The 72089-nt window shown below is 30.6% G+C and overlaps 5 protein-coding genes and 1 pseudogene across 5 annotated transcripts; 1 reads left to right on the top strand and 5 right to left on the bottom strand.

Moving 5' to 3' along the window:
- Window positions 1–4934: 4934 nt before the first annotated feature.
- LOC132935818 (uncharacterized) lies at window positions 4935–8935 on the bottom strand. The gene is made up of 10 exons (XM_061002445.1): window positions 8548–8935; window positions 8169–8399; window positions 7868–8038; window positions 7041–7236; window positions 6752–6952; window positions 6597–6683; window positions 6231–6522; window positions 5801–5865; window positions 5577–5738; window positions 4935–5508 (listed from the first exon to the last, which is right to left on the bottom strand). Exons 1-10 carry the CDS (start codon window positions 8802–8804, stop codon window positions 5503–5505), a joined length of 1668 nt encoding a protein of 555 aa, XP_060858428.1. The 5' UTR covers window positions 8805–8935; the 3' UTR covers window positions 4935–5502.
- A 3579-nt stretch (window positions 8936–12514) lies between these two features.
- Window positions 12515–14379, bottom strand: LOC132951928 (piggyBac transposable element-derived protein 4-like). Its single transcript, XM_061023997.1, has 2 exons — window positions 14263–14379; window positions 12515–14128 (listed from the first exon to the last, which is right to left on the bottom strand). The coding sequence occupies exons 1-2, from the start codon at window positions 14377–14379 to the stop codon at window positions 12515–12517; spliced, it is 1731 nt and encodes a 576-aa protein (XP_060879980.1).
- Window positions 14380–33201: 18822 nt separating this feature from the next.
- LOC132951919 (uncharacterized) lies at window positions 33202–34327 on the bottom strand (annotated as a pseudogene).
- Window positions 34328–38690: 4363 nt separating this feature from the next.
- LOC132937368 (uncharacterized) lies at window positions 38691–39552 on the bottom strand. The gene has a single exon (XM_061004182.1). The coding sequence runs from the start codon at window positions 39547–39549 to the stop codon at window positions 38863–38865; it is 687 nt and encodes a 228-aa protein (XP_060860165.1). The 5' UTR covers window positions 39550–39552; the 3' UTR covers window positions 38691–38862.
- A 283-nt stretch (window positions 39553–39835) lies between these two features.
- LOC132951910 (uncharacterized) lies at window positions 39836–40655 on the bottom strand. The gene is made up of 4 exons (XM_061023974.1): window positions 40512–40655; window positions 40388–40439; window positions 40131–40327; window positions 39836–40042 (listed from the first exon to the last, which is right to left on the bottom strand). Exons 1-4 carry the CDS (start codon window positions 40653–40655, stop codon window positions 39836–39838), a joined length of 600 nt encoding a protein of 199 aa, XP_060879957.1.
- A 3323-nt stretch (window positions 40656–43978) lies between these two features.
- LOC132951905 (zinc finger protein Xfin-like) lies at window positions 43979–44822 on the top strand. Its single transcript, XM_061023961.1, has 2 exons — window positions 43979–44380; window positions 44469–44822. The coding sequence occupies exons 1-2, from the start codon at window positions 43979–43981 to the stop codon at window positions 44820–44822; spliced, it is 756 nt and encodes a 251-aa protein (XP_060879944.1).
- Window positions 44823–72089: the final 27267 nt, after the last annotated feature.

Below are 72089 nucleotides of genomic sequence, written 5' to 3'. Positions count from 1 at the left end.
TATGTAAAATATAAAATAATTTTATAAAATATTTATAAAAACCAATGTTAACAGTGCACTATTTAATCTGGTTAACTGAAAATCACTACGAAATACAATTTACATTCATTCAAATTCACACGTGCCGATAGTCATACATTCCGGTATCATAAACAATTAAACGACATTGTACGTAGGGGTGTTTAAATATTGTTCGAGATTGAATTCAATATATATATTATATAAGTATTAAAAAGTGTTTGAGCATAAAACCTTTTACTAAGGCAAGTTAAACGGGCAACTCCTGAGTGCGTCCCGTTTATCATATTATCGTACCTTTTTAATAGCCCAACTGCGTCCGCGATATCACAAATCATATTGGTATATCCCGTGTGCGTCCGCGATATTATCACAAATGATATTGGTATATCCCGTGTGCGTCCGCGATATTATTGCTAACATTATTTATCTTTATGCAGTTTATGGATAAGATAGCCTACTATTCGTAACAAGTCTTTGACAACCACGTGCGGTATGTTTAGTGATGTGTAGTTATGTGTATGCAGCTAACCGTTTTATTTAAATATATTTAATTAACATTTTACATTAATTCATTTTATTACATAATATTACATACTATAATATACTTGAAAGATGTCGATGTCGTTGCCGTCGAGTATGATCAGCCAACACGGTAAGGAACTTAAAATTATTGATGGATATAAAATGAGATTTCATAAAATGTTGAATGGCGATGTAAAACGATGGTGCTGTGTAAACAAAACTTGTACGGCTTACATGAAACCAGATATGAGTGAGAAGACAATTATTGATAGTAATTTAAATCATAATCATAATTTAGAATCTGAAGGAAAAACGATGAGACAAGTAATAAGGAACTCTGTAAAACGAAAAGCTCAAGTAGAACTTTGTGAACGTCCACTCAAATTAATTCATTTGGAACTAAAAAATAAAAATACGGACTTTTTAACGACGACTGACATATCTTGTATTCGAAAAGGGATTTATGCTGCTCGCCGTTCAATACTACCCAAAAAACCAACTAATATTCAATACGTACATAGTTCATTAACTTCATTAGAAATTAAAACATTTGATAATGAAACATTTCTTTTAGTGAATGACAGTAATAAAAACTTGGTTATGTTTTCATGTAATAAAAATTTAGCTACTTTATGTGCCGTTAAAACAATTTATGTAGATGGTACATTTAAGTACTGTCCAAAATTTTTTTTACAACTTTTTACCATTCATGGTTTAAATAATGGTTATTACATACCATTAGTATTTTTTTTATTACAAATATTAACAAACAGAATCGTATTCTTCGTGTTTTTTGGCATTAAAAAATGAATGTACAAAATTTAATTTATGTTTTGACCCCGAAATTATGTACGCAGATTTTGATAAATCTATACATATGGGTGCAAGAAATGTTTGGCCAGATATTATTACAAAAGGTTGTCGGTTTCATCTGGGACAGGCATGGTGGCGAAAAGTACAGAATCTTGGTTTATGTATTCATTATTGTGATGATGTATCAGAAATAGGACAGTTTTTAAAGAATATATTTGGATTACCCATGCTGAATGAACACGATATTGAAATAAGTTTTACTGAAGATTTTATGTCTATCAAGCCTGATGATGAAAAACTAAATCAGTTTATGGATTATCTCGTAGAAAACTATATTGATCCACAGTCAGATTTCCCTCCTCACACATGGGCAGAAATGAGCAGTAGCAGTGAACGAACAACAAATGCGTGTGAAAGCTTTCATTCTAAATTTAATTCATGCTTTTACACCCCACATCCGGACATATATTCCTTCTTAGAAATATTAAAAAAAATTCAAATAGACACAAAAATTTTAATACAAACTTCTAATCAAATACCTAAAAAAAATAGATCAGTCAACGAAAAAAATATTAAATTCATTGAAGAAAATATACAAAAATACAAAACTCTAGATATCTCTAGATATGATTATGTGAAAATCATGGCATTAAAAAGTCAACCAAAAAAATAGTTTAAATATTAACCCAGCATTTTAAAATTGTATGTAAGCCTAAATAATTTAATACATTTATATAATAATAAACTTTTAATTTTATAATAATAATATAATATAATAAATAAATAACCAAATGACCAAATATTTTTGGGGTGTAAGCCAGTTCACCTCCTCGTGGTGCACCCTGGGTAACTCTAAATGAACTGGGACGCATTCGGGCTATGTGAAAAATATGACCTTTTTTCTCGGGACGCACTCGGGTGATACCTTATTCTGGACGCACTAGGAACATTAAAAAAGGGTCATTTCGGGACGCACTCGGGCGACGCCCAGTTAAACATAACATGAAAAAAAAAAGGGACACAAGGCCAGTCTAAGAAGGTATAATAAGCAATTAAATACGTTTACTTAAATGGTCAGCGTCCAAATGTTAAATGAAATATGTCCGGCGTTCGTCACCGATCATACAGCCTGTCCGCAAAAAAACGGATTTTCCATCACTCCACTAAATTAGGTACGATGCCGGTCGTATCGACAATTACGCGATAACGTAAAAGCTTCGTATGAGAGAGATCGATAGTGAACACAGGTAGATAGACAGAGACCGTCACGATAAACGCGCTTTTGATATCAACATTATGGCAACTACATACCGAATTATACGTTTTACGCAGACATAATTTTTCCCTTTACATATTATATGAACAATATCATACCTATAAATACACGACTCGACACACTAATTTTTTAACGTATACGCAAGGTATGACCGCGTACGATCCATATATTTGTTGATGATGGCTGTAACATTTAAACTATTACTGTGACATTTAAACTAAAGTACCTATCTGCAATACATACCTGATATACCGTTGAATATTGTACGCGATCGACGTACTCGGGGTGCCTACCTAGGTGACTTCGATGAACGTATATCGAATATCACATGAGGCATCTACTTGCTAGACACTCCAACACGGTTTTAAACTTCATATTGTTCCACAAACGAAGTCACCGGACATGCGACGGGTAACAGCATTTTTTTTTTATTTTTTTTTTTATTTTTGTGTCTATCATCACCTTTTAGGACAGTAAAAGTGCTTGGATTTTCTTCAATAGTAACTTTTCTGATAGGAAAGTGAATCTAGTTGGTACTTTGGGGGGTCAAAAGTAAAAATTTCCCAGTAGTTTTCACAAGCGACATGAAAAACAAAAGAAAAATTAAGGAAAAACGGGAATTTTTACGCAAAATCTGTTTTCGAGAAAATCGATTTTGGTTTTTGGTGTAACTCTAAAACAAATGACCGTAGAGACATGAAATTTTGACTGAATGTTTATATTAGCATTTTCTATACACCATAAAATTTACAAAATATTTTGACTCTTTTTGAGCTGTTTACGGCCATTGTCAGTTTTCAATTTTTTTAGTTTTTTTTTCTATAATTATAAGTAAAATATTATTTGTTGGGTAAAAATTCGTGAAAATTTAATGCAAGGCTCCTGATATATTGTTACAATAGCAAATTCATAGGCACACAATTTTTTAAAAAATCATTTGAAGTTCAAATTTCGACAAAATGTATCAAAATTTCGAAAATTGTCAATCACTGTAATTAAAAAATTATAAAATGTTCAGTTTTTATAACTAAGGATTGAAAATTTAAATCAAAGATTCTCATAAATAGTTCATACTGTAACCAAAAAATCTAAAACATACATTAACACAGTTTTTTTTTTACAGACATTTTAAATTCAAATTTGGACGAAATTACATTTTAAAATCAATATTAACGATTTTGTTGTAATTTAAAAATATTACTCGGGGATATAAGAAACTGAAAAATCAAAAAATTAAAATACAATGTCCTATCCATACAATCTAGTATTTACAGCTTAATGATAATATCACCCTAGAATATTCTGTGTTATCACTTTCTATCGTCGAGTGATAAGCTCTTTCCAAAAAATGAGAAGAGTGGTTATTGTTGTGTGGTTATACAGCGGTTAACCTGTGACCATTATTGTAGCATAGGTCATGTGATATCGCTTGTGACATAGCCCGTCGGGTAACCATTATATCTTTAATCGTGATCTGTAACGGGGAACATGTAAAATAACATTTAAATGATACACAGCGTCCCCATTACATCTTACCAATTTCAGTCGGTAATACCAATAGGACGTATAATCACCATAGATAATAAAGATAGATATATTTATTATCTATGATAATCACAGAACGGCCTCGGGCACTTGTCCCGAAATTTCATGGGAGAAAAAAAATTAAAAAAAATTAAAAAAAACCAACCAGCTCATCCATGTGTGCCAACATAGAAACCTAAATTCCCTACAAACTATACAAATGGTGATACCAACCCAAGAATTTTAGTTATATATTTATGAGAAAAATTTATTTTAATATTCAAATATTATTGTACAATTATGGCGTGGTACAATTATTATTGTATAATTCAAAAAACTTAAAATATCAACATTTCGGAAAAACGAAAAGCTAGACTTACTAAAGAATGCTGATGAGATCAATTTGATCTCTGAGGGAAATCTTCGTAGCACCTTCGTATTCTGGACAAAACGCAAATGAAAATAGGAAATTTCGAAATTTTGAAAATCTCTCTTACGAGTTGTTTTACATTATTCGTTTGAATTACATTAAATGAAAATTTTTATTTTAAATTATATAATACCCTGCAAGTTTTATAAAATAATAAATAATATAAATATGTACAATATAAAGGTTAAAACTTTTGGTTCTCTTTTCAAAAGCAAAGCTTGTGCTAAAAAGAAAGTTAGGAAAGTAGTCAAATAAAATCTATATGAAAAATAACAGTAAGTAACGGTAATAGAACAACGTTGATAGTATACATATAATAAATTTAAAATTGAAATGTTACATAATAATAGAACAATATAGCTATTATAATTTAAATTACTAGTAGAGAAAAAAACAAGCTTAACATAATAGTAGTTATTGAATCAAAACATTAATTATATAGTGAAACCTCCGAATAGCAGACACTCTCGGTCACCAAAATTTTGTCCGTTATTCAGAGGGGTTACATATTTGAAATTTATTCATCCGTTCCCCAAAAAACGTCCGCTATTGGGAGGTGTCCGTTAGTGGAGGTTTCACTGTATTTTTTATACAAAAACTATTAAAATTATGAATATTTATATTATAATTAATACAAAACTAAATTAACTTATATTTAGGGTTTTGTTGCCCACATACAATTAACATTATATTTTAATTAGAACATTTAATAATTATTTGTTTAAAATAATAAATACAAAATTACCGTAGAACAATTTGTTAGGATTAATGGATAAAACAAAATAAAACAAGTGTTATAATATTTTAGAACGATCAACGTTTATAAAAACTTAAAATATATTATAAATATAATTAACAATGAAATTAATTATAGTTGACCATAGAATCTCGGGCTGATTGTAAAAGATACAACTTATCAAACCTATGTAAAAACAAAAAAATCATATTAAGTAATTTACAAAGTTAATTAAAATTAAAAAATATTTTTACCTGTGGATATGGCCCGATTATGCCTTGTACATATCCATCATTGCGATGTCCAGCCCTTCTCAAAAATCCTATGAGGTCGCCATCTTGGTTCAGTTGCTCCACATGACCAGCTAAGATATTTGTGGTGTTCTCTCGTTCCCTTCTTGATGCACCATCTCTAATCTGAAATGTAATTATTAGGTATATAATTAAGTTAAAAAAAATAATTAAAAATTAATAATCACCCTGAGGTTTCTTCTGGCTTGTTCAAATTCAATGAAATATTGATTTTCAATGATAGTCAGTTTCTCTGTAAGTAAAGTTATTGATCAGTATGAAATAAATAATTGCAATATTTAATATCTATTTTAATAAGACACATGTAATAAAAATACCAAACCCAAAGATAAAAATCAAACATTTTAATTGAAAATCAAATTTTAAACTACGCATTTACTTACCAATTACTAACCAATAACTTCTTTTTGTTAGGTTACACATGAAACACATATAGTTACACATAAACACAAACATATAAGACAAGCAACACATCTTGGAAGTACTACTTCTTATTAGGTTAAACATGAAACATAAAATACAACATTATATAATACATATATAAAAACAAAGACAAGGGGATGCAACATGAACACACTATGTGCTACAAAAACTCACGAAGGAAATTCCAAATATTAGGGTGTCTTTGCATTTGAATAAGAAGTGTAGCGTGGAAAGACTCCAAGTAGTTGTTGGTTCTATATTCTTCTCCAAAAACACTGATTAAATCTGGACCGACCTGTAACAACCAAAAAGATTCTACATAGCCAATTAAAAAGTTTCTCATGCCTCGTTCAATCTCAGGAAATTGTCTAGTGTAATGAATGATAGCCCTGAAACCATCAGTCATGGAAAATTGTGGACAGCGTGGGTCATTCCTAGTAGCGGGTAGATGAGGTAATGCCAAAACCTAATAATACAATAGAGAAGTATGAAAGAGAAATACAAAATACATAATTTAATAAAAATATCAAACTTATTTACCATTCTGAGAACTCGAGCTGCTACCGGGTTTGTACGAACCAAGTCCAAAACACTATTCATCCTTCGGTGACAATAACGTACAATTGACTAAAAAAAAAAACAATTTTTTTAAAATACAATGATCACTTATTACACACACTTTATAACATAGTTACTTGAGTAAAATGGAACCAACAACATCTTAATTGGCTTTCTGGAAATGATTGCTGAACAGCTGACATCGAAGCTTTTTCATAATCTGTAATAAAACAAACAAGTTCATAATTTAATGGTAAAATATTTCGTACAATATCAAACAGAGCCGAATAAACTTCTTCAGTCATACTCCCCAGTAGAGCATAGACCATTGGAAACGACTAAAAAAAAAAAAAAAAATTTATGAGAAATATATCAAGAAAAATAATGTTGGTTATGTATACATAATAAAAATTATAAAACACTTACTACACTTCTGAAAACCACCTGGACTCTTAGGAAACATTTTAAATCTGCTGGAACACGAGGCACAGTCTTGAAAGTTCCATCAATCCCAACCAATGTCACCGTGGCCAAGTCTTCTCGGTATTTTTCAATTGCAGCCATATTTGCAAAGATCAGTCCAACACTCCTTCCATTGACCACTAATGCTTGTTGAAAGAACCTAATACCAATTTTTAAAATAAAAAGTAATAATTTTGAACATTCTAACTAAAAATAATTTAATGTATTATTCAATTTGTCATTGTAAGGTTAAACATGATGTATTCACAACTACAAATACCTTGATATAATTTTGTTTTTTATAACTGTGAATAATAATTAATGAGTCAAATATTAAATTTGATAACTTAAAATTTGTAAATTTACAGTGAAATTGTTTAAGAGATAATTATGTTAACAGCATTAAGTATAGAATGCTTATCATATTAATAATTATTATAAACAGACAATGTCCTTTAAAAGCAATATTTTAACTACTTGATGATAAATAGAGATTAAATACACAAAAATACTATTCATAGGTATGGGAAAAAAATAACCACAAATGTGTCCATAAAGGCATAAAATATTATTAAAGGTTTTGATAAAAATATAAGCATCTACCTGGAGGTCCAATTATTAATCTCAATTTAAATTACTAGACATTTTTGTATCAGTAATTGTTAATTTAAAATTGAATAAAATATACATTTCACATATTGATATTATATTGTTAATATATTAAATGTATGTGACTAATTATAATAAAATAGTTTATTAGTTATAAGCTTATTACAAACAATTTCATTTACCTAGATGGGGGATTTTGAACTGTAGAAGCATAAATGGCATTACGTTCTTCATTCAGCGCAACAGCAAGTTGTCCTATGTCAAGTGGTTGTAGTGGGAATCTTCTACGTCTCATCTTTTTCACTCGTTCTTGAGCTTGAAGGAATGTGTAGTTGGGAGCTGCTTCTGGGTGGCTAACAGACATAATTAAAAAATACCAACAAAGTAGTTAAAAATTAATTTATATTGTTCATTATTTATAAGTACTAACAAATAATAAATAATATGAATATGATTATATAGATAAGTTTGAATATGACTCACTTAATAATTTCATTATTATACAATGTTCTCATAAATGAAGTTGTAACTGCTGGATCAATTCCTCTTTCACCAATGGCTTCTCTCAAAAACGGCACATTCAGGTCAATCTCTGCAGGTTGGTGATCGTGGTAGTTCTGTAGATGAATCCTATTATCCCTCAAATCTGTACTTACAGTTGCAGTGGAATGACAGTACTGGTTCCGCTTCTTCTGCCGTTCGCATACTAAATACCTATAAATTTAACAAATATACCTATATTATACATAATATAAAATAATGTTAATTAAGTTAACAATAAAGGTCAAATAAAGTTGGGTAATTAATAATTAAATTGAATAGGTACTATATACAAATTAAAAAATAATACTATTATACATACACGCGGCCTCCTCGAGCTTCACGTTTGTAGTACTTAAATCCTAAATTGTCCACATAAATCCTTGATCGGCTTTGAACTCCAGGAATTATAGAATAAGTTTCAGACACTCCTACAACGACAATCTCTTCATCTTCTTCATCTTCTAGTTCCTCTTCTTCTTCATGCAGTATATGATCATCTTCATACACAACTGGCAAAAAGTAGTCATGGTCCACCAAATGATCTGGAAGAGCGACGATTTCTTCGTTGTTCATCATTATTACAAACCTATATGCTAAAGTAAATACACAAATAAAGATAAAAAAAAGTAATTGTTTTTAATTAATTATAACAAATAATATCAGATGAATAGCAGGTAGGCAGTTTACAACGAATAACGAAACACAGAAAATACAAACAAAATAAAATTATTCAAATTACTACTGAATAGACAAGTGATAGCACAAAGTCGACGGAATCGGGTATGACCGATGGTAAAGTTTTAAAGAGCGTCGTGCGGAAGCACGAACAAAGTCGGCAGAATGAAGTTAACCGATGGTTAACGTTTTAAAGAGTGACGTGCGAAAGCACAAACAAAGTCGGCAGAATCAAGTATGTCAACGTTAAACGTTTCAAAGAACAAACGAACAACTTAAACAGCTAACGGTGGTGCGTCGTGCGTGTATAGAAGCGAAATAATTCCGTAGACGTAGAGTTCGAGGGCGAGTCGTTGTTCAATCATTTCGACTTAGTGCGGTAGCACATCCTTCGATAATCGTGATGGTGGGAGGTGGCTAGGCGGTGGGAAACTGGGAAAAACGTCTCTCAAAAACCGTTACAAAACACAACAATAGAATAATAAAAAGGCGGGAATTATTAAATACATAATTGATATTGAACTTCAAGGTGGTGAATTTATGAATACTAAATTCTGTATTGAAAAATTTGAACTTATTTGAGGTTGGCTAAGTTGGTTTATCATTTTTTTTTTATTTTTTCTTTTTTTTTTCTCCCATGATATTTCGGGACAAGTACCCCTATCCCATCACAGAACAAAACAGACACTTGATAAGCTGCTGATTGGGTACTGGTCACGAACTTCCTCGGGTCCGTGGTTCTGGTTTACCTGTGATCTGAAGTTATACTCTTTTGTACGACCATTTGAAAAACATGGAAACGAGTCCGCGTACCAACCTGAGATTATAGTATTATAATTATTATACCACGTACGTCTGTGGTTTATACTGTTAATAGTTTTATACGTTGATTTACCCGAGTTACGTAAACGTTTTACAACACTTTATAGTTTGCTATTATTTATTTTATAGTTATTACCTATAGTCTATTATAGGTACCTAGTTTTTCTCATTCTTTGCATGATTTGTTTTTAACCAATAATTTCACGTCGTGGCAGGTTTTAAATTTTATTTTATTAATATGGTTTGCTCTAATAACCAAGCGATTTGTTTAATTTATCAACGACATTCTATCATTAAAAACAGCATTGAATCGAGATTGTTCACGTTTCTCAAAGGTATTTAATGTGTAATACATAATATTATATTTATTTATTTTTATTTTTTTTGTTTATTGGAAACTTCTGATTAAGAAGAATTACATTTAGGTCGTAGTCGTGTCGTCGAACAAAACAAATTTGGATACCTGTGAATTGAAAATGCAAACATATGTTGTTTGGGAATCTGATGTGTCTTAGATATTTCAATGTAACTGTAAAAAGAACAAGTCTATGTACCACAAAATCAGCTACGTATAATAAGTAAGAACTTCGGGTTTTTTTTTCTGACTAACCTAATTTGATCACCATAGAAGCACAAATTATCAATATAAAAACATCTATGATAATCGAGTACCATGTTACTTTTTTTGCATAATGAAGTATCTGAAATAAATAATTTGTAGGATATTAAAACTGAAATGAATAACTAATTATTTTAGTAGGTTTTTAATTTTTTTAATTTTTTTAAATGCTATTAAATTGCTTACTCTCATAGGAAGAATATCCACGTCCACTACTTCCATCTGTTGTGTTCTTTCCTATAACATAATTTAATATTATTAATTTTATAGTTATATTAAATAATAAATATATGCATAGGTATTTAGTAGAGTTTTGTATGTATAGGTAGATTATTTATGATAGAGGCCTAATAAATTGTATTTAATTAGTTAATATGATGATGATAGAATTCTAGTGTTAACACACATCGAACAAATAATTATATTAATAATCATGGATTTCTTTCCCAATAAAAATAGTTTATTAAAATTGATTACAAGTGTCAACATTAACTTGGTTCTACTTTCACCTGTTAAAATTAAAAACATTATTATTATTACCATGTTTATTTTATTTGTGAAAAGTGACCACATAAATTAATTTCAAAATTGGTATGCCTAAAATAATGGTAATTTAACATTAAGGAGGGGCCAAGTAATATCAGAACTTGTTGCAACCAACTTTTTATTTTACCCTAGGTGTGTGAAATTGCTATTTAAATAATACATATAGACAAAATATTGAAGTACACTAAAAACTTACTTCCTCTGTTTTTTCTGGTGATTTTCTTGGGGCTTTAATCTGTTTCTAAAATTTAAAAGTTGTAATTACTAAATTACTTATACTATAGAAATAACATTACCATGTACTATGTATCATGAATTGAAATACTAAAAACTTACTTCCTCTGCTTTTTCCTTTAATTTTTCCCGCAGATCTCCATTACGGGATTTTACTAGTTTCTAAAATATAAAAGTTTTAATTATTTATGCTATAGAAATAACATGTATGTATCATGAATGGTACTATACATTGCAATACTACTTTTTTTGTTGTTATAAATATGCAATTGTTATTTAAATAACACATATAGATATATTGAAATACTAAAAACTTACTTCCTCTCTTATCGTTTTTATTTTTTCCCGCAGATCTCCCATCCTACAGGATTTGACAATTTTCTAAAATTTAAAAGTTTTTATACTTAATACCTACTTATAATATTAAATCAGAACCATACATAAATAATGTTAGGTTAGGTTTTAGAGTACTCTCTAGGATTTGGCTTGGTTAATATATTTGTAACAATGAACTAGCATATTTGAACTAGCTAATCATGTAATTTCTTTAATTTATTGAAATCATGGATGAAGTTGAGTACGTTATATGTATTAATTTTAAATAGTAACGGCAGTAGTTAATCAAGACCATATAATTTATAGTATTATTATGTATACTATAATTTACAATTCAATAGTTACTTTTTGTGGTATTGGAGGGCTGTACCTGCATTTACCACCATGAATTTTATCGCATATTTGACATCCTATAATACCACAGAATAAAATTTGTATTATTTTTTGAATTCAATAAAAATTGCATAAATAAAAAAATATTTTGTTAATTGTATTAACAAGTTGACTGCCTAGAGCGTCATATTTAACTCTCACCGTACCTTGCAATTTCGTTTGCTAAGAAATTTAAAAACCGTCTGTATTAGCTTTGAGAGTTAAATTTGATACACACTGTGGTTGTTGTTATGGGCTATGAGCATTAAATTTGACTCTCACATATTTTATTATTTTATTTTGTGAGAGTTGCGTTTAACTCTCATTCATATGCATCACTGGAAAGAGGAGAAAAAATTGAATATTAGGTTACAAAAAGCGGGAGCAATTTTTCATTGTTTTGTACGTATTGTGATATATGTATATAATGCACCCAAAAATTATCTATTTTACTCTAATTAAACATCAATATACTATCAAATTAATTAACAGTATGGGTACCGGCAAGTAGGTAAGTAAAATCATACAAATTTAAACTTAATATAACATATTTTTATTTTTAATTTGGTAATATTAAATGGATTACAGGTAATATGAACGAACAACAAATTATAGATAAAACAAATTAAAAACATAATTTTGTATCCTTTTCAATCAATACTATTTACAAATAACATTATGTTTATTTTGCCCGGACTCTGTGGTCATCAAAAAAACATTCGATGCAGTACACTTTCTGGCAAGCTGCACACCAATAATTTGATTGTTTCGTTATTCGCTGAGCATGTTTTCTTCCTCCTTGTTTTACCATTTCATCATAACATTTCACACATCGAGTTCTTTTTCCAGATTTAGATAGTTTGTGTTCAACTTCTTCTTTACCGGTTTCTTCATAATCACCACACATATCTTTTACCAACATTTCTTTAAATTCAGTAATTCCAATTTTCGTTTTATTTACCTTATTGTATAAACACATGGCATTTAAAACTGAAGTGCTCAGTATTATTTCAATTGCCACTTTCCTATACCATTTCATGGATTTTCTTAGTGGACTGTGGTATGAGGACCTCTGATCACATATGTCAACCAAAGCTTTTCCTTTGTTATAGTCAATAACAATTTCTGGTTTTTTTGTAGTTTGACCACGTTTATTTATTGTTTCGATCATAGTGTCTGAATGTTTAGTGGAGAGCATAAGAACATCTCTTTTGTCTTTCCACTTTAGAACAACTATACCTCGGTCACTCTGTTGCGCTATAACTTCTCCTTTTTTCAGTTTCTTTTGTACTACATCCTTTGGGTTTTGTTTTCTATTGGCCCTTAGTGTCCCAACTAAATGAGTATTTTGTTCCAAGAGCTTATGTGCCAAATTAACGCTCGTATACCAGTTGTCCGTATAAATTGTCCTACCAAAATTTAAATATTCATGTGTCAACTCCATAACTATTTTTGTAGAAACTTCCAACCCTTGGACAGCTTCTTTACCTGCATATATTCGAAAGTCAACTGTAAACCCATCATGTACACATAATTTGAATATTTTAACACCATACCTATGTCGTTTATTTTTTAAATATTGTCGAAATGAAAGGCGTCCAATAAATGGTATTACAGATTCGTCAATGCATAGCGATTCTTCAGGTATATATGCACGCTTATACTTGGAAACTAAAAGATCAACCAATCCTTGAACTTTAAAAAGTCTATCTCCAGGAGGACATTCATGGTTGTTACTAACATGAAATGTTCGGAGTAATAATTCAAATCTCTTAACTTTCATATACTTTGAAATTTTTGAGGAGTAAATCCCTTTTTTAGCCCAATAGTTCTGAATTGTTGGGAGGTGTTCTAGTCCCATCCACATTATAATACCTAAAAATCGTTTAATTTCAGCAGCATTTGTTTCTTTCCAAGCATTAAGTCGCGAATGACGACGAAGTGGAGTACTAAGTAATTGACCAGCATATCTATTAGTTTCAGTAACAATGAGATTAAAAACTTCAGTATCCAAAAAAAGTGAAAGAAATTCCCAAGGGCTTCCACCATACATGGTTTCATAAATATCCGGGTTAATACCTACAGTTTCCCTTGTAGAATTATAAGTGAAATTTGAATAATTAATTGTGGTATTTATAGTTCCCCAAATTGCTACGTTCTGATTTGTTTGTTGAATATTTATAGACACATCAGGTGAGCTTACCTGATCAGATTGAATCTGTTGACGACTTATCGTAGCAGTTGCATCTGTTATGCTTGCTTCTGACTCACTATTATTTTGTAGATGTTCAATACCCTATGTATACATAAATAAATTATAATTAAAAATACATAAAACAAAATAATTATTAATACTTCAAAATTGTAGTTGTAATTACTAATTAGGTAATATGTATTTAATAAATAATTAATTTAAAAAGTGGTTATTACCTCAGGAAAGTAATCTTCGTCGGCGTCTGTGTCGTCAAACTCAGAAAATTCGTCTGACGAGTAAACATCATCATCTGACATATTTATTAATATATTTTCTATTTCAAAATCATCCATTATAACAAATTGTGTTATTTAAAATTTGTGAAATACAAGAAATAGAATAAAATATCAAAACATTTAACGTTAACGAACGACGTGTCAAGAACAACGAACTAATAATACTAACTAGTAACTAGTAAGATATTTTATTTTCTGAATATTATCAGTTTTATAATACCCATAATCGTTTATTGTTGTTATTTTATAGCACATTTTGGGAATCCTAAACATAAAATGAAACAGTTACCATGCTAATATTAGATTTTATTATATTATAACATTTTGATAACTATAAAAATATTGTGAAAATACACTTATTGGCTATGAGCATCAAATTTAACTCTCACCTGAAATTCAATCTATTTTAAGCACAATCGATTCAAAATATCGTAAACATCATATGATAAGATAAACATCTATTTTTATTTAAATAAAACCAAAAACATTTATGACCAAACTCATTGTTTTGATTAGAGCGTGGTTGACCTGATTAGGTGAGTATTAAAATTAACTCACAAAGCTATTACAGAGGTATTCTCAAAAATGTAAAGGCAGTTAACTTGTTAACTTGTTGTGCAACGCCCAAAATGTTTTTTGCTACATATTTTGCATTCTAAAAAAAAATATTTAAATCATTTAGGTATTTGAAATCAATAATCTCATTTATAACATAAAATACTATTTATGCATACTAGGTTTAATGTAGCGGGTTGAGCTTTGGGCCACTTGTTGTGCTGGTTGGGCTACTGGAGGTGGTTGGGCCACTGGAGGTGATGGAATGGCATCCTTGCCATAATAATAATTATTAATTATCGTAGACATCTGTATAGAATATAATTAATGGATGTAATGTAATAAATCACAGCAATTTTTATGAATTTCTATCTACAAAATAATTTGAAAAGGTTCGCGATTTTGACAAAAAATTTTAAAATTTTACTTTCAACACTAAAAAAATACTGAAGTTGTATTATTTAATACAATATATAATTTGTGATATTTAGACTAATCGATGTGTTATAACCTCAAAAATATTATTCTCTATGTTTATTGTAGTTCGTGATTACTAAAAACATAAAAAAGACTGATTTTGCGTATATCTTATATATAAAAATCCCGTGTCACGTCTTTGTACGGAATAAACTCCGAAACTACTGGACCGATCTTGATGACATTTTTACAATGTGTGTAATTTGACCAAACTTAAAAGATATGCTAGTTTTAAAAGGGAGAGAATCAACCCCGGGAGGTGCTAAAACGGGAATTTTGAGATTTCAGATGGAAATTTTTGTTTATAAATAGTTGCCATTGGTTTTTAAGCTATTAGAATAAAAAAAAAAAAAATATTTGCTTTACTTTTTAAATATTAAAAATGTGAAATGAAAATCTCTGTACAGACTAAACTCTGGAACTACTTATCAGATATTCTTGATTTTTTTTTTTAACGAAAGAGTATTTCATTATTTTCCTTATATTATATTGGTTTCTATTAGTTAATAGGACATGTTTGTTGATTTGTATTGATCTTTTGTCAATATACATATTATATATAATATATACAAGAAGATTTTTTATCCGGGGATTTTTTCTCCTAGATTCAGATTTTGAATATTATCGTAATATATTATAATGTAATGTACGTTTGTTAATGTAATATTATTACCTTCGCGTACCGCATGCCCACATAATATTACCTGTTGGCTTATATTTATCTATAGACTATTATGGGTATTAGGTACGTAGTTTGTTATAGGTATATTATTTAGTATTGACTTTTAATTAATATATAACATAATACAGGTATAGCTGATATTTGTTTAGGTGGGTGTTTATATGTACAATCATTGTCATGTTCGGCATGTCAAGTCTTATATTATGTTTACTGTGTATTAAATAAATAGGTACTCTTTTGGCATTTGGTTATTCTTATTTGTAATTCTTATCATAAGTAATTGCCGAAACGTGCAATAGTACAAGATGACAAAATACTGATATACAAATATACAATACAATATTATAGTTCTCTGCAGAAATTCGCTTCATTATACTAACCAACCTCATATTTCATTTTCGTTTGTAACCCACAATTTCTATAGGTATTTCTATACCTTCCATAATGTATACATATATCCGAAACATCGTTCTGATGAGTTCTAACTTATTTATGTTAAATTTAATTAATTTAGTCCAGCATTTTTATCTCTAGTGTAGAATAATTAAATATATTACCTAGATTATATTGAAAATGCTTTGAATGTTTTATTTTTAATGTAAGTTGTTTTAAAATTTCATAATTAATGATAAACTCGTTTCATAAAATATTGCCGTGAAAAAGGTTTAATTTTTAATCGACAATTTGATTGTTCCCAAAAACAATGTTTGGAAATTATTTGTTGAGAATTGAGATTACAATTGCAATAGTATTTGAAACAAAATTATATATGAACAATTTTATGAATACAAATTGTTTTAATCGATTTCCCACTTAGACAACCATGAATGGGGAATTTGATGGTATCTTTTAGGCTAAAAAAAATCGAAATTCAGTATAAAAATCCTTGAGAAAAAAATCCCCGGAATACAATATTACCAAACAGCCACACCGCATTTTTCAATAAAAGTTATTGCATATAAGTATACAACCATTGCTTTTAAATTGTATAATAAAAATTAAGTTATATTTCAAATTAAATTTTGTTTAAATAACTATATTAATTTTGTATACTAGTAAATCAGTGTTCCCCAACCTTTTTGTTATGGTGAGTCAAAAATAATGATTTGTCCCCCCCTCCCAACAGTGCCAAAATTAGGATTCTTGAGGCCCTGAGGTCTAATGCCTAAGTATATAATATTTTTTTATAGGTTACCTATAAATCTGAAAACTCATTGCAGTCTTCAAGAAATTAATTTATATCGTTTTCATTCATGATTTTATACAACAAAATAATTAATGAACTAACAGTAATAGTTTAAAATAAACATACAAATAATTAACAGCTTAAAAGTTTAAAGTTAAAAACAAAACTGGTCAAATACATGACTTCAGTCTAATGGTCTACGACTTCGTAAAAATAATAAATATATAATAAATAATTTATTTTTGTTATTATTCCAACACGTTTTGATAACTGATAAGTAACGTAAGCCGGAACCGTGGTAACATAAAAGTAAATAATAATAAATATACTAATATTATGAAGTAATATATAGTAATATGAAGGTTACAGTGGTTACAAAACGTTAAATAGTATAAATATGTATGTCTATAACGGTTGGTAAATGTGTAAAGTACAGTGTTTACATCGTTTGGAGCAAAAACCAGATATCTCCATTTGTATGATATTAGCTTATCTATCAGTCTGAGATGTATCGTTATTACACCTAAATGTAGACAACATTTTCCACAATCAGAATATGTTAAAACATGCATTTCGAAAAAAGTGGAGCTATGTTATTACACCGGACCCTTCAATTTAAAAAGGGAATTGATCACCCTCGGTAGGTGCTCAAACAGGAATTTTGAGATTTACGATAGAAATTTTTGTTTATTAATGATTGCTATGAGTTATAGAAGTTGAGAATAATATTTATTTATTATTATTTTTTTTTTAATTTGAATATTCATGGAGCGTCTCAATCTCATTCGTTTCAATCAGTCGAAGTTATGATCAGACGAGTACATCTACTTGCGTGACGCTATCGCTACTGATGGAGACGCGGCCAACATTGGTCGTTTGACCATTCTCTCAGCTACTCATGTTGGAAGTCCCGCATGATGCATTCAATCGCGAATTGCAACGGGATCAAGACTATACTCCAGATGAGCTGGCTGAAAGAGTCGAACAAATGTGTTTGTTATAACACGTCAGACAATATATTATCATCCGATCGCTATCGTATCGTAACGAATAAAGATAAGTTATAAATTATAGAGGTCCAAAATTATTATTGTGAAGTTAGAAAGTTTATTTTCATTAGATTCCTTAATAGGTGATGCGTATATTATACAGGGTGTATCTGATGTCATTGTAAGCGGGTTTTTTTTAACGATTATGGTTCGATGACATAGGATTTCGTTAAAACGAAAAAAGTCGTGGTTCTTTATTTTTAGCAGGCAATTTTTTTATAAAAATTTCTAAATTTTTAAACACGCAGGTGTACTAATAGCAAAATCAACTTATTTTTTTCAAATGGAAACTTTATTTTTAATGGATTCTGGTAAAGCTTTTTTTTCTGAAAATTTTGATAGTCAAATAATCAGTTTTAGTTTGCTAGTTTATTAACTATGAACCTCTAAAGTTAAGTAAGATTTGCATTAATACTTTTAATTGAAATAAATGGTTTTATTAACAAGAGCTAAATACATTTTTCTTATAACTAACTTTTATAGCTTGAAATTTGAACCATAAGTTCCCTATATTGGTAGGTATTGCATGCAAAGTATGAATTTAGCAGTTGAAATTCTTTAAGAATTATTTAAAATAAACTATTTGCAATATATTTAGATAAATAGTCAATCTCAATATAGATTTGTATTAATGCAGATTATACTAATCTTTAGAGGGTCATAGTTAATAAACTAGCAAACTAAAACTGATAATTTGACTATCAAAATTTTCAGAAAAAAAATCTTTACCAGAATCTATTAAAAATATAGTAGTTGCATTTGAAAAATAAAGTTGATTTTGCTATCGGTACACCTGCGTGTTTCAAAGTTTTAAAATTGTTATAAAAAAATTTAGTTTTTTTTCGTTTTAACGAAATTCCATGTCATCGATCCATAATCGTTGAAAAACCCCGCGTACAATGACATAAGATACACTCTGTATAAATTATTATTAGAGTAAAAAGTTTTGGGGGCCTTCAGCCCCTCCCATATATTTTTTAATCACTAATCTCAGAAACTTTTTTTCCACACTACACCCTCTTTAAAGAAATGCGCTTATTGGAAGGTAAGAATAATTCACTTTAAAGTATAGGTATAGGATTTAATATAGTTTTCTACATTTTATATTTTTATTTTTCTATTTTGTTTAGCATATGTATTTAAAATAATTTCTGTATCCAAAATAATATCTCTCAATATTAAGTATTGACAATAGGTTTTATTGCCAATTTCGAAAACCGTTCCTGTGACATATTAGACCTGAGATAATTATTAATTCTTTTCATTGCAGAAAATGACCGTTCACAAGTTGCCGAACTGACTGGAACTCATAAAAGTGATAACCAATTGAATCATGTTAAAAAATATTTGGAAACGTATATTTAGATATATTTTCTTTGATGGTTAAATAGTTAGGAACTCCTTTTATCATATTTTTCAAAACAGTAATTTCAAATTTCAAATCAAGTCCTTTTGACATTGATCGGAGCACTTCCAGTTCACACTGCAAAGTTAGGTGCATTTTTAGAATGCACTTGCATCTTGAATAAGAGTTTCCCTCAACAATTCCTTTGAAAATGGTGGTTCAAACATACTGTATAATGGCTTAATATCATTAATGGATTTCTCAAGATGATTTTTTATTATTTTTTATTTTTTTATTTTTATTTTTTTCCAGTTTATCGAAGACCATTTTAAGCTCTTTCCTATAAAAAGTGTGAAAGGAAAATTCTAAAGTATTACTTCTGTTAATGTCCAATTTTTTTGGTGCAATTCGACGACGGTGTCGTACAGAAAATGCTTTTTCTGCGTCAACATCATATTTTTTAAAAAAACTACAGCACTTTGGTTTAGGTTGTTCATATTTTTTGAATCAGAATTTATAATGTCTAATTATTTCAGAGAACTTGAAATAAATAAAGTAGCATCTGTTATGTTTAATTCAGCCGATTCAAGACATTCAGTTAACAGTTTTAGTTTGTACATAATATTCTTCATAAACATTAAGCTCACAACAAAATCAACAGAAATTAATTTTTTTGACAAGGAGAAAGCTGTATTTTAAGTTTTTTTTATCAATTTTCTTTTCTTCAACAATATTGTACAATGCATCAATAATAATTGGATATGATGTCCATAATGATTTTAATGCTTCAGCGCGTGCTGTCCACCTTGTTTGTGACAAATTTCTCAATTTATGATAATTTTCAATTTCATTTAGTTTGTTCAATAGAGGTCCATATCGTTTAGTACTATATGAAAAGAAAACATATAATTCTTGAACTATTGAAAATAAATCAGATATTATTAAACTAGAATCACACGCATGCTCAATAAAAGTATTGATTCTATGCGCCTTACAAGGAATATATGGAATTTTACGCCCAATAGCTTTGGATATTTTTTGTTGAGCACCATTAAATTGACCAGACATATTATTTGCAAAATCATATTACTGAAAAACTAGATTTTGAAGATCAAATTATTAGTACGTAATGTTTCTAAGATTTCATTAGCCATTCCTTTGCCGGTCTTGTCTACAATTTCATGAACTTCAAGCAATCTTTCTTCTGGTTTTCTTTTATCATTAACAAAGCGGACTACAACAGATCAAATATCTTTGTGTGATAAGTCTGGTGTTGTATCTGCCATCACTGCAAATTGCCTAACGTCATTAACTTTTTTTGAAATATTGCTTTTTATTGAACTTCCTAGAATATTTATAATTTCATTTTGAGATTTGGGACTCGTATAATTGGTATGATATGGTCATAACTAGAGTACATAGCGGATTAGGACGTAAATCCGTTAGTAGTTATCATGCTAGCTAGCCAGGAAAATGAGCACGCAGCAGAGCAGTAAATTACTGAGATCATGGGCAGCACCAAAGAAAAAGAGGACCAACAGAGGCAAAGAGATCATGGTCAGCCATAGTACGTCAGAACTTCAGCAGAGGCCAGGGTGCTAATAAAATCGGTTAAAACCTTATTTTAATCGTCTGTAATTATAGTAAATACCGTAATATCTGTAAAATCTGTAAGCCGTTAATGTAGGTAACTATTGTATATGCTGCTATTTAATTAATACTTGTTTATGTAAATAAACGATGGCGGACTAACCAGAATGCAAGGCATTACCAGTCCTCCCCCGGTTCGACGATTCTGATAAAAAAAAAACACCCAATAGTACTTTAATTTTAAATGACAAACTAAATGTATATTTATCTCTAGACTTACCAACAAAAATACCTAAAACAATGACAAGTGGATTAACCATAGGTTATGTTAGTGGATACAAATAGTAGTAGTTAGTGGTTACTATTCGAGGGTTTTTGAAAATTTGTAATGACTATAAGCTTTGTAAAGGTGATATATAACTCAAAATACCATAACCAATGATTTCATTAAAGCTAGGTTGTTATTTAAAACAAAGTTTAAAATCCCAACAAAAAATTTTGAAAACATAATTGAAAATATTTATTCAGTATTATCACATTGTATGCCAAACATTTGCTATGAGACAAACTTAAGTCAACAATTAGATTTGCAATTGAACTAAATGTGCAATTTAGTTTTAACTCTAAAATTCATAATCTAAAAGAAATAGTCAAGAAGAAAATAATAATGTTTTTTTTTATTTTCTTATACCAACAATAAAAATAAAGTATTGAAGGGAGTTAATTACTATAAAACCAATTATGTAATTGTAAACATAGCCTGTACATACTATAAAATACATAAAAGTCGAAAAAATAAAATAAAACTTATAAAACAATTATAACTTAATTTTTAATAAGATTATTATGTTTTTTCTGTGTAGTTTTCTTTACAGTAATAATTTTACATGGGTACTAATTTAATTTATTACTGATTACCTAATTGTATAAAGTTTGATTTTTTTAAATATAATATTGAATAATAATTCAGAAAATATATAAATGGATTTATGTTTTTATATTTATTTTTCAATAGTAGACTTGCATTGTTTTGAGGCGCTGCCTGTCGAACGCCTTTGCTGTCGCTAGAATGCGCAGCAGCATCGCTGTATGCACGTTCAAGAACCCCGTGGTGGGAGAATGTAGACCTCGAGAATGTGCTCGTGCGGGCATTGCGTTCATTTGGCTGCACGAGCTAGTTTCGCTCCATCATTGGACCGAGTTTAATTTATTTTCGCATTTTTATGTGTGTGAATGATATAATATATTATGTTCGGATTAACGAGTATCTAGCAGAACGATCAGAAATAATATCTATGTATCCTAAAAGCCGTTCTTCGTACACTCCTTAATTTCGACAAGGTAACTATTGCCGAACCAATCATCGTTAACAAATCTTTTAAAAATCAAATGGATAATAATATTTAAAATAACCATGAATCGATGTAATTTTTATTCTTAGACAGCATTTTATAATGAATATATTATAATTGTAAAGAAAAATTGCTGCTTCGGTTTATGTAAGAATATTATGCATTTTTTACCATCGAACGTTCTCGTTGATCGGACTTGGTGTAAATGTGTATAAGGAGTGATACTTCGTACATGTATTTTTAATCATAAAATGGGCAGCAAATGAAAATATAATGTATGGTTCGTATACGTTCATCGTAATCGTACGCTGTACCATTTGGGATAATAACTTAAAAAAAAAAAATGTAATCAGAGAAGCTGTATACCGCGGCAAGCCCGAATTGCTTGCATCATGCAACTACGATATGATATACTAGAAATTTGAAAAAATCGTAAAAAAATCATCGTTCCCTACAGCTATAAAAAATACGTCTCCTGGTTTAGAATTAATTGAAAACGTTGAGTAATGTCCGCGCAACGATTTTAACATAAAACCACATATGGTAATTATTATTGAAATAAAAAATTGGAAATCAACTAAATAAATGAACCAATTGTTATTAAATCTTGAAAATATTTCTACTCGTTTTGAGCTATTTACAGACATTTTCAGTTTTCAATTTTTTTAGTTTTTTTTTCCATAATTGTCAATAAAATTTTGTTTGTTGGGTAAAACACCGTGAAAATTTAATCCAAGGTTCCTGATATATTGTTACTATAGCAGTTGAAAAATATTGAAAATACATAGGCACAATTTTTTTTATAAGCATTTTAGTTAACAACATTTATCAAATTTAAAATTTAAAATTACTTTGTAATTAAAAATTTTTAAAATATTCAAGTTTTATTTACATTTATCGAATGTCAAAAAATTTGCTCAATGATGGCCTTGATGGATCAATCTGTTTATATGAATCTCGATGCCCTTTTCAGCACTATCTAAAATTACCTCTGTGCTTATCCTTTTGGACATTTTGAAAGTCAAAAACACAAATAGGCGAGGAAATTGTTCGATCGTCTAAACGGATTTTTATTAAATGTTCCGCAAGACGCTGAGTTTAGAATCATGAAATTAGGAAACTATTTGGATATTACGTATAAAGAATATAAAGGAGTATTTATAAATATCAATTATACCGACATAGAGAAAATCCTTAAACCTCATATACATCTATTATATTCGCGTCTAAGAATACCGTAGGAAAATCTATTTTAAATTTTTATTTGCAGAGCTCTAAGTCCAAAACTCGACTTACTAAGACTAAGCACATCTCAACTGTCTTGGTCGATTATTTTGTAAGCTACTTAGAAACGCGGCTCATTTAGTAAACCGGCCGGCCAGTTTTTCGAAAAATGTAGAGCGGAGTTTCGACTAAGAATATCGAAAAAAAATACTGTACAGCTGTTAGTTATACAAGTTAAAGCAAATATTGTTGTTCACACTTCAAAGCAGATCCCAACTGTATTGATCGATTATTTATTTTGTAAGCAACTATGAAACGCCGCTTACTTGGTAAACGGCAACCCTGCGGTAAATCCCATACCTACCTGCCGGGCGGCCGTCTAAGAGACTTAGGATTTTTTTCAATGCAATGCCCAGAGTCCAATAGGCATTTGGATAAATGATTTTGGGGGCTAAATTTATAAATTCAATATAGAACCGAAGGGGCTCCGCCCCCGCACCCCTTCACCACTAAATATAATTTTTACAGTTATAATATATTACAAAAACATTTCGTTTGGTACTCAACAGTAAAAATAAAATACTTGATAAATGAAATACAATAATATACACCTCAAGTACTTTACAATTCAATGCTAATTAATTATTTATTTGTAATTAAAAATAAATTAACATAGTTACGCAGTGTTAAATCTTATAATTTTAAACGGCGATTAGATATATAGCGAATTTATTTAATATATTTAATTTTAATACTATCAGAAATGTCTTTTTTTGTATATTTAACAGAAGCATTTGAAAATCTATCTTGATGCACAGATGTGTGTACCAATTTTTATCTTCCTCATAGCTGAAAAAGACCCCTTATTTTCCCCTTTGTAGGGGTTGAATTTCCAAAAATCCTTTCTAAACGGGCGCATACAATATAATAGCTGTGTATGTCAAATTTCAGCCCGATCCGTCCAATGGTTTGAGCTGTGCGTTGATAGATCAGTCAGTTTAACTGTTATACTATGTATATAATATACAGATGACATCTCTGTAAATTCCATATTCTAAAAATAGCTAATATGCAAGTGCCTAATGCCTATGCAAGTGCTAATAAGTGCCTCAATCATATTTGCAAGAGACCTAATCACTTGATTTAGCTAGTGGTTCTATAAAATATATATCCTTAAACCTTGGATCGAGTATCGCAGAAATAGAAAGTATTATAAGTTATATTCTAACTTTCCACAGCTGAACGCGAACTCTTTCAAAAGTTTAATTTGCATTTTTTTTGAAATGGTGAACACTGGTTTCCGTAGTCGGTTGACCACTGGAGTATGAATCAAATATTAAAATGCAAGGCCTAGAACATAAGTCAACCTTAAAAACTTTGCTGTGGATTAGTGATTGGTAAATTTACCGTTTAACTAGTTAATTTTTTTTTTCTGTTTTTAATACTTACACATAGTTTTCAATAGTTTTCATATTAATAACACAAATTAAAATTAATAACATAATATACAAACAAATTTAATACCAACTCATATTGTATGTTAAATCTTAAAAATAATCGTAACCTAACCTATATATATCGATAATATCGATGCGATATCAATAGTAGAAACAATAATTTGAATATATAATGATATCGTAATACACTCCTCGTTGAAGTGTTGGAACGTTGTCGATAAACGTTTTTGTGACATCCAACTTTGACTTGATAAGATGTTATATAATTTAACTTGCGGGAAGTAACGGTCTCGTCGCTATACAAAACTCGATCCGGCATGGATAGTGTAACGGTGATATAGAGGTCTGTGATAAGGCTAGGACCCCGCCCCGCGATTGAATGTTGTAGCCCGGGTACAATTTGAACTATATCTGAATGAGTGCTTCTCATAATCCATCACTGAATAGAAATATAAAAGCTCCCAACGTAATTCCTCAACACATCCATACCAATCATTTGAGGAAAAACTTTAAAGGAAGAGTGAAGTATGAATGAAGTATCTACTCGATCTCAATGTACATACTTGAATATGATAGAAAAAAAACAAAAAAATCACAACTTAATAGATCTATTGACTTATAACTCTTAGTTTTATTCGTAAAATGGTACACAATATCCAATATAATTGCCAACCTCTAAGTTTACAATGAAGTATTAAAAAATGATTGTTGTCATGATTGTTCACCAAACGATTCGCACAACATGTCTTTGTCTTTGTTCATGAACATTCAAATTTGAACTAGATATTGGTTTTCATAATCGACTTCGACCCATTTATTGTATGTTAAGTTATTAACAATTATAGTTTGGATATCGTCACTTAAGATGCAACACCTCATATCTCATTTTTCTCAACTTTTCAGAAGAGCAATAAAACTGGTTTATATGGAACAAATATGACTTCCAATGATATTTTAATTTTTTTTATAATCATGGAGTTGTTTTTTTACCTTAGAAAAGTTAAAAACCTTAAAAATGTGTAAATCGAAAAAAATTCTTGAGATAGCTTGTGTTGTCGTTTGTGAACGTTAGATAGATATAGTTGCCTAATTAATTTAACATGCATTTTTGTATAATACTATTATAATATTAATGATTCTCGGTAACACTACAGGTTATTTATGAAAAAAAAAAACAATTTAATAAAATGAAATGAAATTTAACATTTTCAATTAACATTAAAACATATTAATTTTTAATAAAATGAACAACAAAATAAAATAAAATAAAATATAAAAATTATAAAAATGTTCCTTTAGTCTTCAGTTTAAAAATTACAATATATTGCAGTTAATATTAATTTACTTTAATTAATAACAAATACATAAAAATCAATACAATTTAATCACTATTAAATACATTAATATTGCTTGTGATATTGCTCTTGGTACTTTGGTTATTTCTTTTTTTTCTTCTTGGCACCTTCAATTTCCAAAAAAATGTCTTGTCTGTGCTTTTCAATATTTTGCTGTTGTCGTTTTAACATTTTTCTGCTTTCATTTTCGCAAGGTATATTGTCATAAAATGAGTGCGTATCAGATGGCATCATTCCCTTTAAAAACTGTAAATCATTCCATTTGTCAAGGGGTATTTTAGCTTCTGAAGTGTACAAGTTTGGAAATGAAGATATTGTTTGCACTTTTTTTGGCCTGCCTGGTAGTTCTTTTAATTCACTATCGAAATTGAGCTTGTAATATATAATTCCATTAGGTTCATATTGTAGCATACGTAGATCAGTTACAGTCGGATCACCAGAGCTTCTTCCAGGACGTATAGAACTGTATATCATGTCTTGACTGTAATTTTTAAAGAAACTGTAGTTCAACAATTTTGCACGGTATGGCATAGGGAGTTTCCTTCAATTATTGAATGAACTACGAACTGACTAGGTAGATACACATCAACGTTTTTGTACTGGCGTTCTATAGTGCTGTGTACACTATCACACTCCATTTGAGTGTGCCCTTTTTCCAGATACTTTTGTATGATCGTTACCTTTTTGGACATACTCAAATGTAGTAGTGCATTTGAGAGCACTGCATTTCGGTTCTGATAACAGCACCCGTCTGAATATATAATTACAGTCTTTAATGACTTGTTTAACAACTCATTGATATAATCACAGAGGCACGATGCAAATGTGGTAGCGCTAAGTGAGGTCTGTGTTTCATCAAACCAATACGCCATTGCATCGTGTGTTGTTGAGTCATAAACTGTGTAATTGTGGGCTGTTAATTTTAATTTATAGTATGCTGCACTAGCTTTAATAAAAGGCACAGTTTGAACGGCCATCAAATCACAACATATAGTGTGACATTGTTCATTTCGAGCAGCAACTTTATCGTTATGTTTTTCATTACGTGCAGCTTCTTTCTTGGCCAGATGCTTTGAATAGACCTCTTCAGAAACCTGCTTATTCTCGTAACTGAAACAAATGTCACACTTGTCCTTTTTAGGGATGAATATTTCAATATTCTTCTCTCTCTTTACTTTATCAAATGAAAACCTTGACATGGGTGCTTCAAAATTGTCTGAGCATTTAGTTTTGTACATCTCATACAATTGACTCCAAGATTTTATGTCGGTTTGCAAGAAAAGCTTCTTCGAGTTTTTCCTACAATAATGGGATGGAAGTGTTGGTAAATTATCGAAAAAGCTGGTCAACGTTAGAAGCTGTTGGTCCGATCTTTTTTTCTTCAACGGAGGGTTAGTTGTTGACGTGAGATCTTCATCAACAAATAAATCGGCCTCATCACTATCTTCTTAGTTTTCTTGCGGAAAACGGGTTGAGGTTTTTTTCACTGGCATATTATTTTCATGGAAGTTTGCGAGCCAATAGTGAACTTCAGATTTTTTCAAACCCAATGTCTGAAGGTACATTAGTTGGCAAACTGGTACTCTTTTGTCATGAACTTTCAGATAATAGAAGTAGCTAGAATTTCTTTTCGAATGATTGTGTCCTGTAGTTTTTTTTTGTTTCCTTGATTTCAACCGTTGAACAAACGTACATTCTCTTGGAATCCCAAGACATATTCTTCCAAAAGTCGTTGAATAGAAATTGGCGATCTTCTTCGCTTACAGTATCACAAAGCCTAGTAATCCATTTTTTGCAGACTGGTGATTGACAAGAAGGCCCCATAACCCGAGCGGCTCGTTGAACATCTTGAAGTATTTTATTTGTACTCTTTGCATCCGCCCTCCTAAAACCTATGTAGGATTCTCCTCGCATTCTATTCGTTTGTGCTTTACCACGAGTCCATGTTTCCGGTTTTGCAACTCTCTTCCTTTTTCTGAGAACATTATTAGATTCTATAATAATTGTGTTATTATCAATGTGCGTTTCATCAGCTGGTGGATTTTCTTCAACTATAGGAACTTCAGGATTAGAAAAATTGTCATCGGTTATAGGAATATGAGGATAAATACTAGTTTGGCAGTCTTGATTAATTGATAAACTAATATTACTTAGGTTATCAAATTCTTTAAGAATTCCATCTTCCAAATAAAGAATGTCCAGGTTTTCCAAATTTAGATCATCAGAAGTAACCAATTGGTTAGATGTTTGAGGTTCAACAGAATTATTGGATAATATATTATTATCATTATCTATGATATTAATTTTATTTTTGTTGTCATTTTTTGATTTCACGTGTAAATTGTTTTTTACCACCGAGTTTCTGCCTCCTACTTCATTCAAACAACCAAATATTTCGTCTACAGTGAACTGATCATCTGTACCATATGAGTCACTATCACTCACCATGTCTATAATAAAATATTACAATTGAGGGAAACATACAATTAATAATATAACATAATTATTTATTTTCGTTATAGTAACTACCAATTTTTCTAAACTGCTTGTATAAACTATAAAAATATTTAAAATTAAAATTTTAAAAATATAATATTATATTAATCAATACAAATTTGAAACGAGTTAAAAAATAATATTAATTTATGTATACGTTTATAATATTATTGTCAAGGCAGGGCAAGTTAACGATTTTTTTTAATTCGTTAAGTTAAGTTATTTTAATATAATTAAGTTAAGTTAAAAATCGTGTTTTTTTTCGTTAACTCGTTAAGTTAAAAGTTAACTTTGTAAAAAAAGTAACATAACTTAGTGTAAAGTTAAAATTTGCTAATTTGCAAAAATAAAAAATTCCAGACACATTGGTTAATTAAATAGTTTTTCTCTACGTTCAAGAAAATTACTAGGAAAATTTAAAATGATACATCAAAGTAAAAACACATTCAACAATTTGCATTATTCATCGAACGAAAATATTTTTGAAATAAAATTAACTTGAAGTTAACACGTTCATCTTGAAAAATAGTAACTTATTAAAAGTTAATTTGAAAAAAAAAAAGTAACGATTTAATTAACTTAACTAAAATTAACTTACCGTCTTAACCAAATTTTAACTTTTAACTCGTCAATGCCCAGCCTTGATTATTATCATAGGCGTGCGCAGACTTAAATATCTGGTCGAGCCTAGGAAATTATAGTGCCATAATATTTGGACAACGCCCCTAATTTTTTTTTAACACATCAACATACATGTTGATGTTTAAACCTATTAACGTCTATAATACTATAGTTATTGTATATTTTGTATAATGGTATAATGGTTGTATAATGTTTTTGTTAGATTAATAAAATGTACGTAATTGTAGGTACACACAAATATTTTTGATTTTATTATACTTTCACGACAAACAAAATTTCCATGATCTCCACGAACATATTATTATAATATACCTAAGCATTATAATAAAATATATACGCACATTTTACCATGCCCCTAAAAAGTTTCAGGTCGAGCCTGGGCTTGACCGGCTCACCCCGTGCGCACGCTTATGATTATTGTGTAGTCATGTTTAGAATGTATAGTCTAATCTATTTAACAACAGTGGCTATCTCAATAAACTCAAATGTAAAACACTGGCTATCTAAACCACGTTTTTAACAAGTCATTTTTCTATGTGTTAAACTAAAATATTTTACCAAATTAATAGTATGTTACAGTGGCGGCGTGAACTATTTTATTTTATGAGGCAAGTATAAATGCTCGACCACCACCACCTAAATTTTTTCACACAGACCTGTGGGGGCTTTGCCCCCACACCCCCAATTCACAATTCTACAACAGTAATATACTTTGTCGTGTTAATATCAGAAATATAATAAAATTACTTATAATATATTAATAACAATAGAAATAATAACCAAATAATCAAAACTTAAAAAGAAACCAAAAAAAGACCTCATAAACTTAGCTACAATATGGCTAAAAACCAGTTGAACGCTAAAAGTCATGGAAAAAATCATTAAATATATTATGTCTAATCTTTAATATTTTGAATTGTTACTTGATGTTAATTAATAACTGTATAAATCAAATTATGTTTAAAAAAAATTGTACTTGTTTTTGATTACTTAATAAAGTTTTGTATTTTTTTTTTTTTTTGATGCGTGCATTATTAAATACTTATTACTTACATTTTACTATGAAAATAGTATAGTTACTAATTACTACTTACTACCTATTAGTTAGTAATATTAATATACCAACTGTTCAAGGTACCTAATACACAAAATAAATAATAATATAATAATACTCTTTTTTAAAAATATACTAATATGATAATAAAAATATTAAAGACATTGAATAAGAACATAATCTAATAACTTAATTTGTCAGTTGTTTTATTATGTCAGTAGGCGAATAGTATTTCATTTTGAGAATATTAAATCTGGCAGATATTCACAAACTAAATGATTGAATTTTATATATCTGACTTAAAACAAATTAATGAATCAACTTATATAATACCATCATATTATGAATTTTAAATTCATTCTAAAAGTATATATTAACTAATAAAAATAGTACCTACCTGTATCTTTAATATGATGATATCATAATATTATAAATTAGATATTAATTAATTAGGTACATTAAGAATTTGGTTATAATGTGAGTATTACTAGGTACATTGTGATATTAATTTGAAATGACATTATGTTGGTGAGCGTGCAACATATCAACCTGGGTAACATTTTTTTCAGTTTAAAAAGTGTTTTTCAAAACTTTCAACCAAAAAAAGGTTAAAACATATTATCTATATTAAAATAAAATAAAATAAATTGTATATAAAATGGTAGGTATATAATATAATATTGAGTACCTATAAATAAGTTTAAGGTAAATTATCCCAAAAAAAAATCTTCATTATAAAAAGGAATCCCATTCTCAATTTTTAAAACATCTTCAAAATTAATTATTACTATCATATTAATTATTAAACGTTTTGCTTTAGGTAATTAAATAAAATATTATATTATAAATAAATGACTATGTCATTTAAAATGGTCATCACAATTATGTACAAAACATTTTATTTAGTTTTTTGGATCTATTAATTTATAACAAATAAATAGGTTAAACCAAAATAAATATAACTAACTATAACTCTAACTCTTTTTTAATAAAAAGTCCAGTCTTCTTGACACATTTTGCTTTAATTAAATAAAATATTATATTATAAATAATGACTATTACAATTTAAAATAGCTAAAATGGTCATAATAATAGAGGTACCTATGTACGAAACATTTTATTTAGTTTTTTTTGGATCTATTCATTTATAATTAACGTTACAATACATTTTAAATACGTCATCAATTGTATATGATTAATGAAAAACATATTTGTGCGGTTTTTTCAAATAAACCAATGAAAACCGCGTATTCATGTATGGCGCTGGGGCTCTAGTCGGTTTGGTAATACGCGCCCGGGTACTAGCTGAATTTCCACACTACCCACGGGGTATCAGCTACAGTGCGTTTTTTTTTTAAGTGGTTTCCCCAAGAGGCCTAATCCACTGACGTTCTTACGTCAACAGTTTTTTTTTACGTGGTCTCCCCCATGGGCCTAATCCACGAACCGCACCAACGGCTGCAAAAAAAAAAAATCTCATAGTGCACCCAACGACTTCGCCAAATTCCGCTTTAAATCACGCACCTTGGTCCTAATGGACGCCAAGGACCGAGATGTTTGGCTGAAAGTAGGTGTGCTCAGCAGCTTGTAAATTCCATCAGCGGAGTTCAGGATCGGGTCTTGGATTGACACTAGACGTCTCAATGTCAACTCCTCTTCCCTGCTGTACTTCACCTTAACCGGCGACACAATGCTAACTTTCCGGAATGTATTCCCCAATTCAGCCGTAGGTGTCTTTGGGTCAGCGACTAGGAAAAAAAAATTAAAATTAAAAAATAAAATAGTTATTAGACTAAACAAAAACAAAAAAAATTAAAAAATTAAAATGTTGCCACATACCGGTCGTGGGTGACTGGGGGACCTGGGACACATCATTTACTATAAAAAAAAAATTTTAATTAAAAAATCAAATAATTATTAAGAACTACACTTAATCGAAATAAATTTAAATTTTACAAATAGGTAAACCCTAAGCACAATTGACATAGAGGTCCCTCCAAGGGGTTTCTTCGGAACCCCAGCCTCTGCATCCTTGGCCAATTCCGCCGGAGGTGTACCAGCCTCGGTTACAATAGAATGGAACAACTGCCTGCGGGTTGGTGTCCCAACAGGCACGGTCCGGTACACAATATCGGGAATCGATTGCTCAGAGGCCCCGCGGAACGGATAATGAAGCCTGGCATCAAACCTATGCAGCGGTCCAGGAGGTGGGTTAGCTGCATAGTACTCTTTTCTTTTTGCACAATACGCCTGATCGGTCAGTAACCAATCCATATTTTAATAAAAAAAAAAAATAAATAAATAAATACTTGATTAATTAAAAACCTAGGGCCACAAAAATGTTTTAATACTAATTTCCACATCACCCAGAGAGGTATATAGCATATAGGATGCGTTTGGCTACAAAAAAAAAAATCAATCAAACCGGACTAGTGACTGACGTGCACCAGCGTCATGCAGTTCGGCCCGAGTTTCAGTCACTCTATGAGAGCGAAGGTCCATTTCTGCCACAAACCTCCAGTCGCTTCTAAAAAAGATAAACAAAATATAAATTGATATAATATTCGTAAAACAACAAAATGTAAAAAAAATATACATACAACTGGCGATGGGAGTGTGCCTTCAGCAGAACCACCGGTTGATGAGACGCTCCAAACTTGCGACTACGTCAGCCATGTCGGACCGCCGAGAGACTAATGTGTACAGGATGGCCATCCTGTACACATTAGGATGCACAAATTCATTGAGTACGGTCGTGTAGCTAACTGTCCCGGATATCGACAGGCTACCTAACTCAGCGTCACTACGTCGACCGTACTCGATTACCAGCCGCTTTATGGTGAACGCCGTAGCGGATGATGCAGGTGCACTCATCCCGCATTCGACGTTCACCAGTCTGGCAGCGGTAGTCAGCCACCATTCTGCTGCCTGCAAAAACATAAATTATTATATTAAGAGTATTGAAATGTTAACAAAAACAAGAAAAAAACAAAAAAAAAATCAAACAAACACTTACGTCTTCGGCTGTACAACACAACAAGTCGACGGTGACCGACGAAAAAATTTCGGCCAGTATAACCCTAACGAATGAACCAACTGGTACATGACCGAAAATCTGACACGGCAATAGTCGTTTGAAATCTCCGGCCCGTGAGGGATCATACCGGACGAAACCATCGTCGTCCCGCCGACTCTTCCTCCTGCCACCGAGAGCTATTTGGCGTCATGGAAATATAATAGACACTCTATTATAGTCCAGGTTCCGTGCCTCACCAAACGCAAAGAACCGGAGCATTAACTCGCAGTCAAAGACGCTCGCCAGCAACTACAACAGCAAAAACATAATTAAAACATTAACCTCACCTACCCCAGTAAGATAAACACGCTATAAACTTACACGATTGTGGAAGTGGGCCGTCTGCAACTCCACCACCAAGTCCACGAGCCGACTCAGTCTGTCCAACATCAAGGATTTGACATGGTAAGGCCAATCCTTGGTAGAACACACGAGCAACCCATTTGTAAGGCAAAACTCGGACATCCGAAAACCTAACCTAACCTGCAAAAGTATCAATGGCCAAATTATATAACATTATTATTGTAGAATTTTTATAGTCTTGTTATAATCAATCTGGACAATTTAGTAATTGGTATGATGTCCAAAATACTGGTATTTAATGAAAATGTATTGAACAGTGACAATTTCTTTAGCCAGGGTGACACCCGACAGGCACGATTTTCTATGGTCACCATAGAAGTTCAATACATTTTCATTATAAACCGATGTTTTGGGCATCATACTAACAATTGAATTGTCCGGATTGATTATACCAAGGCTCAAATTGTTAAAATTTATCATTACCAGAGTTGTTCATTGATAAAAAACAACAAACATTATACCAATTAGGTATATAAAATGTATTCATTAATATTTTATTTAACTGTAAATTCTACTATTTAACTAAAAGTTTTTTTAATAGATTATTGTCAGAGATAGAATAATGAATTTATATGTATCTGGCTCAATGACAGAACACCTACATATAATACAAAAAAAATTATTATTATTTATAAAAAAAATATCTATACATTAATTAGTTTTGGTCTTTGTAATACTTGTACCCCATTTTTATTTAAAAATATCTAGCATCTGAAAACAACTGGTAATTTGTTGTTTGTCTAAGTTTGTAATTATGAATAAATTATTTATTATCTATTTAATAAACAATTAAAATCAGTTAACTACACTAACGAAGAAAAAGTTTATGATTTTATTCATACACTGGAATTTAATTTTTACAAACATAACAATATAACATGTATTGACACCCTTTACTTATTCAATTACTGTAAAAGCATATAGTAACATTATTGTTCTAATATATACACAAACAATTAATATAATAATCATAGGTTAGCAATACATATTTAAGAAATTTTAATAAACCAAGTTTAAGGTGATAGATTCTTAAGGTAAATACGAATGAATACACTTTGTTTCTAAGACAAGGTATAAGTAGAAAGATACTGTATGTAATTGCTATGAACAAATATGAATACTTTCAAGCACATCGCCAAACAGGTGTATTACAAACCATTCATGTACCTCAAACTCTTTATTGAAGTAAAAGTTTAAAAGTACAGGTTAAACTTACGTTCAACTAAGTTGATTCACAGAAAAAATAATTAAAATAGTTGAACTTTCATACAACGTCGAACAGGCATATGCAATCTTTATTCAACTATAGTAATTACAACTTGGTGTTATGTACAAACGACTCAAATGGCGGTTAAATAACGGACATTAAAGTATTAAACGGTCATTAGTCACGATAGTCGGTTACATAAATAAATAAATTACGGATAAATAATTGTATGAATCCAGTACAAGGGGACAAAATGAATAAACACAAAATTCGTACCAAGACTGTTTCAAGCTCATACAGTTGGTACTTTTTTTTTTTTTTTTTTTGTTATCACATTTCTTATCACACCGGGAGAACTAGTAGGTACCCTTTTCGATTAGTGCGTTATCTATTATTTTTATTCTACATCTGATACCATCAGTCGATTCCGCGCGAAATTTTGAATAAGACAGTGTTGCTAACTCAATTTGACCAAAATGTGAGATATCTGGTGTTGCATCTTAAGTGACGATATATGATTTTCAAGCCTACATTTTTTTTGTTTGGTTTCCCAAATATTTGGGGAAAAAGTATCTTGTAAAAAAATTTAATTCAATATAATATAAATTGTATACAAATAATTCAAAAATAATATAGTTACTTTTAGAATCGGGGTTTATCGTCTTATCCAGTAATCTACCGTACTTCTGTTATTTTTTTTGTCCGTTATTGCCAAATGCTATATCAAATATGCAATCAATGAGGTTCGGTCTTTTACATTTTTTAGAAATTTCTCAACATGGTGTTCGTTTATTTTGTGTAATGGAATTTTTTTTGTATGTGCGATATACTCTTTTTTTTTTTTTTTTTCAGGTTTAACCGACGGCGCCGCGGGAATTGCTTTCGCATTACTTCCGCGACGCCGCCATCGTTTATTTGAAAACTACAAATAATTATACATACGCGGGGGGGTTGACGGGACAATCCCCGACTAACCGCCCCCTTAGATACATGACATGTTACTGATTTATTTAAAAGGAGCTTCCTCAGTCTTCGAGGGCCGACCGCAGTCCACCGCCCTTGCGTTCTCGTACAGGTCCGCCTTCGCGAGCCGACCGGAGTCCGCCGCTCTGGTGTCTCGTTCGGTCCTCCGATGCCGCGATCGTCGTCCCTCCCGTGGTGTCACAGGTGGGGGGATGAAGAACGGTGGTCGGTGACACCTCCGACGAGTCGCTGTTGCGAATTCGAAGAGTGTCTTCGGGCCGTTCTTCAGCGGTGCAGCTTCCTTGGCGCTCATGATCATTTCGACCATGGTTATAAACTCGCCTCTGTTTATTATAGCCTAGTCTTGTATTCTGCAACGCGCTGCCGGATCGTCTGGCAATTCGTCGTTCCGGGGGCCGCAGAGTATGTCCTCGACGTCACCGGCGTGTGGGGGTCGTCTGAGTATCGTCTCCATGCGGGCTCGTTCGTCTTCCCACCTGGGGCAGACGAACAGCGTGTGCTCCGCCGTGTCGTCCGGGTCCATGCAGTAAGTGCAATAACTGTCATCGGCGCGATTAAATCTCCGCAGGTAGCTACGAAAACAACCGTGCGCCGAGAGGACCTGCGTGTCAGGTGGTAACTCAACTCCATTGTATGTGCGATATACTCTAACCTAACCTAACCTAACCATATTGTCTTACACCTCTACGAATTCTAACTGTTGATACGCAGTCTCTTATTTTAGTTATTGTTTCTTGGTCTTTATATAGTTCCATAATCATTTTTCTGTCTCTCGGTACTATACCTTCTTGGTAAGTTTTTTCTACCATTTTAAATAAAATATCTCGTTTATTCCCCTGCAAACTTTCACAATTCGGTTGGTATTTCATCTATACCTACTGCTTTAATTCATTTTAAGTCATGGATTGCTTTGATGAATTCGCTTTTCATTATACTGAGTCTTCCCCGATACGGTACATCACTTCTATTCAAATATAATTTTCAGTTGTTTCATTATTTTCTTCATATAAGTCTTCTAAATATTCTTTACCAACCGCCACCACGGGCTAGACAGTGCGCCACCGTCGTCTCTCCCACCACGCCACAAAGGCACAAGGTGGAATGGGAAGACAAGTCGCGCCGGAGGCCGGACGAGTACTGACCGCCGCAGCTGTACAACTCCAAAACACAGTATCTGTATTTTTCATAATTTGATATGAAAATGATTTTTGTAAAGTACGTCAGGCCGCCAACTTAACTTCATCCTTATGACTTGAAACTTCATATCGTTATCAAGGAAATACATAGAATTCAATTTAAATCGACAAAATGGTATTTTTAGCAGTTTCATTAAGCTGTAATTGTAGATACTGTGTTTTGAAATTTATAGAAAAATTTGAAAATCCTATCACATTTAATTGAAAACACAGTATGTGTAAATTATATTTTTATATAAAAACTAAGGCCATTTAGGGGGGTATTTAAGAGGGGTGATGGGTCAACCGTCTCCTCCTAGATCTATATTTTGTATTCAATATTTTGAAAAATCATAAATCCTATTTATCAATCGGCAAGAAGACGTGGCATAGTGAAAAATCGAGTCGCCCTATTCCTCCTAGAATGAAGTCTAAGTACTCCCCTAACTCCAATGAACTAACAAATATTTAAATTGTTTTATAAGTGGAGTATTTTCACAAACTTGTATGAAAGTTAACAAAAACCAATAAACAGTTTTATATAATAATAACAGCAAAATAATATAAACAAAATAAATAATAGTAAAACATAATAAAATAATTGTAATACAATTAAAAAATTAAAACAAATATGTGTCACTTTCTTTATTACATAAAAGATATAATTTGAAAATACCTAGTCTTCAGGTAGAACAATTTTTACAGTTTTATATAATAATAACAACAAATATAAATAAAATAAATAATAGTAAGACATAATAAAATAATCACAAAGTACTTATTCAGTCTTTATTAAGTCTTATTCATAATCAGTTATGAAAGCATTACCAAGGTCCATCTCATCAACCAAATCTTCTGAAGTGGCAGACACTGGAAGATTTATCCAAAAATGTTTCCTGTTTTCTGGCATTACTGGAACAAGTTTGTCAATGATTCCTTTTTTTTTACTGAGGTTAATTCCTCTATATTGATCAATTTTTTTAGGAGCATATGTTTTAATGCCTTTCAAAAATTTTTTTTGTATGAAGTCTAAAGTCTTTGGCTCTCCATTAAAATCTGTCCTGTATTCCATAGAAGTCGATCCTCTTGTAAATTTGGCCATAACAACACTGTTAATTTTAAATCCATACAATGTATCTGTTTTTACATTGGTAGTCCTTTTTTTGTTTTGCCACTCATAAAAATCTTTCAATTCTAAAATATTTAAATTTTGTCGGCTTTGGGAAATACAATTCTTAAGGTCTTCAAAGTCATATATATGCCTTATTTGTTTAAATTTTTTTTTCAATGTTTCCATGCACCCCATCAGCAGTCATATGGGTATGACCCTTAGTTAGGTATTTCATTGTTACTGATTTTGTATTTTGAAATAATGAATTTGTTGAATTTAAGTTACATACCAATGCAGTGTATAAGGTCCAATTTTTGTTCTGGCCAGTGCAATTATCAGCCCAGAAAATAAAATCTTGTACATCTCTTTGGTTACTAATTAAAGCCAATATTGAGTCAGTTACATTTTCAGCTTTACACCCAGCAATGGCTTCATGCCAAAGTACACAGTGGCTTAAGGCATTTGGTTTTAATTGAGCAAATGTTTCATTAAATACCACTAGTCTACTGGTGAAAAAAGAAGATTTAGTATCTGGCATATTAGGAATTAATATAACTTTTTGTAAGTCCATTGAGTAGATACAAGTTGACTCGATACTCAGTTTAGAATCTTCCTTATATTTCGAAGTTGCTGCAAAAGCCTTGGCTTTATGGTTTTCCAAAAGTGTAGTATTATCTCTAATTTCATTCTCATCAGTAGAATTTTCAATTATATTTTGATAGGTAGAGCAATCTTCACATTTATCAATTGTGGGATTTTTTAAAGATATATTTAAATCCTTTATGACTTGTCTATAAAGCTCTTGAGAGCAATAGTTTTTATGTTGGGAGCAAAAATCATCATACATGGCTTTTACTGATAGTCCAAAAGGCAAGTACATTATATTTGGTGCATTAAGTCGCCTATAATGACTTACACATGGTTTGTACAGCCGTATATGATCAGCTACAATATCTTTGGGTATACAATTTTTAATATTTTGCTGTCCTCTATTTTCAGTAACAGATGTCATACAAAAATTACTGTTCATATTTTTTACTAGTTCTGTTAAAACAAAATCATTTGTATAGCCAAGAACATTTAGAAGAGTGGTCTTACATACCTGTACTTCATTTTTATTGGAGTCTGGAAGCTTATAAACCCTGGATTGTGACCTTTTTAAAGCTATCAACAGAACCCTCAACTGTTGTTCGACGTTTTACTAACTCAGCGTCACTACGTCGACCGTACTCGATTACCAGCCGCTTTATGGTGAACGCCGTAGCGGATGATGCAGGTGCACTCATCCCGCATTCGACGTTCACCAGTCTGGCAGCGGTAGTCAGCCACCATTCTGCTGCCTGCAAAAACATAAATTATTATATTAAGAGTATTGAAATGTTAACAAAAACAAGAAAAAAACAAAAAAAAAATCAAACAAACACTTACGTCTTCGGCTGTACAACACAACAAGTCGACGGTGACCGACGAAAAAATTTCGGCCAGTATAACCCTAACGAATGAACCAACTGGTACATGACCGAAAATCTGACACGGCAATAGTCGTTTGAAATCTCCGGCCCGTGAGGGATCATACCGGACGAAACCATCGTCGTCCCGCCGACTCTTCCTCCTGCCACCGAGAGCTATTTGGCGTCATGGAAATATAATAGACACTCTATTATAGTCCAGGTTCCGTGCCTCACCAAACGCAAAGAACCGGAGCATTAACTCGCAGTCAAAGACGCTCGCCAGCAACTACAACAGCAAAAACATAATTAAAACATTAACCTCACCTACCCCAGTAAGATAAACACGCTATAAACTTACACGATTGTGGAAGTGGGCCGTCTGCAACTCCACCACCAAGTCCACGAGCCGACTCAGTCTGTCCAACATCAAGGATTTGACATGGTAAGGCCAATCCTTGGTAGAACACACGAGCAACCCATTTGTAAGGCAAAACTCGGACATCCGAAAACCTAACCTAACCTGCAAAAGTATCAATGGCCAAATTATATAACATTATTATTGTAGAATTTTTATAGTCTTGTTATAATCAATCTGGACAATTTAGTAATTGGTATGATGTCCAAAATACTGGTATTTAATGAAAATGTATTGAACAGTGACAATTTCTTTAGCCAGGGTGACACCCGACAGGCACGATTTTCTATGGTCACCATAGAAGTTCAATACATTTTCATTATAAACCGATGTTTTGGGCATCATACTAACAATTGAATTGTCCGGATTGATTATACCAAGGCTCAAATTGTTAAAATTTATCATTACCAGAGTTGTTCATTGATAAAAAACAACAAACATTATACCAATTAGGTATATAAAATGTATTCATTAATATTTTATTTAACTGTAAATTCTACTATTTAACTAAAAGTTTTTTTAATAGATTATTGTCAGAGATAGAATAATGAATTTATATGTATCTGGCTCAATGACAGAACACCTACATATAATACAAAAAAAATTATTATTATTTATAAAAAAAATATCTATACATTAATTAGTTTTGGTCTTTGTAATACTTGTACCCCATTTTTATTTAAAAATATCTAGCATCTGAAAACAACTGGTAATTTGTTGTTTGTCTAAGTTTGTAATTATGAATAAATTATTTATTATCTATTTAATAAACAATTAAAATCAGTTAACTACACTAACGAAGAAAAAGTTTATGATTTTATTCATACACTGGAATTTAATTTTTACAAACATAACAATATAACATGTATTGACACCCTTTACTTATTCAATTACTGTAAAAGCATATAGTAACATTATTGTTCTAATATATACACAAACAATTAATATAATAATCATAGGTTAGCAATACATATTTAAGAAATTTTAATAAACCAAGTTTAAGGTGATAGATTCTTAAGGTAAATACGAATGAATACACTTTGTTTCTAAGACAAGGTATAAGTAGAAAGATACTGTATGTAATTGCTATGAACAAATATGAATACTTTCAAGCACATCGCCAAACAGGTGTATTACAAACCATTCATGTACCTCAAACTCTTTATTGAAGTAAAAGTTTAAAAGTACAGGTTAAACTTACGTTCAACTAAGTTGATTCACAGAAAAAATAATTAAAATAGTTGAACTTTCATACAACGTCGAACAGGCATATGCAATCTTTATTCAACTATAGTAATTACAACTTGGTGTTATGTACAAACGACTCAAATGGCGGTTAAATAACGGACATTAAAGTATTAAACGGTCATTAGTCACGATAGTCGGTTACATAAATAAATAAATTACGGATAAATAATTGTATGTATCCAGTACAAGGGGACAAAATGAATAAACACAAAATTCGTACCAAGACTGTTTCAAGCTCATACAGTTGGTACTTTTTTTTTTTTTTTTTTTGTTATCACATTTCTTATCACACCGGGAGAACTAGTAGGTACCCTTTTCGATTAGTGCGTTATCTATTATTTTTATTCTACATCTGATACCATCAGTCGATTCCGCGCGAAATTTTGAATAAGACAGTGTTGCTAACTCAATTTGACCAAAATGTGAGATATCTGGTGTTGCATCTTAAGTGACGATATATGATTTTCAAGCCTACATTTTTTTTGTTTGGTTTCCCAAATATTTGGGGAAAAAGTATCTTGTAAAAAAATTTAATTCAATATAATATAAATTGTATACAAATAATTCAAAAATAATATAGTTACTTTTAGAATCGGGGTTTATCGTCTTATCCAGTAATCTACCGTACTTCTGTTATTTTTTTTGTCCGTTATTGCCAAATGCTATATCAAATATGCAATCAATGAGGTTCGGTCTTTTACATTTTTTAGAAATTTCTCAACATGGTGTTCGTTTATTTTGTGTAATGGAATTTTTTTTGTATGTGCGATATACTCTTTTTTTTTTTTTTTTTCAGGTTTAACCGACGGCGCCGCGGGAATTGCTTTCGCATTACTTCCGCGACGCCGCCATCGTTTATTTGAAAACTACAAATAATTATACATACGCGGGGGGGTTGACGGGACAATCCCCGACTAACCGCCCCCTTAGATACATGACATGTTACTGATTTATTTAAAAGGAGCTTCCTCAGTCTTCGAGGGCCGACCGCAGTCCACCGCCCTTGCGTTCTCGTACAGGTCCGCCTTCGCGAGCCGACCGGAGTCCGCCGCTCTGGTGTCTCGTTCGGTCCTCCGATGCCGCGATCGTCGTCCCTCCCGTGGTGTCACAGGTGGGGGGATGTAAAACCTTCAATCTAATTGAATACAAGCTTGTATTGTACTTATAAGGCTATAAAACGTAAAAATGTAAATATATAAAATGTTCTAAGCTTAGGTATAAGGATTGAAAATGTAAAACAAGATTTCTCATAAGTGTTTTATACTTTAACCATAATATCTAAAAATAAGCAAACAGTTTCTTTTTAAAGATATTTTAAGTTCAAATTCGGACGAAAATAGATATTTAAACCAAAATTTGGTACCATAATTTTTTTTTGTAATTGTAAAATATTATTCGTGGGTACTTGAAGCTTTTAAAGTACTTATATTATTATATTTTATACATATAATCACTTTTTCAAATGCAATGTTTCGGCAAAAATCAATTCTACTACTCAAAGATTTGTTGTTGTTCACTTTATTCAATACATTTCTTTAACATAATGTTAGGTAATAATTATTGTCATTGTAATGCAGACTTAATACCGGGTTAATTAATATATATAAGATTCTCTTTGAACTGCTTGCATGGATGATAGACTCGAGTTCTGTAGATATGATATAGACTTAAACGTCATATTAAAAATATTTTAACTACCTATATTTTAGACTAAACCTGATTAATAAAATAATTAATTGTTATTATTTAATTTGTATCAGATATTTTTTCAGGTAAGTGATATACATACTATATAATAGTATGTTACTCTTATATATATTTATCTTTTTATAACTCAATTATGTTCATTTTTGCCCATTCAAACATTATTTTTTTTTATTTTACAACATCATCGTTCATTATCACATACAGTTATTACATTTTTTCTTAACCCCATGGCTTCTAAAAGTTTGTGCAATTTATGGAGGCTCAATTTCAAGAGACGGGCTTATTTAATAACACACCTCTGTACACCTCAGACTGTTGTTCAAGAAAATTCCAAATGTACATACCACATATTAATTTCAATTTTTTAACTTCTAGCAATACTTTAAATACTTTTATGTCTATATTTTTACATACAATTATATATGTATATATATTTATTTATTAAAATAGATACTATGGATGTAAGCCGCCAACCTGCACAACCACAGACATCTGCAATGACCAGAAATGATAATTGCCAGGAGGAAGTTGGTAGCCAGGAGGAGGATACTAGCCAGGAGGAGGATAATAGCCAGGAGGAGGATACTAGTCAGGAGGAAGATAGTAGCCAAGAGGAAGATAGCAGGCAGGACGACGATATTAATGATGGCCATGACAATATTTTACAATACAGATGTGACAAATGCGATTTAACATTCCAATACAAAAGTTGGTTCCTTAGGCATAAACAAATACATGACCCAGAATCTATACCATGTGAATATTGTCCAAAAATATTCAAAAGAAAAGACGCTTTAAAAGAAGACCTCTTTTATCATATTGGACGGAGAAATTATAAATGCGGTGAATGTGGTAGAGTGTTCGCTGATCGTAGAAATTTAATGAAACATAACTACAGCAAACATATGATTGGTTTTATTGAATGTTATATAATGTTTCTTTTAGGTACTAGATTCTACGTTGAGAGTAAATAACAAATCAAATAGATTCAAAGAAAATGATTTCCAACCCTACCACATAAATATATGCTGGTGGAAGGTGTGCTCGGACTCTGATGTTTTCAAGCCTTCAGATGCCACTTTAATCGACATTGATAACGTATTTGAAACCTATGACAACCCCAAAAACCGAATGTCCAAACCTAAACTGCAAACACGTTCTACCGGTAAATATAGCATTTCGACAAGGACGATTCAACGGCGTTCACCTCAGAGGTCAGAGGAACATTCTAAACGTAGGCCCGAAATCGAGAGTAATGAATCTCAGCCGTCAAAATATTATGCAGATCAGCCATCTTGATCACCATGTCGGGGGCCCCGGGCCATCAATAGAGTTTGTAAGTTTGAACAATAATTATTTTTTGCATCTTACAAGTACCCTCATCCGGCAAGCGACTGGAAAATTTTTATTTTATTTATTTATTTGAAATAAATGCCCAAGGGCATTTAGTACAGAATTATTAAATATTTACAAGTTTGATAATAAAAAAAAATCAAATGTAATATGTGTTAATATATTTACGTAGCGGGCTGATTTTAGGTGTTTGTGTGTTGTTGCATAGACGTGTTTACGGGAGGGGCCGGGTGGGCACTGCCCCCCCGGCAGACTGTGCCTAAAAAAAAAAAAAATGCCGGGATAAAAAAAAAGTCGTGCGGTGTGTACCCTGTATAGTACCTATAGATTTTGATTAATTGTAATTTTTTTAGTTACGCATTTATTAACTAGTGATTATAATATTGTGTTTTATCAGTTGATATTATCCAATTACCGGTTATAATTTCAAAAAATGTTTTTAGATATTTTACGACTTGTTGAAATAATTTAAATTTTGTCAGATACTCAAAATATAATATATTACCTACTGATTAGTTAATAGTTTTACAATTTGTATGTTGTTTACCTTGTATAATGGATGGGAAAAAAGTATTTTTATTGTTTTGACAATGGTTATACTTTTTGATCATAATTAAAAAATACTCCTATCGTTATGAATTTTGTAACAAAAAAAATGAATGTTTTTTCATTTCTAAAAAAAAATAGGTTTCACAATTTAAAAATTTGTTGTGCCCCCTCGGCTACTAAAGTCTGAACACGCCTATGTGTTGTTGTGTGTGTTGGTGTGTGTGTTATGTGTTGGTAGTTCGTGTTGATGTATGAAGGTGTATGAAGTAATGGATTTGTGTTTTTCCACAGTGTTGTTGGTAACTGAAACAGAAGACAAAAAACCAATTATATAAATTATTTGAATTTGAACTATAAAAAGTTTTTCTTACACTATGCTTGCATGGCAGTTGCTAAATATTCGTTTTTGGTGATGTTCATGATTCTGTGGATGGCGGTGTCATAATAATGTTTCGAAAGCGCTGATTTAATTTTTGGAAGATTTTCAGAGGTGTATATGGTTTTGTTATGGATCTGATGGCTGATGATGTATTGCTGATTTATTAAGGTAGTGAGGGTGAATTTTAAATTAAACTTAGTGGTGAAGGCAGATGGTCATGATAATTTTAAGACGGTTGAAAAGTGTATTAAGCTGAAAAAAATAGTGTTAGATATGTTGAATAATGTAATTAAATGTGTAAAATAAAATAAAAAAAGCCGTTTATACCTACAAGTTTACCAATTTATTTATTTTAATATTAATAAGTACAATTTTTTTTTTTTTACATTATAATTTATAACACTTTATTTCAAAAATGTCAAAAAATCTAAAAGCGTTTGACATCAAATTTTGTTACATTAAAGCGTTTTCATATTCCTGAATTTTCTTCCGTATATATTGTCTTTTGATTTTTGGTACATATATTAAAGGAACGAATTTTCCGTCTTCAAATTGTGATTTGAACGGGATCACTTGGGTTTTATCATACATGTAGTGCTTTCCTAGGTGTGGAAATTCAACCCATACGTTACTTTGTATGACACTATGTACTATACCAGCAAGGTAGGGTTCACCCTTTGACCTTGCCAGTACCTTAACTCCAACTTCTGGCTGCAAAGTATTGTTATAAGTTGACATAAACCATGTTAAATATCGCTTAACAAACCCAATTTTCATTATCTTCTTGAGTAGTGGAACAAGATGGCTGTGAATTTATGTGTTCTTGTGTCAGGTGACCTGGGGATGGCCGACATGATGCGCAGTCCTGTTGCATTGTTCCCTGATCGGTTACTTCTGTCTTTCCCGTTTCTCACATAGCTGGGTATACGTATTGTTGACGGTTGATCGAACAAGATGGCTCTAAATGCATTGAATTTTCTGTTGGGATGTCGTCTTCCGTCGCCTATGTGTTTATACATTTATTATTCGTGGGTAGTATTTTTTCCAGTCGCTTGCCGGATGAGGGTACTTGTAAGATGTATATTGGGTATACGTATTGTTGACGGTTGATCGAACAAGATGGTTCTAAATGCATGGCATTTTCTGTTGGGATGTCGTCTTCCGTCGCCTATGTGTTTATATATTTATTATTCGTGGGTAGTATTTTTTCCAGTCGCTCGCCGGATGAGGGTACTTGTAAGATGCAAAAAATAATTATTGTTCAAACTTACAAACTCTATTGATGGCCCGGGGCCCCCGACATGGTGAACAAGATGGCTGATCTGCATAATATTTTGACGGCTGAGATTCATTACTCTCGATTTCGGGCCTACGTTTAGAATGTTCCTCTGACCTCTGAGGTGAACGCCGTTGAATCGCCCTTGTCGAAATGCTATATTTACCGGTAGAACGTGTTTGCAGTTTAGGTTTGGACATTCGGTTTTTGGGGTTGTCATAGGTTTCAAATACGTTATCAATGTCGATTAAAGTGGCATCTGAAGGCTTGAAAACATCAGAGTCCGAGCACACCTTCCACCAGGGACGGATTGGAATTTCGGATCAGCCCGGGAAAATACTTTTTTACCGGCCCACTATTTGTTGGGAGATTGGGGGCGACTGGCAAGTGTACCTTACTGAAGATCCTCTTCCTTTACTACCACTTTCGTGGGCTTTACTGCTCTTCTTTATTGCGGTTTCCAAGTGATCTTTCATTTGAAAATCATATTTTGTTAAAAACAATGATTTCTAAAAAATTTCCGTGGTCAAAAAATGGATTAGCTAATGTGTGTGCTGCTTCAAATTAATTTTCCCTATAACTCAATCCACGTTTTCCTTTTTTATATAAGTTTAACAGCTTCAATCACTCTTGTAACAATTTCGCAGTTTTTTTTTTATCTCTTTCTTAGTTTCACAGAAAAGAAGTGAACCAATATCATGTTTATTTGAATGGAGAGAAAAAAGCTGATACACAATTTTTATGTACTGTGCTTTTATCATGTTCATCAGTTCGAATATAAGTATGACTCCATACATTTAAACCTTTAGTAAAATTATTACTTTCTGAAGAAAATGCAAGACACAGATAGCAGAATAATTGTTTTGTATTTTTATTGTAGGTTAACCATTTTCGTTCAGAGCCATTACTTCTAAAGAAAGCTTTTTGAAAATTAAATGGAGTTTCTTCATTTAATTTTAGTTTTTGAGGATGATATTTAAAAAATTGATTAAGCTGTGTAATTTTAGGTTTCTTGAATATATCTAGAGGGCCAAAATTAAAAAAATTACACATTTATCAGTTTGATAATTTACAAACTGCAATAGACACAAAGACACGTAGGTTATAGGTATCTAATAATGACCCAAATGCTCAAATTATTAAATTGTAATATAATATTTCAACAAATATTTTTTAGTTTAATATTATAAGTTATAATAATATTATTTACTTTTATAAGAATAATATGAATAGTTAAATATAATAATTTAATAGTACTTTTATAAGTAAAACAATAAATTACAAGATTTACTTCATCTAAAGTAGATGTTCCAACTTCAACATCTGTAGTAGTTTCATCCTAATTAATAATATCATTACTCTAAAAATAAATCTATAATTATTATACTAGGATGGGTATTAATGAGTTAAAAAGTTTAAGTTAAGTTAAAAACTCAGTTAAAAAAAAAACATTAATTTGCCCAGCCTTGTTATTAAATCAATAAATCATAATTTATACTTATAGATAAATATTATCTATAGTTTTTAGAAGTAGGTATTAGTTGAATATCACACTAAAATAATTTAATGTATATTGTCATATTAAAAAAATAAAATAGGTACCTATTGAATTAAGTATTTTGCAAAATATGTTGTTTCTCTCATTCTCCATCAATAAAATAAATTGTAGATTATTGTACTTTGTACAGTAACAGTTTAATATTTTTAATTATTAATATATTATTATTATAATGACAAAGTTCAGCTAAAACTCACTTCGCTATTCTGAGAATTGAAAAATTATTTAATGCTTTTAGAAGCAAAGACTTCTAAAAGTAGTATTTTTTTATTTTTGTCTCGAATTTTTTCAGCTCCTCCTTTTCGTTTTTAACTACAGTCTGATCCATCCATTTCCATTTTATTTTATAATTCATAACTATTGTAATATATTATTATGTGGCAAGGGCGGGAAGTGAGCCACACATACTATTTTTTGTCACGCCCCTGCGTTCATGGAAAAGGTTATGCAGGGATCTATGCAACAATTATAGACTATTCTACAAAAACCCACATACCCGACAATCCTAGGAAAATACTAAAAAGGCGGTGGTGTCGGGACCTATTAATTTAGTTATTTAGTTAACTACCTAATCTTTATTTCTATTCATAACTTTATTGTTAACTTATTGAAATGTACATAAACAGCTGACAAAGTGTCTTCACTGGAAGGCTTCTTAAATCCGTCCTTTCCTCAAGCCACTTATTCTATTATTTATTTTACTTATTGTTCATTTTATTGTAACAGATTGTAAATAAAAATTATAAAAATAAAAAAAAAAAATTCTACAAAAACAATTTCACGGAAGACATTTTATTTTGTTTCAAAATTACAATTTTCACTTTGTATATTTTATTATTGTAACTGATAAGATTATTATACAAATTGCGTGAAATAAACTTACTAACGCATCGTTCGACGCACTTATTTAGGAATAGTGCAAATTAAATATGTTTAAATGTTTATGCGTCATGCAAGGAGGTTATACTATACATTTAAGATGTAACCAAAAGTGTATGTTTTGTAAGAACCGTGGTAGGTATACATTTTAGTTTCTGGTTGTGCAGGCCCGGCGGCCGGCACTTTTGGGGATTTCTTCTTTTCCGTCCGGCACTTTTGGGGATTTCCTCTTTTCCGCCCGGCACTTTGGGGATTTCCACTTAACCGCCCACTGGACGGAAAAAGGACGCTTTCGAACGCTTCAACCGTGGTCGAAAACCAAACTTTCGGTGCAGGCGTGACAAAAAAATATTTTATGAATTATTCCTAGTTAAGTACTTAGTAATTGAATTGTAAAATTAACCAAATTGTGCTGAACTGCTGACTGCCGAGTGCTGATATCGAGGTTTTTAATGATATTTAAATATAAATAATATAAATTTCAAATAAAAATATTCTTATTAGGTATTCATATTAACGACCCACATCGACTTGTATCGTCAAAATTCGTCGTCATTACCCGCAACCCGCCGGTCCATCTGATCGACGACAACCCGAATAACCAATTATTTATAGATTTTACTGTCCACGGAAGTTGATTTTTTGATTACAGTTATTGTTATTACTTATTGATAATTAATATCATTATTCAGTTTCTGTTGTAGACCTTGTATACTTGTATCATTATAATTTATAACGTTTCGCGTTATAATATTATGGACTGTTATTACGTAATATCATTGAATGAATAATTTATAATCAATGGTAATATTTATTAATTATTAGATGATAGATTTTTTTTTTTTTTTTAATTGATGTTTAAGCCCGGCGACTATGGCCATTAGCTGATTGTGGGGTTTTTATGATTGTAGGTAGTGGGATTTGTAACGGTAGGGTTTTTACACGTGTGTGTTGTGTTTGGCAGAATTTCTTAGATTATATTCACGTCTACTTAAGTACGCGGCCCATCGGGAATTTCCCGATTTCCCTATGGCCCAATCCGTCCCTGCCTTCCACCATATTATAATATTATATATTTTCTGTGAATCTATTTGATTTGTTATTTACTCTCAACGTAGAATCTAGAACATAAAAGAAACATTATATTACATTCAATAAAACCAATCAAAATGGTCAAACACACCCCCAATTTATGTGTCAGGACTTCTTATCCATGCGGCCACGTAAGTAGCTACATCCTGGAAAATCGGATCTGATTGGAACAACGCCTGGAAAATACAGCGTACCGTGTCGGCCTGTCGACTCCTTTTCAGTTTTAACGATACAATAATTTGTTCACTTGTAACGCAATGCGGATGTATTTTGAGCAGGTATGCAACAAATTCGCGATATACTAACGAAACAAGGCGACGAAAATGCATATTATGAAATTAAATTAAATGTGTTCGATGTGTCCAGTGTTCAAATTTCTGAATAATTGTGATCAAAAGTTGTCCGTTTATTAAACTAATTTATTACCAAAGATACACATTTCGTTTCTAGGATGTACAATGCACAGTTTATACGATTTTTCGAAATTTTAAAATAATGATTAAACACAAAGCTGGGCAGTAACTAGTTAAAAAGTTAAAAGTTAAGTTAAAAGGTACTTTTTAAGATAACTTTTAACTTAACTAGTTAAAAAAAATAGAATGTAGAAAATAACTTAGTTAGTAACTACGGGTGAGTCCCGCGGTAGACCAAAAATGCACAATGAGATCCCTTACGCCGTGATATTGATGTCACGCTCACCAACTGCACAGGGACGGTAGCTTAGGGTACTAGTAACGAGTTCTGAATGGTTCAAGTCGATAGGGCAAACGGTTGATTTTATATTTTTTTTTAATGCAAGTGTTGGGGGGGTTTGCCGGGTGAGTCCCTCGATAGACCAAAAATGCACAATGAGATCCCTGACGCCATGATATTGATATCACGGTCACCCACTTCACACGGATGGTAGCTTAGGGTACTAGAGTTCTGTAGATATGATATAGACTTAGACGTCATATTAAAAATATTTTAACTACCTATATTTTAGACTAAACCTGATTAATAAAATAATTAATTGTTATTATTTAATTTGTTAAAATTAAATTGAAAAAAAAAAAAAAATTTAATTTGTATCAGATATTTTTTTCAGGTAAGTGATATACAATGTATACATACTGTTATACATACTTTATAATATTAGAGTATATTATATAACTTGTAATATATTGTAGTATATAATCTATACTAATATTATAAAGAGGAAAGATTTGATTGTATTGAATAGGCTCCGAAACTACTGAACCGATTTAAATGAATTTTGATACATCTATACAGATAGTTTAGACACTGAGAAAAAAACATAGGCTACTTTTTAATACTAAAAAAAGGCTGTAAGGGGCTATACTGGTTGGAATTGGAAAATTATTTTTTTGTTGGATAGTCCATTCATCGAGGAAGGCTATAGGCTATATACCATCACGCAACGATCAATTAATAGAAGTGCTCAAACAGGGATTTTGAGATTTACGATGCAAATATTTGTTTATAAATCGACTGCCCCAAAGAAAAAGGTCGTAACTCGTTTTTTCTAACTTTTCAGTATAAATAAAACAAGCATTGCAATTCATATTCTTATTTTATTTTTAAACGTAAATTTTCCAAAATAACATCACTGGTAAAATTAAGGTTACCGTAATTATTATAATAATTAGTTTTTAAAAAAAATCATAACTTCAGGGTTTTTTAAGACATACTACCTTAAAAAAAAAAGTATACTTACGACCTTTTTCGTGGGTGGACAGCTATCAAACAAGTAGAATAAACATAAAAACATGTTTTGGGAATAATGACGTGAAATACTTGAATTTTAATCCTTTTGATTATTAAGAAAACAAAAATAATTATCATAATATTATTATTCTTTAAGGGAATAAAATAAGTAACAATACACAAAATTAACTTTTTATTTAACAAAATTAAATAATAAAAAAAAATTTATAACTTTTAGCATAGATTAATAACAAAACAATTAAACTTTTAATTAAATATAATTAAATAATGATAATAAAAAAAAAATGCATAACTTTTAGCATAGATTAATAACAAAACAATAAAATTAAACTTTTAATTAAATATAATTAAAAAATGATAATAAAAAAAAAATGTTTTAACTTTCAGCACAGACTAATTACAAAATAAAATCAAATAAACTTTTTACAACATCATAATAATCAAAATATTATAATAATAAAAAGTAAATAATTAAAACAAAATAATATAATATAATATTGTTATGTTGATTCAAGAGACTTATAGAAGTCGTGGTATGTTGATGGAACAAGTCCCATCGAGCATAGTGATAACAAATCCGCAATTTTTGGTTTTCCAATATGTAATTTTCCATTGTATGCTTTTATTGGTGTAAAGCGATGTTGATGTCTTCCCCTACTTTTTTTAAGACGTGATATATCTATTTCGACAAAGTCTGAAGCACTTAAATCATATTTTATGCATAGTTTAAAAGGCTTTTCAAAAGTCACAGATATTTCTCTTATGGTATTCCACTTGATTTTACTACCATCATGAGCTGTTGTCCAATTACACAGTTTGTCATCGACTAATGGTTTGAAATCCAAAAAATCTTCATTTGCTACCTCAATAACTGTGTAAGGTTTTCCCGTAACTTTCACACAGCTAATTAATGTTACCCATTGAGCAGGGACATAAATATTTTTACCTTTTTGGGCATTTTCGATGCATGCATGCATACTATCACCCTCATTTTGGGTATGCCCCTTTTCTAAAAATCTATGTGTGATTTTAATTTTTAGGGTGAAGGCTGCATACTCCCACATTGCAAAAATGAAACGATTTCGGTTTTGACCACCGCAATTATCCGAATAGAAGCAAAATTCTTTTACTCCTTTTTCAGTCATGTACTTCAAAAACTTCATTAAGCATGTTCCTATCTCATACGACCCTCTTTTTGCCTCGGACTCATTCCAAATATAGCAATAACCTAATTTTTTACCTACCTATATCATATACCGTGAAATTATAAACTGAAAATTTCCGTTTATAATAAAAAGAACTTGCTTCACCTTGGGGTGTAGTAAGAACTTTTTGCAAATCAAAAACGGCAATACACAACTCAGGGTTATTTATTGAACGTTGTTTATCAATATTATTTTGATCTCTAGCAATGTTCTTGTTTACTAAATGTTCATCATACATAGCCTTCTGTAACTCTTTCTCTTCTGGGCTAGCTATATCAAATTGTTGACATTGGTCACACAAATCTCTTTTAGGTTTAAAAAAACTAAGGTTATACGATTGATTAAATATATCAGAATATTGCCTCAGAGTGACATTCTGAGCCACGACATTAGTTGTTTCTTTTTGGGCCCATTCTAAATAAAAACGATACATTTTCGCTATTGATAGGCCTGACTCTAGGTATTGTTTTGTAGTATTTTGTCTTGTGTAGTGTGAATCAACTACTGGGGACATGTCAATGTGTTTATTGATACAAGCTATAACTTCACTATGTATTTTATGTGGTCGATTTGTATGTGTACCTCTTTTGTCAGCTGCTATTGCTGGAGATAATTCTAGTCTTTTCCCCACATTAGAAACTACCTTTTCTGATATAGCAAGGGTGTTCAGAAACATAACTTTGCACACACATTGAATCTCTTTATTTTTAAGGGGTAAAAAATATTTATTTGAAATCTGTCTACGTGAAGATGATGAGTTTGTGGAAACTTTTTTATCAAATATTTTGACATACCTTGCAATGAAATCCCATTGTCTTGAATGGTCCCCTAAACCCCAGTATTCATCAAATATTTCCTTACGTACTTCCTCACTAACTTTTTCTGAGCATTTCTTTTTGCATTTACATGGTGCACCCATTTGTTTTGATTTTATATTTTTTCCCTTTCTGTTTGTGTGCTCTAAACCCAAGTTTAACATTTTTTTAGATTTGTTATCTATCCATTCAGGTGTATTTCGCTGACGTACACGAGTGTGTTTTTCTTTAGTAGTAATATTATTTGAACGTTTTATTATTAATTGTACCTGAGCCATCAAGATCCTAATAATATTGTAATTAAATAAAATAAAATTAAATAAAATCAAAATTATTATGAATAATAAATTATTCATTTTAATGCATGTTACTAAAATTACAACGAAGTAATAAATCTGTCTAATAAGTCTAAAATACTATCAAAATGAAAAATGTTAACAATTTGTTAGTAAAAAACAATTTAAAACCCATAATATTATTATAATATAATAATATTTTCTCATGACTTTTTATAATAATAATACATTTTCAATTTATTCAACAGTAATTTATATTTTAATTTAATAACAAATTAAAAATTATAATATTATAGATTGGTTAAAATATAATATTACACAATAAATATTATTTTATAGTCAAATTTTGAGTCATAAATTTGACTACAGTTTAATTACTAGGGATTTCAATATTGAGTACTTTATTACAAATTGATTACTTGTCTTGTAATTTTTATTTAACATTATAATTACTAAGTTCATTATTTCATACTTAAATTTATACTTACTTCATGATTGGGATCTAATACAATATCATAATTATCTAGATCAACATCTGAATTAATTTCAATATTTTCTACTAACTCATTAGCTGTTAAAGCATCCTTAAATTAAAATTAAATAAGTATTAATAATTACTATATTGCATTCAGAAATATTTTTACATTAAAAAAATTATAAAAGTGATAACATAATACAAATAAATAATAATATTAAAATTATTATTGTACATATTTTAAAAATGTGTGCTTTATATTATAATTACAAAATTCAGTAGCTTATACTTAAATCATAACTTACAATATGATTAGGATCTAATAATATATAATTTGAATAATTCACTGATCTTTTATCATGAGTTGTATATTCCGGTTCCTGATCGCTGTCGTAGAAGTCACTAACATTGTCACAGCTACTAATTTGCCCGTACTCATAAAAGTCAAGAACACTACTTGAACCGACTGATTCATCATCACTCTTAAATAAGTAATATTATAATTGGATTAAAATATTATTATTCATAGGTACAACTATTATGTACTTTTTATAATCATAGATAATAATATTATTTTGTACTTACAATATTATTCATTTCTTAGCAGTGAATACAGCAGTGTTCTATAGCTAAAGTTAAAGTTAGCTTTAGCTTAAAGTCTTCAGGTGTAATTTTCTAACGTTTATAATGTGAAAATTATTATCATATTTTATCACGTAAAATAAAATAATAGATACGACTGTATTCGCGGGACCGTGATTATAAACCATGGTCGTATCTATACATACAGCTGTTTTCGTCGGGTATCAATTTTTCAGTGAGTTATAAAAATGATTTTATTTCTAATGTCTTTGGGTGAATTAAGATACGACCGTATTCGTGGGGGAAACAGAAAAAAATCAGCTATCCGATGGCGGTAATAACTCGGAATTGAAAAAAATCGAGTTACGACCTTTTTCGTTGGGGCAGTCGAAATGTGGTTGCTATTGGTTATAGGAGAAATAATTAATAGAAATAGTATTTATTTATTATTGGTTGCTATTGGTTAATCGGGTAGATCAGGTACAAGCATGCATCAAATCAAATTTTCACACATTGCCTACCAGGGTGGCTGAGTTGCACTTACTGCAGTGAGTTACACCAAAAAGGAGTTGAACAATCACAATTTGTTTAAGAGTTATTATTTTATACGGGCCACAAAGTGCGCAGGATCAGCTATAGCCTATATTATATATAAATTAATGTTTGTGTGCAGATCTCTGGGAAGAAGCTAAGCTAATTTAAAAAGGGTTAAATTTGGTTTTATCATTCGTCGAAATTTAGTACGGTTAGATTAGGTTAGGATTATGTAAAAAAAAAAAAATATTTGAAAACGTCAAATTTTAAACATCAGTAATAATTTTAATTTTAATTTGTTGATTCTATAAAGTATAATGAAAAATAAATATAATATATATATATATATAAATAAATACTAATATCTCTAATAATTAAATTTTAATCGGATAATAATGATAACAATAACAATCGATAATCCGTGTGGAAATTATCCGTCGATAAGTACCTATATCAATATCTCAGTCCGTGACCGTCACTTTTCAGTGTGCACTATGCATCTAAGCGCAACATAAAATAATATAAAATAGATTAATACGATATCATATGTTTAATTGAGTTCGAATTCATTAATTTATTTTCATTTAATAATTAATTGTGGAGTATTGAAACTTGAAAGGGTAGGTATAGGTACTGAAATGGAGCCAATAAAAAAAAATTAAAAACATTGGATACTTATTTTATAATATTATATTATATTAGGTGTACTTATTAGGTAAGTAGATAATATTATTATTTAGTCCAATATAAAACTTTCATTCATCTTGGAGATGTTTTATAAAAAGCGACTGATTTTACTCTATATTGTTATAACTTAAATTCAGAAAAAATACCGTTGTCGGGTGGTGGTTCTTTACCCCCGCCCCCCCCCCCTCCTTGCTATTCACTATTGGATCGTCGACACCGTGCAAATGCCAAAATCATAAATGCCATCGCGCCCACGCCGGTCCACTCGGTACAAAGTTGGTGGCGGGGCAAAAAACCCACCCCTAGAAGTCGTGCTCGGTCAAATTGCAACGAGATAAAAAAAATAAAATAAATAATAACAATAATATTATACATAGTACAACAATAATATTATCATCATCATTATTGGTGCTGTGTATGTGCCCAGACACACCGCCGCGGTCGCGGTCGTCGTACCGCATAAAGGACGACCGCGAAGACGCGACGATGCGGTGGCGAAGGAAGTGAGGAGGACTGAAAATCTATTTCTCGCACACGCTCGCCAGTAATATATTATGTACGAGAGTTCACGTGTACAGTGTGTTGCGTCGTAACGGGCGATCGTCGTGTGTGGTCCACTCGGCGGTGACACGCACTCGCGGGATCGCGCACACACTCGCCACATCTCGTATAGTGCCGCCGCCGAGCCGGTTTCCACACATTTTTATACGGCGGCGGCGGCGGCGATAGAGCAGATAAATATCGCCGCCGCGCACACTCATTATACCCGACACAAACAATAAAGCGGTATAATACGCGCGCGCCCGACCTCACTGCGCTACCCCCCCCCCCCCCCCCCCCCCCATTGTACTTACAATACTATGACTACCTAATACGACGGCGCCGGACTTGGACAAACTCCGTAGACGAAAATATGATACACAGGTGGGCGGTGCCGAGCGAGAGACCTATTGCAAATAATCTCTATGAGCAAAGGTAAAAGGTCCTAGAAAGGAAGGCGTGAACTGCCGGGCTAAAGGTTAGTAGGACATCCGACGTTGACAACCGATATCAGTATATAACTCATCAATTATGTTGTTGCACCGTACGGTTTCAAGCGGCCAATGTCAAACAGGGAGGGGGGATTAAATAGAGCTCGAAATGTCATGGTAGGATGTGTCTCTTGTCTACCACCATCAACCCTTGTTATAGGTACATCGTATTTATAACATTGAAAAAAATAAACAATCATCATTTAAATATAATAAGTAGGTATATATATAGGTACCTACATATTTTCGGACCTTAAAGTAACCGTAAGTACTTAACATTTTCACCGAATGATTATATTAATATTATTTGTATACGCCATAACATTTTCAAAAAATGTTGACTGAGCTATTTCATATATCATAAGAAATTTTAGATTTTTTTTAGTTTTTTTCTTTATAATAATATGTCGATAAACTTTTATTCACTGTGCCAAAAGCTTAAAAATGTAAACGAAGTTCCTTATAAGTTGTTATAGTTTCAGTTCAAAAAATATTATAGATACAGTAACACCATTTTTTTTATAAGCATTTAAAGTTGACATTTTAATAACATTCATCAAAATCACGAAAATTTGCAAATTATCTTTTAGTTAAAAATGTATGTACCTAATGTTAAATTGTGTAGCTTGGGATTGAATATTTAGAAAATTTATTAGGTTTCTCATAAGTATTTCATAGATACTATAACCAACACATCCACCAACTATATATTCACAGTCTTTTTTAATAGATATTTTTAAGTTTAAAATTGGACTAAATTAAATATTAAAACGGAGAATTAGGATTTTAGTTATTTTTTTGTAATATAAAAATATTATTATAATATAGACTGACAGACCGCGGTCTTCGCTCAGAATCGTTTTTCGTACACAATGATTTTATATCATTGAATTCAAATTTAACAATTCCATTAGACTCCATTAGACCATTAGACAAGGTATCGTGTAGGTCACTTTATAATGATTAGAGCGACCTACACGACACATAACTTACAGCAGAGCTGTACCTAACCTACCCATTTGCCCAATTTTTTATATTTGAAATATATACTTTCTCAATATTATTATACCAATAACTAATACCTATTAGTTTATTATTATTGTGCAAATACTATATAAAATATTAAATTATAAAATTTCTCAATTAAAAATATTCTTTATTTTGTAGTTTCATTAATATATTATATTATTATAATAATTAAAAAACTTAAAAAGTAAAAATTTACTTATAACTTAATAGGTAGGTACTAAAAATTTGTTCTCTAGGCCCGTGTCTACGTTGCCTGAGCGTAAATCTGCCTCTGAACAAAACTAAAATATTTAACTAAGATAAATGTGCATTTATGACCCAAATCGCAATTTAATTTAAAATGCTAATATTGGAACAAAAGAAATTTTGCCTTTTCAGTATCTGTACTTCAACAATATAAAATAATTAATAAATAATATTAAACAAAATAAATTATATATTCTATAGTTGTTATATAAAATTATTTAGGTCAACTTTTTGCACATCACTCAAGAGGTACAGTGATTGATATAACATGTATTACATATTATTTACCTAATGACCCACATGAAAACTAATGTACAGCAGAGAGGAGGTACCTACTTGCCCACCTTTTTAAATTTATATTATTCAAACTAGGTACTAATTACAAATTAAAATTTAGTTTTCATGGAAATCAAAAAAGTAAATTGAATACATTTAATTATTGGTAATTTCCTAAATTTAAATATTGATATTTTATGTGTATAATAATATAATATACATATACAATTTAAAAAAATGTAATTTCGTATAATTCTTATATTATAGTTCAGGTCATACGTCTAGATGAAATAATGTATTTGAAGTCTACCAATAGTTTATTTTATAAAAAAAATTATAAAAATACTCTATACCTACCTAATTTTGTAGTAAAAAATTTAACAAAATCTCCTCCTTCGCTCAGAATATATTTTTTCAGACGCAGTGTGTTTACTTTTATATTTAATATTTCCATTAGACCCCGGTGTCACACTTTGCGGATTCCGCCGTGAAAAGTCCATAAGTGTGACACCGACCTTAAATCGTTTTTTGATATTTTTCTTAACTCTATTCAGCAGTATTCTAGTATATATATAGATCATAAACATTGATGGCTGTTAACATTGATGAATACCCATTATAGTTTATGACTAATTGTTTCAACAATATTGACTACAATTTTTGGAGAAAATCTGTCTTTGGGACAATATAGAGGTGCTCGAGCAGTCGAGCATGTTGCGTACCGAACACTAACACGTCTTCATATTATGCGTTCCATCGCTCAATGATCACAACCGTAAAACCAAACATCTAAATAAGTCTAATTTTAAATTCAATCAATCGACGGTGTTTTGTTGAAAGGGCGCAACCCACATAATTGAAATTGTTGGTGAGGCACATAAAACTGTATGAAAAATTCATTTTTCTACATACAGTTTACGAAATTATAGTTTTAGAAAATTGAAAGAATAACGATTTTATAAATCATTATTAATTTGAAATACTTACCTGAAATAATGATGTAATTAATACTTAAAACACAAGGTTAGAGGGTTAAGCCCTTATTGCATTATGTATTATACATAAGCCGTTTTGATTAAAATAATTTTTAGTGGTAAAAGCCCTTTATGTTTTTTTTTTCAGAAGCCCTTTTTAACAAATTATAAAATAATATTATTTGAGTGGTAAGTGCCCTTCTTACATATTATTATTTTTCAATTGTTTTTTCTTACAATTAAAAATATAATATACATTTTAAATAAAATAAATTATAATAATATTATTAGTAAGTACCTAAAATCTATCTAAAACTTAATTAAATTTTGATAAAAAATTTTAAACAAATAATTCATTTTTTATTCAAATCATCACATTTGAATAAATAAACTTGAACAAAACAAATTCTAAAAATAATAAAATTCTAATAATAACCAGGTATCTACCTATATTATGATAAATGATTCAATATAAATTATGACAGATAAATAATAAATAATACATTTTAACTAAATCAGACTTTGATAAAAAGTTAAAACAAATAATTAATTGTTCACTCAATTAACAAAAAATAATACATTTTAAACAAAATAAATTTAAGAGTAATAATAACCAGGTATTTACCTATATTATGATAAATGATTCATCATAAATTATAACAGATTAACAAAAAATAATACATTTTAAACCAAATCAGACTTTGATAAAAAGTTAAAACAAATAATGAATTAGAATTATCACATTTTTTAAATATAAATTTGAATAAAATAGTTTTTATTAATAACTATAGGTATTATAAAAATTAACATGAATAAAATAGTTTATAATATAACAACAAACTTAATTATCATCAACATTTTATAATAAACAATTTAACAATAACAATATTATTATTATTTTCAATACCATTATTAATATTTACACTGATTTCTGACTCATAAATAGTATTTATATCAATTCCATCTTCTAATATAACAAACTCATCAATATTGTTGATATCCATATTGAATGCATAATTGTTAAGTTCGTTAAGAAGAGATTCATTGGCAAAATTATTGGGATTTATATTCTTACTATTAGATTGTTCATTAACAGTAATATTATTATTAGCTTGTTCATTGACAGTAATAATATTATTAGCTTGTCCATCGACTGTAATAATATTATTATTAGCTTGTTCATTGACAGTAATAATATTAATATTATTATTATTACTATAAGGTTTTGCATAATGGCCATATTGTGTACTAATACTAGTGTTACTCTGAGTGTTACCTTTTATTGCCATCCGCATTAGCTTTAGAGTTCTTGAAGTCATGATGGAATTAGTTAAATAAGAAACAGGAAAATGACTAAAGCGTAGTGCAACATTAATTAATAGGACGAATACAGTATACACGATTATTAAAAACTTTAAGTTTTTTATAATCGTGGACGTTAACAACTGTCCGAAACTCAGACTGACGAAGTTTTAAATGATAATGATAATAATATTATTTAAGCGGTAACTTCTATGATAACAGAATAATATTGCAGTCTGTAAGGGGAGTAATGGGAACAATTGACGTTTAGACGATATTAATAATATATTATTAATGTATTGATAATAACACAGTATGAACAGTAGAAATACATTAATTACAAAATTGTTACCTACTTAATATATAATAATATTATACAATATTTGTGTGGGGAACGCCCTTTTTACATACTCATGTTTTACTTTTATTTTATTAAAAGGGCGCCTCAATTCAGTATAACCGTTATCAGTTAAACACATTTCTTATCTAATGAACACCATTTTTACAGATTATGCGCCTAATTTTTCTGAAAATTTTGATACCAAAAAGTCGGTTTTCGATTTTTTGAGGGTTACGCCCTTTCAACAAAACACCGTCGAAATATAGTTGTCCTGCAGTAACGGCCGCCTAGTAGGAACCTTAAACATTTAAATTTAGTCATGTTTCATAAGTTGAAAAAAAAATTAACTGTAGTCTGTAGTTACACGAAAATGTATAATTAACAATAATATATTGTACTATATTTTATATAATAATATTAGTAATATTAACCACAGGCCACAATCTACTTGTATTTATTAACGGTATTACCTACGAATCACCATAATTTTTTAATATGTATCTACGATTGTACCTAATACTGTGTAAGTATAATGTTTTATTTTCTCCAAAATAAATATGTCGAAGCAGCGGCGTTTACAAGGGGTGTGTGGGGGTCAGCCCCCCTCCCTAGGCCTTTTTTAAATTTTATATAATAGTGTTCTTAGTGTTAGCGCGTTACAAGGAAACATCAAAGAAAAATTAAATAAAATGTGTAGGTACTATAATTTGTTTAGTTCAGGGGCGTCATTTTAACTTTTTGAAAGATATGCTAACAAGTAACAACTATAGGTAGGTAGGCCAAAAAGAAGTTCAGAAGACCAATATAATTTATTGTAATATCATAATTATTACAAAATAAATATTTTATCGCTACGCTCGAAAATTGAAATCTATATTTTCCATGTACCTACCTAATAATCTATTAATATATTATACCTAATAATATTAAGTTTGTACTTCAATTATTTAAACTCAAATTTAAATATTTATAAACACGCTATTGTAACTAATTATATGTTACCTATATTTTGTTATTTATTCTTATAGAATTATATAGAATTATATTCTCATGTGCAGGTACCTAGGTTTAAATTTTTTTCCTGACCACGCCCTCCCCCCATATAAAATGTTTATATACGCCACTGTGTAAAAGAAAAATAACATAAGAGATTTTTTGACAAAGTCAGAAAAATATTTATTAGCTCATATTAATTATTTGTTTATTTTTTGGGTGTAGGGTTAAAATCTCATTTTTGCATTACTTGACCTTATAATTGTTGGTCTCCAATCGGCCCTACCTAGATGGAAATCCTGGCGCCCACACTGTTGTCCTGAAAGTCACACGTGAGTATAAGAGAGTAACTAGTATTTTCGAACGTGGTTGTTGTTTAAATTTAAGTATTTTGTTTGTTTATACTTTACACACGTACCTACTATTGTTGTGTGATGCATAGAAACAATGAATAAGATTGTCGTGCCAACCTCAAGGGGCCTAACGTGTGTTGGAAATAATTTCGTTAGAAAGAACTAAGAAGTAGGTAGCTGCCTACAGTAATGTATGAGTATAAGAGGCTGTTGGCGTCGTCGTACTCTCTGCCGTAAGTGATTTCATAACGCCACGCAATACCCAAAAGCGCGCGTGGTTATTAAAACGCCAATGTTCAATACATAATATGAAAAACAAAACAATTAAAACTATATAAACCAAAAATAATACAACTATACAAGAATGTTTTGTGGACCCAGAAAACATTTTTATACGGAACAAAATTTTTCTATACATTTTTAATCAATCGTTTGTGTACTTATTTAAGTTATTGTTATGCATCCGTTATTATAAAATCCTAATGGAACACCGGGATGAATCCTAACGATTTCTGGTAGCCTGGTAGTTAGGAAAACCTTGAAATGTATTTCAGGTTCCTCAAAAAGTAGTCCATACAGCAATTTTAAAATGTCAAAAATACATTGGCTTAATTTGAAGTTTAAAGTTGGAGATTTTTTTTTATTTTGCCGTAATTCGTAGAGACTTGAAACATTTCACTATTACTTAAGTTATTGTTTTCAATTATTTGTTATTTTAATTTCTTATACCAAGAACATATTATTGGTGTTTTAAGATACGTATAGTTATTGACAAGTTAATAACAATCATAATTAATGATATATAATATAATAATAATTATTATATAGGTACTTATAAATTATATAAACCATGATTTATGCTGCATCTTTTTACAAATACATTTTTCGTAATGGTGTGGGAAAGTTAAAATGTAATGTAATGTAATGTTTGGTTTGTGTAAAAAAATTTTGAAAATTGCTTGTACCTACGTCATATTTTTAATTTATAGGTAATACCATTAAGTTTAGATAAATATTATAGTACTATAATATTATTAATATATAATATAGATATTGTGCTATAACTGGATATAATTGATCCAACAGTATTTAATTAAAAAAAATGTAACGAACATACTTAACATAATATGTATATTATATTTTATAGACACGTACCTATAGACGAAAACGATTTATTATAATATAATATAATAATACAACTTTATCTAGACAACATATTATAGTAGGTAACCTATTAAATGAAGTCACCTACATCCACACGAATAAATCATAAATAATCGTTTGCGATGGCCAAAAAAATGTCCTTCGAAAACTTGAAACAATGCGTGTGCAACATTTTACATTTTGCAATGTTTTTTTTTCTGTTCCCTCTGGTTTTTGCATGTGTGTCATCCCAGAAATGTCGACGACGCTTCTCTTTTGTCTGTTTGACCGGACACTGCATAAATAAAATCGAACTGTGAAAAAGAAACATACAAAATAATAATTATTATTGTTATTACTACGGCCATCGCTATTTATACTACCCGATAGGTACCCCATGCCGTGTCGAACGTGAAAATAATAAAGCTAGAAATGTAAGCTAGAAATTATGGTGATTATGAGTTTTCGTAAGTAAGTAAAACTTATCGGGTCCCGCGTCGTCGGAGACCCACAAACAGTCGGAGCCACAAATCAAATGGACAATAATATAATAAAATTATATAAAATCACTTATAAAAACCTAAAATTAAAAAAAAAACCCCAAAAAAATACATCCCTCAAAAAAACGGCCGCTATAAGAATCTCATACAACAAAAACATACAAAAAACGACAACCCTCATCAAAAAACAACATTAAAATCAATAAAATCCAGATACTCACAGGTGAGTACCGGCAAACTGGATGTCATGGACGATTTTGTCTGCTTCAAATTCCAATTTCATCCAATCAGACGAGTTAATGAACCATTATTTGTAACTGGGGTTGCCAGCCCCCTTCACCCGACTGATTGACTTCTTCGGCAATTTCATCACGGCCGGTCCAAACACAGCTTCGATGACGTGGTCCGCGGCATTGTCAGATGCCGAGGACGAGCCTGACGAAGAATCGGAGCTACCTTTGGTGGAGGCGCGCGGCACGCTCCCCAGGACCCACAGTGGTAGAGCCGGGTCTCCGCCCAGAGTGAAATCGAAGTGATCAAAGTCTAGACACAGAAAAAAAATACCAATTAATACAGATAATAATGGTTTTAAATTAGAAACTTAGGTACTCTTGCGGGTCTGACCGAATATGCTATGTAGGAGTTTAAGGTTCAAACAGCTAGTGACGTTTCCCGATGTCCCGACGTCGAAAGCGGTCATGGGCCTATAGGCCACCATGCTGGAAAATGCAAAAACCACGCTATCGACGTCGGGGACGACGTCCTACAGCTTTGGGTAGGAGTGCAGGCCAAGCTGCTCAAACTTATTAAAAAAATTATAATAACATTAAAATTTTTTTTTTTAAATATTAAACGTTACTTTCGAAACAACATAAAAAACATGAAATCGTTTAAAGACCAAATATTTAAAAAATAAAAAATGTATATAAATAAAAAAATAACCAATATGACCAAAAAAAATTAAAATAAGGGTGATGCGGTATAAGAAAAACAATAAAACCTAACCTAACAACATATATGTACTCACGTGCGGTAATGGCCACCCGCAATCGTCCCCGCCAGGACTTCTTGGAGGCTGCAGAGATTCCTGAATAATGTAAATTGTAAAAATGAAAATTCATAAACCAACTATCACAAAAACGAAAAAAAATATATAAACACATGAACTTGCGAGTACAAAAATTATTAGATATACTTGAAAAACTTACGTTCACGGGTCCGGGTAGATCGGCGGTACGGTCTTGTCCTCCGGTATTTCCACTAGGCTGAATAACAAAAGCACATGAAAGGTCACATGAAATGACAATGAACAAATAAATAAAATATACTTACTCCAGGTAAGGAATCCATAACAGATGACGATTTGACTGACAATATGACAAAACGACGAAAGATCTAAACAAGAAAAACGTCACGTATATATTTCATAGTATTATTTTCTTGTTAAATTTAAATTTTTTTTCTCCGTTTCGTTTACCGGCTTTTTATTTTATTCGACCCCGTACAATACCCGCTGTACCTAATAATACTAGATGGCATTAAAAGTCGCAACAAATCATTCAGGTCTCCTGTGCAGAGTGAGAAAAATCTGTACCTATTACGATTTCATTATTCGTACCTCATTATTATAATATTAATATAGGTACCTATTACCATCTTCCTTTTCGTTCTTGGCCGTGGCTGTTCCGACCCGCGTCGCATGCGATCATCATAGTTTATGACGTACGTTGTAATTTCGTATTATATTACGTATAATTGGGGAAACAGATTAACAAAACGTGCTCTGGTGGAAACAATTTATACCTTCCAATTCGGGATGTATAGATATGGTTTTATATTGGTTATTTTACTTTTTATAATAAATTAATTCTGGTATCGAAACTTTATACGCTTGTATAGCTAACCGTATACGTCGGTAAGTACAATTTCTACTAATATTATCAAATACATTCAAATACACTTCACTTGAAGCAAAATATATGCGAAATGTTGGGAAAATATATCGTCGCTTAGGAAGCAACACCACTTATCTCAGTTTTGCTAATTTTTTAGGAGAGCAAAAATATCAATTTCTGTGTAATTGATGGTACATTTTATAATTGTTATAACATTTTTACCTAAATTAAGTAGTTTTATTGTGATTTTAACTGCAAAACAACAAAAAAACAATAAATTAGCCAAAATATTTGAGATAGGTGGTGTTGTGTCAATTTAGTGTAGATATGTGGTGTTACAAAAAACAAACTAATCAAATTAAAACATAGTAGTTAATAGTTAATATTATTCTAAATGATTTGTATTGTCAACGTAGCTCTCATTATTAATAACGTAGTTACACAGATCATTTACATTCTTAAGAACACCGGCTTCGTCATACACTATGCATTCTAGATCATCAATATTAATAATTATTGCATTATTTTCCTGTTCATATCAATCTATTGAGATTTTATAATTATTATTGTTTTTTTTAGAATGACCAGTACTGTTTTCTAAGGCATTCATAATGTCATCTACTGTATAGCATTCATCACCCGAGCTCAAATATTCTCCACTTGATACAAGTGCCATCATGATCTGAGTCCTCGCTTGTCATGGCTAGAATTACATTAATAGTTTTATTATACTTATACACACCACCTTAGATAAAAAACAACATTTTAAATAAAAACCAAACCTCAAGCCATAAGTACTACTGTTGGGTAGTTCCTTAAAATCATGTTAACTCACGTTAAAATCACATAAACACTGCATATATACCTATTGTAAAAAAACCTTACAGATTGTATATTTTCTAAATAAATGTTAAAAAAAAAAAAAATAAAAACCATAGAAACCATAGAAATAAATAATATACCTAAGTAGATAACTAAATGCATATTTTTGCACCTCTTATAATGTAAGCCAACATGGCCTATCACATATAATTTAAACTATAACACAATACTTCCTATTTCAACATAGTATTTAGAACCCTACGTAAACATAGTTGTGTGAAGCAATTCACATAAAATATGAAATAAATTATGAGTTAGTTCAATAATTAAAGAATAAAACTAAAAATGTTACGATGAAACACATAATTATATTAAAGCTTACATGATCTTAATATGCAGATATCTGACACAATACTTAGTACGGAGATAAGCGGTGTTGTCTTAAGATTTTAGATATGCTGTGTTATCATTTTATCGATTAGTGCATTATCTATTGACTTTATTCTAAATCTGATACCACCAGTCGATTCCGCGCAAAATTTCCAATAAGACAGTGATGCAAACTCAATATGACCCAAAATGTGAGATAGGTGGTGTTGCTTCTTAAGCGACGATGTACAATCTCCCGACTCCACGTGGGAGGGGGGGGGAACCCGCCTAACCATCAGTACGATAGGCGTCGACAGCGCTCCATGTGTTAATCTGTCTTCCCAATATCTTATTGTCATTAGCTACTTACCACTAATACTGCTACCACGGTAGTTGTAACTATTATAAATATTATGTAAGTTGTCGGTACTCGGTTGATCATTATACACGGTTGCTGCATTATATTATACGCGCATTCTTTGCCCGTGGCTTGCACGATGTTATTACTTATTAGTCACCTGTGCCTTTTATACAATAATCTTTATTCAATATTATTACCACTAGGCACAATTATTGTTATTATGATTATTTACTGGTGTGTATTATTATTAAGTGTTTACTGCTATCACACCGGGCATTATAAATAAATATAATAAAACACGTTTTCGACGATTTAATAAGAAGCTGCGAAAAATAATAATGAGTTAAATAAATTGATATGGACGTGTGGTCTACAATTTTAATGTTCGTTACTTCGATGCTTATATACTTAAACTTATCATAGTATACAATAATAGTAATATAATATTTATTTTTGTACCTACAGTGAGAATATAGGGTTGGATGTGGTTTCCTTGATTCCGAAGTTACATCACTTCTACAGACTACAAACTTTAAGATTCTGTCTTGTTAATTTTTAATGATATATATTTAAATAGATTGACTTGCACTTTTACCGGAAAGAAACTTACCGTAAACCGCTATGTCGTTGTAAGTGTGTATGAGAGTATGGTACCTCAAAATCGTGGTGTCATGTTGGCTTATTTTATTTAAGTTAAGTAGGTTTTGTTTAATATTAGTTTGAAATATTCTAATATATTCAAAAAACAATAGTAAAATGTTAATACTTAAACCAGAAGAAAAATGGATAAAAAACAAATAGGTTCCTACCTAACATATCAAAATACTTACTATTATTATAATTAGTTAGCTGGTAACCCTGCTGTACCTGTACATTTACAAACATCGGAAATAGGAAATTGCTAACCTTTACAATTAAATCAATAAATATTAAATGACACTGAATTTTTAATAAAAATGGACTGGGGTATAAAATTAATCCAAATATGAAGATAAGACATTTGAGAAAAAATATTGGCAGGTTTACCAGACAAAATATAAAATACAATAGACATTTTAGATACTAAAAACAAAACTATAATAACAGAACATTATGTGCGTCGAAGCCGGTGAGTTTTTTAGTACAAAAACATGTCTTACAGGAAAATCTCTCATGCCCTGTTGAATAGTCGGACATTTTGCAGGTCGGATCAAAGAACTATTTTGAAAATAATGACTATAGAAGCTAAGATAAGAATTTGAATAATGCACAATATTTGTTCTTTTTCAAAGTTATTTTTCTTCCACTAGTAAAATGAAAATTCAGCCGCCTATAATATGACTATAATATGACCTGAAAAATGTTCTCTTCTTTTAAATAAAAAATAATAGCGCTAGCTGTACTGGCAATAAATTTACATAAACAACATACAATATTATGTATTTTTTCATGTTTTTCCGATATTTAATTTTACATTTTTACTATAGCGAAGAGTATTATTGTAAAGTGTTATGCCATTGTGTGTTCTTCATGATATTTGGGTATAATTTAACTCGCTGTGTCAAATGATGTAGAAGAAAATATGTTATCATTGTTGTGGATAAAATTACAGCCATTTTTATGACTGCTATAGGAGTCGTGTCCGTCAATATGTTAATAAAAGCTCATTTAATGTAAGTGCAGTGTGATAAAGGAAGAATAGCAATATACAGAAAATATTGAACAATGTAATAATTGTATTTATATATTAGAACATTGTATTTATAGGTACATTTTACTTATTAAAATACAAAAGATATTATTATTATCATACAGAATATATGATTACAGACATATTATTATACAGGATATGTCTTATGTCATTGTACGCGGGGTTTTTTAACAATTATGGAACGATATTATATTAAATCGAAAAAAGTCGTGTTTCTTTATTTTTACCAGGCAATTCTTTTATAACAATTTCAAAATTTTTAAACACGCAGGTGTACCATATCCAAATCAACATTTTTTCAAATGGTAACCACTATATTTTTTGATGGCTGAAGGTAAAGCTTTTTTTCTGAACTTTTTGACATTCAAATGATCAATTTTGGTTCGCTAGGTAATTAACTATGGTCCTCTAAGCTTTAGTATAATATGCATCAATACTTTTAATTGAAATAATTGGTATAGGGTTAATTTACAAGAGCTAAATAATTTTTTCTTATAACTACCTTTTATACACTTGAATAATTGAATCGGTAATCTAAAACACGTTCAAAAAAAAAAAAAAAAATAACATACAAAATTGTTTGCAAACATAGTTCATTATTTTTATTTTAACATACGATCATAAAAATCAGTATTATTATTTTAATTAATTTATTATTATAATCGTAATTAGTTACTTTACATTTTTACCATCACAGTTACTTTTCTTACAATATCATAAATTTGGATTCTTTATTAGGTGGCTAAGGTAATAATGGTAAATTGGTTCAGACCCATATGGTTTAAATTTCAAGTTTATACCACTACAAAAAGAGCACCACAAAACATTGCACTTTTTTCATTACACAATTTTTTTTCTATAGATAGTATTTATTGTATGTGTAATATATAGTATGGAAATTAAGAACATAATATAAGTAATACATAATGATCTAAATTTAATGGGAAGGTCTTGATGACGTCACGTGATTACGACACAAATAGTCACGTATTATTACAGTATGTTCGCCTAATGAACTATCTACGTTATAGAAGTAAAAAAAAACAATTTATTTTGATTAGAGAAACTTACTGTATGTTTTAAAAAGATTCGAGCATTATTAATTTATATTTTGCTAGACACGGTTTCAACACTGACATATCAACGATAAATAATCATTAATCTATCTTATATAGAATGTTAAATTTGCTGCACAAAATTTGATAGGCTACAGTGCTACACTATATATTTTACAAAAAAAAACACAAATAGTGCTAGCTTTATTAATTCTCATTTTCTCCCACCTCGTATTCCTAATACTTAATAATTATAATTCTGTTTTTACATAATTTTTCACTATCTCAGTTATACAAGTATCAAATACCCCGGCATAATTAGCTCCCCCCTGGTTTTTAATCATATTTTAGTTTAAAATATTAATTATCAGGGTTTGTGCTAATTGTAGCCTCCCCCCCCAAGAAAAATGTCCCTAGTGGTGCCAATCAAGGCCGTACCCAGAATTTTTTTCTGAGGGGGGTCCAGTCCCATTGGATCCCTCTCAGATACGGCCTTGGCCCCAATGGTGGTAAGAAACCAAAATATCTGTATGATTGACCACTAATCATTCGCAATATGAGTTATGAATTTGCACATGATAGCCAACTATAGGTACTTATGTTAAAATTTATTATTAAGACTCTCGATAAGACAAATAGATTTTGATTTAATTTTTAGATGTGTAGTTGGAAATGTATTTGAAAAAAAAAAATACAATAGTGGCATATTTTAAAATGTGATTTTAAATCGTTTTGAAGTATAAATTCTTATACTTATACCTACTATCATCATTGATAAT

The sequence above is a fragment of the Metopolophium dirhodum genome, chromosome 1 (genome assembly GCF_019925205.1).
Source record: "Metopolophium dirhodum isolate CAU chromosome 1, ASM1992520v1, whole genome shotgun sequence".
Lineage (NCBI taxonomy): Eukaryota > Metazoa > Arthropoda > Insecta > Hemiptera > Aphididae > Metopolophium > Metopolophium dirhodum.
The sequence above is the reverse complement of the archived record's forward strand: the minus strand, read 5'-3'. Positions and strand labels throughout refer to the sequence as shown.

Bases quoted from the DNA above. Each gene is read 5' to 3' on its own strand.
- LOC132935818 (XM_061002445.1), bottom strand. From the start codon at position 8,804: ATGATGAACAACGAAGAAATCGTCGCTCTTCCAGATCATTTGGTGGAC. The intron at 6,684-6,751 runs GTAACTATGTTA...TTTTTTTTTTAG, and splicing joins GTTGGTTCCATTTTACTCAA to TCAATTGTACGTTATTGTCA. The intron at 6,523-6,596 runs GTAAATAAGTTT...TTGTATTATTAG, and splicing joins CAGCTCGAGTTCTCAGAATG to GTTTTGGCATTACCTCATCT.
- LOC132951928 (XM_061023997.1), bottom strand. From the start codon at position 14,379: ATGGATGATTTTGAAATAGAAAATATATTAATAAATATGTCAGATGAT. The intron at 14,129-14,262 runs GTAATAACCACT...ATGTATACATAG, and splicing joins ACGAAGATTACTTTCCTGAG to GGTATTGAACATCTACAAAA.
- LOC132937368 (XM_061004182.1), bottom strand. From the start codon at position 39,549: ATGTATGATGATTTTTGCTCCCAACATAAAAACTATTGCTCTCAAGAG.
- LOC132951910 (XM_061023974.1), bottom strand. From the start codon at position 40,655: ATGTCCGAGTTTTGCCTTACAAATGGGTTGCTCGTGTGTTCTACCAAG. The intron at 40,440-40,511 runs GTAAGTTTATAG...TTGCTGTTGTAG, and splicing joins CGGCCCACTTCCACAATCGT to TTGCTGGCGAGCGTCTTTGA. The intron at 40,043-40,130 runs GTAAGTGTTTGT...ATGTTTTTGCAG, and splicing joins TGTGTTGTACAGCCGAAGAC to GCAGCAGAATGGTGGCTGAC.
- LOC132951905 (XM_061023961.1), top strand. From the start codon at position 43,979: ATGGATGTAAGCCGCCAACCTGCACAACCACAGACATCTGCAATGACC. The intron at 44,381-44,468 runs GTGTTCGCTGAT...TGTTTCTTTTAG, and splicing joins AATGCGGTGAATGTGGTAGA to GTACTAGATTCTACGTTGAG.